The 72,089-nt window shown below is 50.3% G+C and overlaps 1 protein-coding gene across 1 annotated transcript; it reads right to left on the reverse strand.

Annotated features, from left to right (window-relative positions):
* Positions 1-2,874: 2,874 nt before the first annotated feature.
* LOC147119296 (NACHT, LRR and PYD domains-containing protein 3-like) lies at positions 2,875-22,012 on the reverse strand. The gene is made up of 5 exons (XM_085984067.1): positions 21,928-22,012; positions 19,625-21,401; positions 18,853-18,939; positions 7,286-7,453; positions 2,875-5,109 (listed from the first exon to the last, which is right to left on the reverse strand). Exons 1-5 carry the CDS (start codon positions 22,010-22,012, stop codon positions 5,007-5,009), a joined length of 2,220 nt encoding a protein of 739 aa, XP_085840193.1. The 3' UTR covers positions 2,875-5,006.
* Between the last annotated feature and the right edge of the window lie 50,077 nt (positions 22,013-72,089).

Consider the following 72,089-nt stretch of genomic DNA (forward strand, 5'->3'; position numbering starts at 1 on the left):
AGCAAACCACTGGCAAAAGATGTGCAGAGCTTAAAGAGAGGGGCTACACACCAAAAGCAGAGGTGGACAGCAGAACCAACAAAAGAAAAACAAAATCCATACCATGGGTGAGCAAGATGACGAAGACTGCGGGTACGACAAAGCTCTGAACATTGAAACCACCATAAAGGTTCTCTTACACGAAACATCCAGAGCGGAAAGCACCCCAAAGAAAGAATGGCACACTATCATCCAGATTAAAAAGAGGATCGAAGGACAGCCCACAACCGTCAATCTAAAAGTAAAGTTGGGCACAGGAGCTCAGAGCAACATCCTTCCACTGAGGCTATACCAGAGGATCTTCCCCGAAAACTTGGACGAAGATAGATACCCGAAAAGAGGATGTTTTAAAAGCAAACAACGTCACGCTGACAGCGTATGGGGGGAGCGAGATCAGACAACTCGGAACAACCATATAAAAGGAACACACAAAAGCAGAAACATCAACTGCATGTTCTATGTGACCGACTCCGAGGGACCGGCGATCCTGGGATTAAACAGCTGCGAGAAGCTGGGGTTAATCTCGGTAAACCACGAACTAACAAAAACATCACTGAAAGTCGACAGCAACACCTCACTGGAAAATCGTCCACAAATCATGGACACAAAACATTTGATGGACATGTATCCAGAGTGTTTTGATGACACTGTAGGATGCTTTGGGGAGTTCAAGTACCATATAACAATAGATCCAGAGGTAAAACCCGTCATCCACGCTTCAAGAAAAATACCCATCGAGCTAAAAGAAAAATTATACACCGAACTAAGAGAAATGGAAGAGAAAGAAATAATCGCAAAGGTCACTGAACCCACAGACTGGGTAAACTCGATTGTGGTACGGGAAAAGCCGAACGGGCGGCTCAGAATCTGTCTGGACCCCAAAGACTTAAACCAGGCAATAAAGCGGGACCACTACCCCACACCAACATTAGAAGAAATCACACCAGCACTGGTAGGAGCCAAAGTCTTCTCCAAACTGGATGCCAGAAACGGCTACTGGAACGTAAAACTGGACGAAGAATCAACTAACCTGACGACTTTTATAAATTCCTGCGGCTGCCATTCGGGTTGAAAGTCAGCCAAGACAAAAGATCGATGAAACATACAAAGGCTGTGAAGGAGCCATTGGAATCGCTGATGACATCCAAGTTTATGGAACAAATGAAAGAGACCACGACGTGCACTTGCACGAGGCCATGGAGCGCACCAGAACGGCTGGCATCAAGCTGAACGCCGAGAAATGCATCGTTAAAAGTACGAAATGCAAATTTTTTAGCATGATCTACACACCGGAGGGTGTCAAGCCTAATCCTGAAAAGGTCGAGGCGATAGCAGAGATGAAACCTCCAAACGACAAGAAGGAGCTGAGAAGCTACCTCGGCTTGGTCCAGTATATGAGCTCTTTCATCCCGAGCATGTCAGACTACACAGCGAACCTAAGAGAATTACTAAAAGAAGACACCGAATACCAATGGTCAGAATCCCATGAGAGGAACTTCAAACACCTAAAGGAATTATTATGTAAAGAAACCAGCCTGTCTTATTACGATAGAAAAAAACCTGTCACCCTACAGGTAGATGCCTCTACCAGGGGGCGAGGGGCAGCCCTCGTGCAGGAAGGAAAACCAATAGATTTCGCATCGAAGGCATTGACATCAGCAGAGACAAGATACGCAAACATCGAAAGAGAGCTATTGGCAGTAGTATACGGATGCGAAAAGTTCCACACCTACTTATACGGAAGAAAATTCGAGGTAGAGAGTGACCATCGTCCACTCGAACAAATTTACAAGAAAAACCTAAGCAAGGCCCCAGCAAGACTGCAAAGGTTACTGTTAAGACTCCAAAGTTACGACTTCGAATTAAAATACCGGCCAGGGAAAGAAATGGCACTGGCAGATGCATTGTCTCGATTGTCACCACACGAAAAACACGAGATGAAGGGCCTGACAGTAAAAATACACCACCTCGTAAATGTTACTCCCACAAAGCTTAGCCAAATTCAAGAGGAGACTGGTAAAGAAGAGGAGTTGCTACTACTCATGCAACAGGTAATACAGGGGTGGCCGGAGAAGATCCAGCAGGTCCAAAACCAAATCCGACAGTACTGGACAATCAGAGACGACATCTCGGTGGAGGACGGTGTTCTCCTTGCTGGCTCAAGAATCATCATACCAAAAACGATGCAACCGGAACTTCTCCGCTTAATACACCAAGGCCATATGGGGATGGAGAAAGGTAAACTAAGAGCCAGATCAGCTGTGTACTGGATAGGCATGTACAAAAGCATAGAACAAATGGTCTCCACATGCTGCATATGCCAGAAATACCGAAACACACAGCAGAAGGAGGAGATGATTCAAATGGAAGTACCCCCGAGACCATGGCACACGGTCGGAACAGATCTGTTCCTGTGCAACCAGGAGTGGTACATCATAGTAGCAGACTACTACTCAAAATTTCCTTTTGTCAGAAGGATAAACGACATTAGAGCCACAACAATCACAAAAATTGCGAAAAACTTATTCGCAGAACAGGGCATCCCAGAGAAGGTCATCTGCGACAATGGGACACAATTCACCTCCAGCGAATTCAGAGCACTGGCTGGAAAATACGGATTTAAAATAATTACCTCATCCCCACATTACCCAAGGGGACACGGATTTATCGAAAGACAGATCCAAACAGTCAAAAGAGCTCTCATTAAAAGCAAGGAGATGGGAGAAGACCAAGACCTCGCCCTGTTGGCAATCAGATCGACACCTTTGAGAGCAGACTCGAAATCACCAGCAGAACTACTAAACGGTAGAAAATACAAAACAAATCTACCAGCAAAGATATATCCTCCCCAGGACCAAGAGGACGTTCAGCAGAAGCTGATGGAAACACAAGCTACGGGGAGCACACACTATAACAAGCATGCAAAACCACTACCGGAGCTGCTAAATGAGAAATCAGTGCATATACAAGATCCGTTGTTGAGAACATGGAGTCCAGCCAAGGTTATTGGAAAAGCTGATACTCCAAGATCTTACTTGGTAGAGACAGAACCTGGAAACCAATACAGGCGAAACAGGATCCATATCAGACCCTCACCTGAAGCTGTCAAACAGCGGACAACATTAACAGCAGTTACGGTACCAGACACGGAAAACAATATAACGCCAGAAACAAACACCTCAAATACAACAACTGCAAACATGCACTCTCCAGAGCCAAACACGACAGCACCGGCAACAAGAAAAGAACACACCAAAACACCGCAGAAAGGAATAGTTACAGCCAAGTCCACAAGATGGAGGAGTAACATACAACCACCTGAGCGGTATCGCGAATAATTATAAAGACAATTATAATTCGCACAGAACAGTAAAACAACATGGACAAATATCTGTATATAAATTGAGCAAAGAAAGCTCACGTTCTGTATTTTGTTAACGTTATTCAAATGGAAACATTGTAAAATAGAAAACTGATGTAATTAGTTTTGTTGGGAAAGAGGGATGTTACATAGTTATGTTGGGACTACATTGTACAAGTGTACTAACACTCAAATCAAGTGTAGTAGCACTACGATGCTGGGAAAGTAGTGCACAGGCGCCGCACAGGGCACTGGAAAATATCACCTCGCACCATGAGGCAGGCAGCCATTACAACAAATAAAACAGTAGTTTCTAATTACAAACTACCGAGTCCAGAGTCGTCTTTACAAAGCGCTACGAGCGCTAGAAGACATAACAGGGAGAGATGACCAAATGGTCAAAGGAGGAAGTTTTAAGAAGCGTTTAAAAGGAGGAGGGGTGGAGAAGTTTAGGGAGGGAATTCCAGAGCTAAGAGCCCAGGCAGCTGCAGGCACGGCCACCAATGGTGCAGTGATAAAAATCAGGGATGCGCAAGAGGGCAGAATTGACGGAGTGCAGAGATCTAAGGGTTGTAGGGCCACTTGTTACAGAGTCCGACACCACACTGGGAGAGACACACTGTACACCAGGCCACTACTTCTTTCGTATGATAGTAGCAAAGAAAATCAAATGTCAATATCTAAGTCAGATATCCAGGCCAAAGCTTCCTGTGTAACAGTGTGGGTGTCTTGTCGGCTGCCTGTGAATTTCCTCTGAGGGCAGTGCTCAATGATGGGCTCCAGGGTCTGATCAGGAGCTCCACAGTCACATGATGGGGATGCTTTAATCTTCCATCTATGGAGAAGGTGGCAGCATCTACCATGACTGTTTCTGAGGCGGTTGATGGTTGTCCACTGTTTGCGAGGAAGGTTTGATCCTTCAGGTTGTACTGTGGGGTCCTCTATAAGGAATCCATTCCGTATGTCACAGTTCTTCCAAGCATTTCGCCATCGGTCATCAAGGCTGAGGGGAGATCGCTGAAGGGCTACAGCGATGGTCCAAATGGCCTTCTAGATTTGAGACGGGTTGATGGTAGGTTGTTCAAGTCAGCCTGGATCGGTATGTCTTTGCTGGTGTAGCGGTTGTATTCTCTGGAGACTGCATATTCACGCCGTAGGTGTGGTGGTGCGATGTTTGCAAGCACGGGCAGCCAAGGTGTTGGTGTCGCTAAAAGCGTACCAGTTATAATTCTCAGGGACACTTGTTACAGACTCTGCCTGCACAATGGGAGAGACACTCAGGAATATTGAGTGTATTGTCAGTGTCCCACTGCAGCCCAGACTGAGCCCCACGCTGGGCCCTTCCTGTCTGTGCATGTCCCCAGTGCCCATTGGGGAACATTCAGCTCCGGATATCCTGCAGAAGCAGGGCTGCTGAGTCACGTGACCCTGTGGCTGGGCCTCTGACATCACAATGGGAGATGACGCTCAATTGGCTGGAGCTGGAAACCCTTAAAGGGGCCGCTAGGATTTAAACCTGGAGCGTGGCCGCTTAAAGGGGAGGGGCAGAAAGATCGGCCACAAATGTCCATATAATGAGAGCAGTGATGTTTATCAACTGATAGGTTCACACTGTCACGCCGCACACTGTCACGCTCAGTTGGTGTCTGGATTCCTGCAGCGACCTCAGGTGTCTCTCTCCGTTTGAACTGAACTGATTCCCCCACAGCCTGAAACAGATTAAAAATTAAACAGGAAATAAACAGATTCAATAACAAGGAGACTGGGGTTAATATGTCAGTAATAATTACAGTGGAGCTACTCTACAGAACAAACGGGAAACAGTTCAACCTCCGTCGCCTCCAGTCCAGATCCAAGGTCGTCCCATCCTCTGTCGTCGAATTACAGTATGCAGACGATGCTTGCGCCTGCGCTCACTTGGAGGTCAAACTCTAAACCATCGTCAACACCTTCACCGAAGCGTACGAGAGCATGGACCTTACACTACATCCGTAAGACAAAGGTCCTCTACCAACCTGCCCCCGCCACACAGTACTGCCCCCCGATTATCAAAATCCACGACAAGGCTTTGGACAACGTGGACCACTTTCCATACCTCAGGAGCCTACTGTCAACAAGGGCAGACGTCGATGACGAAGTCCAACACCGCCTTCAGTGTGCCAGTGCAGCCTTCGGTCGCCTGAGGAAGAGAGTGTTTGAAGACCAGGACCTCAAACCCGGCACTAAGCTCATGGTCTACAGAGCAGCAGTGATACCCGCCCTGCTGTATGCTTCAGAGACATGGACTATGTACAGCAGGCACCTCAAAGCACTGGAGAGGTACCAGCAACACTGCCTCTGCAAGATCCTGCAAATCCATTGGCAGGATAGGCGCACCAACGTCAGTGTTCTTGCTCAGGCCAACATCCCCAGCATCGAAGCTTTGCCTACACTCGATCAGCTCCGATGGATGGGTCACATTGTCCGCATGCCCGATACGAGACTCCCAAAGCAAGCGCTCCACTCGGAGCTCCGGCACGGCAAGAGAGCCCCAGGTGGGCAGAGGAAACGCTTCAAGGACACCCTCAAAGCCTCCTTGAAAAAGTGCAACACCCCCACCGACACCTGGGAATCCCTGGCCCAAGACTGCACAAAGTGGAGGAGAAGCATCCGGGAAGGCGCCGAACACCTTGAGTCTCTTCGCCAGGAGCAAGCGGAAAAACATAGAAACATAGAGATAGGAACAGGAGTAGGCCATTCGGCCCTTCGAGCCTGCTCCGCCATTCAATGAGATCATGGCTGATCTTCGTCTGAGATCTTAGCTGATCTTACCAGTTCAGTACCCCGTCCCCGCCTTTTCTCCGTAACCCTTAATCCCCTTAGCCTTCAGAAATATATCCAATTCTCTCTTGAAAATATTTATTGAATTAGCCTTCACAGCCCTCTGTGGCAGGGAATTCCACAGGCTCACCACTCTTTGAGTGAAGAAATTCTTCCTCATCTCTGTTTTAAATGATTTGCCCGCTATTTTTAGACTGTGGCCCCTGGTTCTGTGCTCCCCTGCCATTGGAAACATTCTCTCTGAATTCAGCCTGTCCAGGCCTGCCATAATTTTATATGTTTCGATGAGATCCCCTCTCAATCTTCTAAACTCCAGTGAGTACAAGCCCAAACTATTCAATCTCTCCTCGTAGGTCATTCCCGCCATTCCAGGTATCAGCCTGGTGAATCGCCGCTGCACTCTTTCCATGGCAAGAACATCCTTCCGCAGATGGGGCGACCAAAACTGTACACAATACTCCAGATGCGGTCTCACCAGCACCTTGTACAGCTGTAGTAAGGTATCCCTATTCCTATACTCGAACCCCCTTGATATGAAGGCCAACATACCATTTGCCTTCTTAATCGCCTGTTGCACCTGCATGCTCTCCTTCAGTGACTGGTGCACAAGAACACCCAGGTCCCTCTGCACTTCCCCATCTCCCAATCTATTGCCATTTAGATAATAATCTACCCTCCTGTTTTTACCCCCAAAGTGGATAACCTCGCATTTATCCACATTATAGTGCATCTGCCACGTATCCGCCCATTCCCCCAACCTGTCCAAATCGCACTGTAGCCTCCTGACATCCTCATCAAGCGCAGGCAGCGCAAGGAGCGCACGTCAACCCAAGCACCGCACCCACCCGTCCCTTCAACCACCGTCTGCCCCACCTGTGACAGAGACTGTAGGTCCCGCACTGGACTCATCAGTCACCTGAGAACTCATTGTTAGTGGAAACGCCATCCTCGGTCCCTAGGGACTGCCTAAGAGGGAGAATAATTACAGACAAATATTCCCCATAATAGTGACTGGACCCCATTTATATTGTATTTATTACATTAAACATTAAGACAAACACTCACCAGATCCTCTCCAGACTCTTGCAGGTCAGTATGAGCTGGCTGAGAGCGGGGATAGATTGGTCTGTGAAGGAGTTTGACTCCAGGCTCAGACTCGTTAGTGTCGGGATTGTACCGAGAGCGGAGACGAGAACCTCGGTTTCAGAATCTGAGAGACCGACATCATCCAACCTGGGAATCAGAGAGAGAAATAACAGGAATCAGAGTAAACCCCCAGAATTTATTAATAACTATTACTGATACTAATAATGTTCAGTGTTTATTAATAACACTATTACTGATACTAATAAACACTGAACATTATTAGTATCAGTAATAGTGTTATTAATAAACACTCAACATTAGTAACACTATTACTGATACTAATGTTCAGTGTTTATTAATAAACACTATTACTGATACTAATAAATAAACACTGAACATTATTAGTATCAGTAATAGTTATTATGTTCAGTGTTTATTAATAACACTATTACTGATACTAATATTGTTCAGGGACTTCACTGTACAATGTGCAGTGGTCACTGCTACCAATACGGTCATGGACAGATGCATCTGCGACAGATAGATTGGTGAGAACGAGGTCAAGTAGATTTTTCCCTCGTTTTGGTTCTCTCACCACCTGTCGCAGGCCCAGACTGGCAGTTATGTCATTCAGTAATAACACTATTACTGATACTAATAATAATGTTCAGTGTTTATTCATAACACTATTACTGATACTAATAATTAGAACGTAAGAAATAGGAGCAGGAATAGGCCACTTGGCCCCTCCAGCCTGCTCCGCCATTCAATAAGATCATGGCTGATCTTGGACTCAAAGCCACTTCCTAGCCCGCTCCCCATAACCCTTCACTCCCTTATCTTAGAAAAATTCATCTATCTCCACCTTAAATGTATTTAATGACCCAGCCTCCACAGTTCTCTGCGGCAGAGAATTCCACAGAAGAAATTCCTCCCCATCTCAGTTCTAAATGGGCGACCCTTTATTCTAAAACTGCGCCCCCGAGTTCTAGATTTCCCCACGAGGGGAAACATCCTCTCTGCATCTACCTTGTCCAGCCCCTCAGTATCTTATATGTTTCAATAAGATCACCTCTCATTCTTCTAAATTCCAATGAGTATAGGCCCAACCTGCTCAACCTTTCTTCATAAGTCAACCCCCTCATCTCTAGAATTAACCTAGTGAATCGTCTCTGAACTGCCTCCAATGCAAGTATATCCTTCCTTAAATACGGAGACCAAAACTGTACGCAGTACTCCAGGTGTGGTCTCACCAATACCCTGTACAGTTGTAGCAGGATTTCCCTGCTTTTATACTCCAGCCCCCTTGAAATAAAGGCCAACATTCCATTTGCCTTTTGATTACTTGCTGTACCTGCATGCTAACTTTTTGTGTTTCATGCACAAGGACCCCCAGGTCCCTCTGAATTGTAGCATTTTGTAATCTCTCTACATTTAAATAATAATTTGCTTTTTTATTTTTCCTGCCAAAGTGGATAACCTCGCACTTTCCCACATTATACTCTATCTGTGAAATTTTTGCCCACTCACTTAGCCTGTCTATATTCCTTTGCAGATTCTATGAGTCCTCTGCACAACTTGCTTTCCTACCAATTTTTGTATTATCCGCAAACTTGGCTACATCCAAGTCATTAATGTAGATTGTAAATAGTTGAGGCCCGAGCACCGATCCCTGTGGCACGCCACTAGTTACCGTTTGCCAGCCGGAAAATTACCCATTTATCCCGACTCTCTGCTTTCTGTTAGTTAGCCAATTCTCTATCTGTGCTAATATATTACCCCCAACTCCGTGAGCTCTTATCTTATGCAGTAACCTTTTATGTGGCACCTTATCGAATGCCTTCTGGAAGTCCAAATACATCACATCCACTGGCTCACCCTTATCCACCCTGCTCGTTACATCCTCAAAGAACTCCAGCAAATTTGTTAAACATGGGCCCAGAAATTCGGGTCCCAACGTGTGATTCCGCACGGGGGACTCGCGTGGACCCGATGGAAGTGCCGGTTTCTTGCATACACTGCGCATGCGCGGGAAACCGGCACTTCCGTTCCTCTGAACGAAGGGGTTCAGAGGTCGAACGCGTGCGCGTGGGAGTCTGTGCGTGCGCTTTGAACTTACCCTCACAGAAAAACCTGTAAAAAAAACGTAAGTCTTTAGATTTTAGAAATGTAAAAACCAGGCGTAAGGCCTGCATTTTAAAAGCTAAGTGGTCAATTAATTAAAAATAAAACATTTTTTCCACAAGTTTATTATTTTTAAATACTTTAAAGCAAGGTAAGTTTATTTTTAGCCCCGTTTTTTTATAAAATTATTTTTTTTCAAAAATTTAAATTATTGTTTAAAATAGTTATTTAATGTAATTTATAGTTTATTTAAAAAGTGTGATGTTTTTTAAAAATTTATTTGAAGGTTTACTGTTCTTTTGGGGCCCGTATATTCATAAGTTTAGACAGGTCTTCCTGTCAATCTTATGAATGGGCTTTTCCCTCCTCCGATTGGCTGCCCATGGCTCACATGATCCCAGGGGACGCATCGCACTAACTATGCCCCTGGGACACGCAAGCACAGCGCACCGGCAGCTGGGATAGGCCCCGGAGCGGAATTCCACGGGGCCCTACAGCTCAACTGCCGGCGCGCAAGGTAAGTGCAGGTCGGGGGCTTGCACCCGCAGGAAGCCCCCGACCCGAATTTCTGGGCCATGATTTCCCTTTCATAAAACTATGCTGACTCTGCTTGACTGCATTATGATTTTCCAAATGCCCTGCTACTGCTTCCTTAATGAAGGACTCCAGCATTTTCCCAATGACCGATGTTAGGCTAATTGGTCTGTAGTTTCCTGCTTTCTATCTCCTCCTTTCTTAAATAGGGGTGTTACATTTGCGGTTTTCCAATCCGCTGGGACCTCCCCAGAGTCCAGTGAATTTTTGTATATTGCAGCCAATGCATCCACTATCTCTGCAGCCACTTCTTTTCAGACCCTGGGATGCAGGCCATCTGGTCCAGGGGACTTGTCGTCTTTTAGTCCCATTATTTTACCAAGTATTTTTTTCTTAGTGATAGTGATTGTATTTAGTTCCCCCCTCCCTGTGGCCCCTTGATTATCCATTATTGGGATGTTGTTAGTGTCTTCTACCATGAAGACAGATACAAAATATTTGTTCAGAGTCTCTGCCATTTCCCCATTATTAATTCCCCAGTCTCATCCTCTAAGGGACCAACGTTTACTTTAGCTACTCTCTTCCTTTTTATATACCTGTAGAAGCTTTGACTATCTGTTTTAATGTTTATTGCCAGTTTACTCTCATAATTCATCTTCTCTCTCTTTATTATTTTCTTAGTCATCCTTTGCTGATTTTAAAAAATTTCCCAATCCTCTGGTCTCCCACTAATCTTGGCAACATTGTATGCCTTCGTTTTCAATTTGATACCATCCTTTAGTTCCTTATTTAGCCACGGGTGGTGCTCCCTTCTCTGAAAACCTTTCTTTCTCAATAAAATATATTTTTGTTGAGTTATGAAATATTTCCTTAAATGTCTACCACTGCATTTCAACTGTCTTACCGTTTAATTTATTTTTCCAGTCCACTTTAGCCAGTTCTGCCCTCATGCCATTGTAATTGCCTTTGTTTAAGCTCAGGACACTGGTTTGAGATACAACTTTCTCACCCTCCAACTGAATTTGAAATTCAACCATGCTATGATCAGTGTACAGTGTTTATTAATAACACAATTAATGATACTAATAATGTTCAGTGTTTATAAATAACACTATTACTGATAGTAAGAGTGTTATTAATAAACACTGAACATTAGTATCAGTAATAGTGTTATTTATAATCACTGAACATTATTAGTATCAGTAATAGTGTTATTAATAAACACTGAACATTAGTATCAGTAATAGTGTTATTAATAAACACTGAACATTAGTCAGTGTTTATTAATAACACTATTACTGATACTAATGTTCAGTGTTTATTAATAACACTATTACCGATACTAATGTTCAGTGTTTATTAATAACACTATTACTGATACTAATGTTCAGTGTTTATTAATAACACTATTACCGATACTAATGTTCAGTGTTTATTAATAACACTATTACCGATACTAATGTTCAGTGTTTATTAATAACACTGATACTAATAATGTTCAGTGTTTATTAATAACACTTCCTGATACTAATAATAATATTCAGTGTTACACATTCAATTATTAACACAATCTCACAGTCTGGTACTTACCACAGTTCCTGTATTTTACATTCCGGGTTGATCAGAGCCATAGTCAGCTTTATCACTCCTGAATCTCCCAGTTTATTATTACTCAGGGCCAGAATCGTCAGTGACTGGATTGTACTGAGAGCGGAGCCGAGATCCTCAGCACAAGAATGTGTGAGACCGACATCATCCAACCTGGAGATCAGCGACAAAGGTGACAAGGGAGACAGAGAAAGAGAGGTGGAAAAGAATAACAGGATTCAGTGTTTATTAATAACACTATTACTGATACCAAGAAGTGTCAGTATTTATGAATTACATTTATTATTAGTATCAGTAATAGTGTTGAGTGTATTACTTACTAACACTGGTACTAATAATAAACACTGTACATTATAAATGTCAGTAATAGTTTTAAACACTATGGCCTAGAAATTCAGTAGGCTTTGCGCCCACTTTTCGCCCAAAGAGGGTTTCTGCGCCAGTGTAAGAGGGTGCGCTGATATTCAGCGCTGCGGTAATGGCAGCGGTAGCCGGTAGCGCTGCGCCGACACCGATGACGTCATCGGTGTGCGCAGTGCCCCGGTTCCACCCCAAACCCCATATTTAGTTGCGGCCGCCTCTTCTGCAGCGGCCGCAAACACCGATTGAAAAACGGGGCCGTGCTGCTGCGCTACTGGGGCGCTTTAAGGTGGAGGTGCGGCCGGCCGCTTTTTCGGCGGCTGCCTGCCCGCACCTCCCTCCCCGGCCTCCTACACCACCCCCCCCCGCGGCATTGCTGGCTGATTCCCGCGAGCCCGGCACTTCTCCGTGGTGCCGGCTCATTTGCCGGCAGAATCCAGCGGCGATCTCACGGCTGCAGGCAGCTCCTCCTTAAGAGAAGGAGGAGGCCTGCAGTACCCCAGCCTGCCGCACCGCATCGGGTGGCGCAGCGGCAGCTGGAGCGCTGAAATTCACTTTCAGCGCCCCAAGCGGAGGCGGGCACACCCTGGAACAGCGCCCGGTTCCGACTTGGGGCGCTAAAAGTGAATTTCTGGCGGGCGCAACTGGCTCCGCGCGCAGCGCTAACTTTTGGGCGTTAGCCTGCTGGCAGGCCTTAACTGAATTTCTAGGCCTGTACATTTAAAAAAAAAATTCGTTCATGTGATCTGGGCATCTCTGGCAAGCCCTGCATTTATTGCCCATCCCGAGTTGCCCTTGAGAAGGTGGTGGTGAGCCACCTTCTTGAACCGCTGCAGTCCGTGTGGTGAAGGTGCTCCCACAGTGCTGTTAGGTAGGGAGTTCCAGGATTTTGACCCAGCGACGATGAAGGAACAGCGATATATTTCCAAGTCAGGATGGTGTGTGACTTGGCGGGAAACTTGGAGGTGGTGGTGTTCCACCGAGAAGGACAAGGACAGCAGGTGCATGGGAAGAGGTCGTGGGTTTGGGAGGTGCTGCCGAAGAAGCCTTGGTGAGTTGCTGCAGTCCATCTTGTAGATGGTACACACTGCAGCCACGGTACGCCGGTGGTGGAGGGAGTGAATGTTTAAGGTGGTAGATGGGGTGCCAATCCAGCGGGCTGCTTTGTCTTGGATGGTGTCGAGCTTCTTGAGTGTTGTTGGAGCCGCACTCATCCAGGCAAGTGGAGAGTATTCTATCATATTCCTGACTTGTGCCTTGTAGATGGTGGAAAGGCTTTGGGGAGTCAGTAGGTGAGACACTCACTGCAGAATACCTAGTCTCTCACCTGCTCTTGTAGTCACAATATTTATGTGTCTGGTCCAGTTAAGTTTCTGGTCAATGGTGACCCCCCCAGGATGTTGATAGTGGGGGATTCGGCGATGGTAATGCCATTGAATGACAAGGGACGGTGGTTGGACTCTCGCTTGTTGGAGATGGTCATTGCCTGGCACTTGTTCGACGTGAATGTTACCTGCCACTTATCAGCCCAAGCATGAATGTCGTCCAGGTCTTGCTGCATGTGGGCATGGACTGTTTCATTATCTGAGGAGTTGCTAATGGCGCTGAACACTGTGCAGTCATCAGCGAACATCCTTATTTCTGACCTTATGATGGCGGGAAAGTAATTGATGAAGCAGCTGAAGATGGTTGGGCCTAGGACACTGCCCTGGGGAACTCCTGCAGCGATGTCCTGGGGCTGTGATGATTGACCTGCAACCACCACAACCATCTTCCTTTGTGTTAGGTATGACTCCAGCCAATGGAGAGATTCCCCCCCGATTCCCATTGACTTCAGTTTTAATATTTGCTGAATAATGTTCAGTTTTTATTAATAACACTATTACTGATTCTAATAATGTTCAGTGTTTATTAATAATACTATTACTGATATTAATAAACACTGATTATTATTAGTAACACTATTACTGATACTAATAATGTTCAGTGTTGATTAATAAAACTATTACTGATATTAATAAACACTGAACATTATTATTAGTAACACTATCACTGATGCTAATACTAATGTTCAGTGTTTATTAATAACACTATTACTGATACTAATAATGTTCAGTGTTTATTAATAACACTATTACTGATACTAATGTTCAGTGTTTATTAATAACACTATTACTGATTCTAATAATGTTCAGTGTTTATTAATAACACTATTACTGATTCTAATAATGTTCAGTGTTTATTAATAACACTATTACTGATTCTAATAATGTTCAGTGTTTATTAATAACACTATTACTGATTCTAATAATGTTCAGTGTTTATTAAGAACACTATTACTGATACTAATAATGTTCAGTGTTTATTAAGAACACTATTACTGATTCTAATAATGTTCAGTGCTTATTAATAACACTATTACTGATACTAATGTTCAGTGTTTATTAATAACACTATTACTGATACTAATGTTCAGTGTTTATTAATAACACTATTACTGATTCTAATAATGTTCAGTGTTTATTAATAACACTATTACTGATTCTAATAATGTTCAGTGTTTATTAAGAACACTATTACTGATACTAATAATGTTCAGTGTTTATTAATAACACTATTACTGATTCTAATAATGTTCAGTGTTTATTAAGAACACTATTACTGATTCTAATAATGTTCAGTGTTTATTAAGAACACTATTACTGATTCTAATAATGTTCAGTGTTTATTAATAACACTATTACTGATTCTAATAATGTTCAGTGTTTATTAATAACACTATTACTGATACTAATAATGTTCAGTGTTTATTAATAACACTATTACTGATTCTAATAATGTTCAGTGTTTATTAAGAACACTATTACTGATTCTAATAATGTTCAGTGTTTATTAAGAACACTATTACTGATTCTAATAATGTTCAGTGCTTATTAATAACACTATTACTGATAATGTTCAGTGTTTATTAAGAACACTATTACTGATACTAATAATGTTCAGTGTTTATTAATAACACTATTACTGATTCTAATAATGTTCAGTGTTTATTAAGAACACTATTACTGATTCTAATAATGTTCAGTGCTTATTAATAACACTATTACTGATACTAATGTTCAGTGTTTATTAACAACACTATTACTGATAATGTTCAGTGTTTATTAATAACACTATTACTGATACTAATGTTCAGTGTTTATTAAGAACACTATTACTGATTCTAATAATGTTCAATGTTTATTAATAACACTATTACTGATTCTAATAATGTTCAGTGTTTATTAATAACACTATTACTGATTCTAATAATGTTCAGTGTTTATTAAGAACACTATTACTGATACTAATAATGTTCAGTGTTTATTAATAACACTATTACTGATTCTAATAATGTTCAGTGTTTATTAAGAACACTATTACTGATTCTAATAATGTTCAGTGCTTATTAATAACACTATTACTGATATTAATAAACACTGAACATTATTATTAGTAACACTATTACTGATACTAATGTTCAGTGTTTATTAACAACACTATTACTGATACTAATGATAATGTTCAGTGTTTATTAATAACACTATTACTGATAATGTTCAGTGTTTATTAATAACACTATTACTGATACTAATAATAATGTTCAGTGTTTATTAATAACACTATTACTGATTCTAATAATGTTCAGTGCTTATTAATAACACTATTACTGATTCTAATAATGTTCAGTGTTTATTAATAACACTATTACTGATACTAATGTTCAGTGTTTATTAATAACACTATTACTGATACTAATGTTCAGTGTTTATTAACAACACTATTACTGTTACTAATGTTCAGTGTTTATTAAGAACACTATTACTGATTCTAATAATAACGTTCAGTGTTTATTAAGAACACTATTACTGATACTAATGTTCAGTGTTTATTAAGAACACTATTACTGATACTAATAATAATGTTCAGTGTTTATTAATAACACTATTACTGATACTAATGTTCAGTGTTTATTAAGAACACTATTACTGATACTAATGTTCAGTGTTTATTAAGAACACTATTACTGATACTAATGTTCACTGTTTATTAATAACACTTACTGATTCTAATAATGTTCAGTGTTTATTAATAACACTATTACTGATTCCAATAATGTTCAGTGTTTATTAAGAACACTATTACTGATACTGATGTTCACTGTTTATTAATAACACTATTACTGATTCTAATAATGTAGTGTTTATTAAGAACACTATTACTGATACTGATGTTCACTGTTTATTAATAACACTATTACTGATTCTAATAATGTTCAGTGTTTATTAATAACACTATTACTGATTCCAATAATAATGTTCAGTGCTTGTTAATAACACTATTACTGATTCCAATAATAATGTTCAGTGCTTATTAATAACACTATTACTGATTCCAATAATAATGTTCAGTGTTTATTAATAACACTATTACTGATTCCAATAATAATGTTCAGTGCTTATTAAGAACACTATTACTGATACTGATGTTCACTGTTTATTAATAACACTATTACTGATACTGATGTTCACTGTTTATTAATAACACTATTACTGATTCTAATAATGTTGTGTTTATTAATAACACTATTACTGATTCTAATAATGTTCAGTGCTTATTAATAACACTATTACTGATAATGTTCAGTGTTTATTAAGAACACTATTACTGATACTAATAATGTTCAGTGTTTATTAATAACACTATTACTGATTCTAATAATGTTCAGTGTTTATTAAGAACACTATTACTGATTCTAATAATGTTCAGTGCTTATTAATAACACTATTACTGATACTAATGTTCAGTGTTTATTAACAACACTATTACTGATAATGTTCAGTGTTTATTAATAACACTATTACTGATACTAATGTTCAGTGTTTATTAATAACACTATTACTGATACTAATGTTCAGTGCTTATTAATAACACTATTACTGATACTAATGTTCAGTGTTTATTAAGAACACTATTACTGATTCTAATAATGTTCAATGTTTATTAATAACACTATTACTGATTCTAATAATGTTCAGTGTTTATTAATAACACTATTACTGATTCTAATAATGTTCAGTGTTTATTAAGAACACTATTACTGATACTAATAATGTTCAGTGTTTATTAATAACACTATTACTGATTCTAATAATGTTCAGTGTTTATTAAGAACACTATTACTGATTCTAATAATGTTCAGTGCTTATTAATAACACTATTACTGATATTAATAAACACTGAACATTATTATTAGTAACACTATTACTGATACTAATGTTCAGTGTTTATTAACAACACTATTACTGATACTAATGATAATGTTCAGTGTTTATTAATAACACTATTACTGATAATGTTCAGTGTTTATTAATAACACTATTACTGATACTAATGTTCAGTGTTTATTAATAACACTATTACTGATTCTAATAATAATGTTCAGTGTTTATTAATAACACTATTACTGATTCTAATAATGTTCAGTGCTTATTAATAACACTATTACTGATTCTAATAATGTTCAGTGTTTATTAATAACACTATTACTGATACTAATGTTCAGTGTTTATTAATAACACTATTACTGATACTAATGTTCAGTGTTTATTAACAACACTATTACTGTTACTAATGTTCAGTGTTTATTAAGAACACTATTACTGATTCTAATAATAACGTTCAGTGTTTATTAAGAACACTATTACTGATACTAATGTTCAGTGTTTATTAAGAACACTATTACTGATACTAATAATAATGTTCAGTGTTTATTAATAACACTATTACTGATACTAATGTTCAGTGTTTATTAAGAACACTATTACTGATACTAATGTTCAGTGTTTATTAAGAACACTATTACTGATACTAATGTTCACTGTTTATTAATAACACTTACTGATTCTAATAATGTTCAGTGTTTATTAATAACACTATTACTGATTCCAATAATGTTCAGTGTTTATTAAGAACACTATTACTGATACTGATGTTCACTGTTTATTAATAACACTATTACTGATTCTAATAATGTAGTGTTTATTAAGAACACTATTACTGATACTGATGTTCACTGTTTATTAATAACACTATTACTGATTCCAATAATAATGTTCAGTGCTTATTAATAACACTATTACTGATTCCAATAATAATGTTCAGTGCTTATTAATAACACTATTACTGATTCCAATAATAATGTTCAGTGTTTATTAATAACACTATTACTGATTCCAATAATAATGTTCAGTGCTTATTAAGAACACTATTACTGATACTGATGTTCACTGTTTATTAATAACACTATTACTGATACTGATGTTCACTGTTTATTAATAACACTATTACTGATTCTAATAATGTTGTGTTTATTAATAACACTATTACTGATTCTAATAATGTTCAGTGTTTATTAATAACACTATTACTGATTCTAATAATAATGTTCAGTGTTTATTAATAACACTATTACTGATTCTAATAATGTTCAGTGTTTATTAATAACACTATTATTGATTCTAATAATAATGTTCAGTGTTTATTAAGAGCACTATTACTGATTCTAATACTAATGTTCAGTGTTTATTAATAACACTATTACTGATTCTAATAATGTTCAGTGTTTATTAATAACACTATTACTGATTCTAATACTAATGTTCAGTGTTTATTAATAACACTATTACTGATTCTAATAATGTTCAGTGTTTATTAATAACACTATTACTGATTCTAATAATGTTCAGTGTTTATTAAGAACACTATTACTGATTCTAATAATGTTCAGTGTTTATTAATAACACTATTACTGATTCTAATAATAATGTTCAGTGTTAGACACCCAGCTATTATAAACACAATCTCAGTCTGGTACTTACCGCAGTTCCTGTATTTTACAGTCCCCGTTCCTCAGAGCCGCAGACAATAGCATCACTCCTGAATCTCCCAGATTATTGTGACTCAGTCTAAACACAAATAGATAGAGTCTGAGAAACAAACTGAATCAAACCCTGGATCTGATACCATTTTCTCTCTCTCGGATATTACAGGAAGTATTGAAAAAGTCACGAAATTATTAACCAGATTTTCCAGTCACTGACAATGAATCTCACTCTGTCCAACTCCCTGTATATTTAGGGACTGTCAATAAGTGCATTTATTAAATCAAGTGCTGTCTGTGTGAAGCCTTTAAATGGCCCTCAGTCCGGTCTCATTCGCTGATGATCAGAATTACCCTCCTGGAGCTCAGTGACCGGCCCCGTCATGTTTGGGGAAATATGGCTCAACTCTGCTGCTCCTTAAATCCCAGATTTTATGGGAATGGGGCGATTTTCCCTGAATTAAATGATAAAGCGGTGAGTCCCTGTACTTTATACTCTGTGCATTATATTAATCTGTATAATATCTCGGGTGAGTTGTATTGTGAAATGGCACTGACTGCTCCTGTAAAATCCATTCCCACAGGATTTTATTTAACAAGGAGATTTCAATCTGTCTCGTTACAAGTTTGAAATGTCCCTGTACTCCTAGAGGAGGGGAGCCTCTCACTTTTGTTTTTATTCCTTCATGGGATCTGGGCGTCGCTGGATGGCCCAGCATTTATTGCCCATCCCTAATTCGCCCAACAGTTACAGACAAATAAACAGTTACCTCAACACCCGGCATTTGTGCAGTTGGGGTCCCAGCCGCTGGAGTCCTTCACACTGAATGTAGCAGGTCTCCAGATCGAGGTGATTTATTGTATCACAGAGTCCAATGACATGAGACAGCACCACACAGTCAATTGGGCTCAATACCAATCCACTAAAAGCAAGTGTTTCCACGCAGCCCACCGTGGCCCGAGCCAATACATTATTCTGAGATTCAAACAGGTAGTGCAATATGTTCAGGAGCTCCCTTTTACCAGTTTTAGTCCCTGCGTTTTTTATCTGTCCTTCAACCTCCTCCTTCAGCCAGTCAATCACTCGGCAGATTGTCTGATGAAGAAATTTACCCAGAAACTCCTCCAGGGGCCAAATGGCCCTTGGGGAGGAGAGACCAGCAACAAAACGGAGAAATATCTCAAATCGCCCATCATTCTTGCTGTGGGCTTCACGGAGGAGTTTCTGGATGTCCCCGGGATCTGGAGTCAGGAATTGTGCGAGTGCGGCTACAAACTCTTGGATGGTGAGGTGCGGGAATGTGTACACCATGCTCTGGGCAGAATCATCTCTCTCCAAAAGTTCCATCATGAACCCAGACAGGAATGGGGAAAGTTGCAGATTGTACTTGATCAAATCTCCATTTCTAAACACAATCTTCTTCTCGGAGACTCCTGTGAAGGCCATCTCACCAAGCTTCAGTAACACATCACGGGGGCTTTCAACATCTCGGCCATGGTTTTTCAGAATGTTGTAAATATAGTAGGAATATAGTTGGGTGATGATCTTGGGAACTCGCTGCTGGTTCCTGTCTCTTTGTGTAAAGAAGGGGCCCAGTGGCAGACCGAGGATCCAACAGTAGGAAGGGTTGTAGCTCATGGTGTACAGGATCTCGTTCTCCTCCACATGTTTGAAAACAGCCGCTGCCACCACCTGATCTTCAAAAAACCTGTTGAAATATTCCTTCCGTTCTTCACCAACAAATCCCAGGATTTCAGCCCAGACACAGATCTCAGCCTTTTCCAATAAATGTAATGCAGTGGGGCGGCTGGTCACGAGCACTGAACATCCTGGGAGCAGCTTGTGCTTTATTAAACTGTACACAATGTCAGACACTTCACACCAGTCTTCGGGGTCTGTGCACATGTGCTGAGGTTCTGTATTTCTCCGATTGTCAGCAAAATCAATACACTCCTTGAATTCATCCAAACCATCGAATATGAACAGCAATCCCTCTGGGTTCTTCCAGGCCTCTCCCAGAATATTCCCAAAGTAAGGATACTGATCCAGTATCAGATTCCTCAGGTTTATTCCACAGTTAATAGTGTTTAAATCCCGAAATTTAAAACTGAACACAAATTGAAAGTGTTGGTATATTTTCCCAGTGGCCCAGTCATAAACAATCTTTTGCACCATTGTTGTCTTTCCAATCCCCGGGACTCCGCTCACTGCTGCTGAACTCCCAGAATTGGAATTTCTCTGGGAACGACTGCTCTGGAACAATGGATCAGCTCGGATTTTCCCCAGTTCTCTCCGGAGATGTTTCTCTCTCCACTTTTCATGGTCTCGGCCTCTTGCCAGCAGCTCATGTTCTACAAGTTTCCGATCTCGAACAGTAGAAATGACCGTTAGCTCAGTATAGCGATCATCCAACTGGAAAATCTTAACCTTCTCCTTCAATAGGATTGTGTTCACTCTCAGTGTTTCAGTTTGTTCCCGCAGTTTTTCCTTGTGTTTCTGTTGAAGATCTTCAGTTAGAATAGACAGAAAGTGGTTCTCAGTGTTAGCTGTATATAGTCATAAAACAACTTCACAATACCATTTAACTATTCAGTAACATGTTGCAAGAATTAATTCACAGCTTCAGTAGAGGTGTGTGTAGAAATTAAAACTCAGTTAATGAAAATCATGCTTGACGGTGAACAATGGCCGAGAAAAGTTTCAAATCCTGACTTGCTTCTAATATTTACGCCACAAACTCCGTTCCCTTTCCACTGATTCAATCTCTCTCCCCGGCAACTGTCTAAGGCTGACCAAGTCTATTCACAACCTTGGTGTCATAACTGATCACGAATTGAGCTTTCGACCTCCTATCCTCTACATCATGAAGACTGCCTACTTCAACCTCCGTAATATCGACTGTCTCCGCTCCTGCCTCAGCTCAGTTGCTGCTGAAACAATCCATGCCCTTTGTTAGCTCCAGACTCGACTATTCCTGGCCGGTCTCCCACCTTGTACCTTTTGTAAACTTCAGCTCCTCTCAAACTCTGTTGCTCTGTATCCTGACTCGCACCAAGACCATTCACCCATCACCCCTGTGCTCGCTGACAAACACTGGCTCCTGCTCCAGCAACGTCTCGATTTCAAAATTCAAATTCTTGTTGATAAATCCCTCCATGGCCTCGCCCCTCCTTGTCCCTGCAGCCTCCTCCATCCCTACAACAGAGATCTCTGCACTCCTCCAACTCCGGCCTCTTGCTCAGCCCAGATCTCTGCACACCTCCAACTCCGGCCTCTTGCTCAGCCCAGATCTCTGCACACCTCCAACTCCGGCCCCTTGCTCAGCCTCGATCTCTGCACTCCTCCAACTCCGGCCTCTTGCTCAGCCCAGATCTCTGCACACCTCCAACTCCGGCCCCTTGCTCAGCCTCGATCTCTGCACTCCTCCAACTCCGGCCTCTTGCTCAGCCCAGATCTCTGCACGTCTCCAACTCCGGCCCCTTGCTCAGCCCAGATCTCTGCACACCTCCAACTCCGGCCCCTTGCTCAGCCCAGATCTCTGCACACCTCCAACTCCGGCCCCTTCCTCAGCCCAGGTCTCTGCACACCTCCAACTCCGGCCCCTTGCCCAGCCCAGATCTCTGCACACCTCCAACTCCGGCCCCTTGCTCAGCCCAGATCTCTGCGCTCCTCCAACTCCGGCCCCTTGCTCAGCCCCGATCTCTGCACACCTCCAACTCCGGCCCCTTGTCCAGCCCCGATCTATGCACACCTCCAACTCCGGCCCCTTCCTCAGCCCAGATCTCTGCACTCCTCCAACTCCGGCCTCTTGCTCAGCCCAGATCTCTGCACGTCTCCAACTCCGGCCTCTTGCTCAGCCCCGATCTCTGCACACCTCCAACTCCGGCCCCTTCCTCAGCCCAGATCTCTGCACTCCTCCAACTCCAGCCTCTTGCTCAGCCCAGATCTCTGCACGTCTCCAACTCCGGCCTCTTGCTCAGCCCCGATCTCTGCACTCCTCCAACTCCGGCCCCTTGCTCAGCCCAGATCTCTGCACTCCTCCAACTCCGGCCTCTTGCTCAGCCCAGATCTCTGCACGTCTCCAACTCCAGCCTCTTGCTCAGCCCCGATCTCTGCACGTCTCCAACTCCAGCCTCTTGCTCAGCCCCGATCTCTGCACGTCTCCAACTCCGGCCTCTTGCTCAGCCCAGATCTCTGCACTCCTCCAACTCCAGCCTCTTGCTCAGCCCAGATCTCTGCACACCTCCAACTCCGGCCCCTTGCTCAGCCCAGGTCTCCGCACACCTCCAACTCCGGCCCCTTGCTCAGCCCAGATCTCTGCACTCCTCCAACTCCGGCCTCTTGCTCAGCCCAGATCTCTGCACACCTCCAACTCCGGCCCCTTGCTCAGCCCAGATCTCTGCACGTCTCCAACTCCGGCCCCTTGCCCAGCCCAGATCTCTGCACACCTCCAACTCCGGCCTCTCGCTCAGCCCAGATCTCTGCACACCTCCAACTCCGGCCCCTTGCTCAGCCCAGATCTCTGCACACCTCCAACTCCGGTCTCTCGCTCAGCCCAGATCTCTGCACACCTCCAACTCCGGCCCCTTGCTCAGCCCAGATCTCTGCACACCTCCAACTCCGGCCCCTTGCTCAGCCCAGATCTCTGCACGTCTCCAACTCCGGCCCCTTGCTCAGCCCAGATCTCTGCACACCTCCAACTCCAGCCCCTTGCTCAGCCCAGATCTCTGCACACCTCCAACTCCGGCCTCTCGCTCAGCCCAGATCTCTGCACACCTCCAACTCCGGCTTCTCGCTCAGCCCAGATCTCTGCACACCTCCAACTCCGGCCTCTCGCTCAGCCCAGATCTCTGCACACCTCCAACTCCGGCCTCTCGCTCAGCCCAGATCTCTGCACACCTCCAACTCCGGCCCCTTGCTCAGCCCAGATCTCTGCACACCTCCAACTCCAGCCCCTTGCTCAGCCCAGATCTCTGCACGTCTCCAACTCCGGCCCCTTGCTCAGCCCAGATCTCTGCACACCTCCAACTCTGGCCCCTTGCTCAGCCCAGATCTCTGCACACCTCCAACTCCGGCCCCTTGCTCAGCCCAGATCACTGCACACCTCCAACTCCGGCCCCTTGCTCAGCCCAGATCTCTGCACACCTCCAACTCCAGCCCCTTGCCCAGCCCAGATCACTGCACACCTCCAACTCTGGCCCCTTGCTCAGCCCCGATCTCTGCACACCTCCAACTCCGGCCCCTTCCTCAGCCTCGATCTCTGCACTCCTCCAACTCCGGCCTCTTGCTCAGCCCAGATCTCTGCACGTCTCCAACTCCGGCCCCTTGCTCAGCCCAGATCTCTGCACACCTCCAACTCCGGCCCCTTGCTCAGCCCAGATCTCTGCACACCTCCAACTCCGGCCCCTTCCTCAGCCCAGGTCTCTGCACACCTCCAACTCCGGCCCCTTGCTCAGCCCAGATCTCTGCACTCCTCCAACTCCGGCCCCTTGCTCAGCCCCGATCTCTGCACACCTCCAACTGCGGCCCCTTGTCCAGCCCCGATCTATGCACACCTCCAACTCCGGCCCCTTCCTCAGCCCAGATCTCTGCACTCCTCCAGCTCCGGCCTCTTGCTCAGCCCAGATCTCTGCACGTCTCCAACTCCGGCCTCTTGCTCAGCCCCGATCTCTGCACACCTCCAACTCCGGCCCCTTCCTCAGCCCAGATCTCTGCACTCCTCCAACTCCGGCCTCTTGCTCAGCCCAGATCTCTGCACGTCTCCAACTCCGGCCTCTTGCTCAGCCCCGATCTCTGCACTCCTCCAACTCCGGCCCCTTGCTCAGCCCAGATCTCTGCACTCCTCCAACTCCGGCCTCTTGCTCAGCCCAGATCTCTGCACGTCTCCAACTCCAGCCTCTTGCTCAGCCCCGATCTCTGCACGTCTCCAACTCCAGCCTCTTGCTCAGCCCCGATCTCTGCACGTCTCCAACTCCGGCCTCTTGCTCAGCCCAGATCTCTGCACTCCTCCAACTCCAGCCTCTTGCTCAGCCCAGATCTCTGCACACCTCCAACTCCGGCCCCTTGCTCAGCCCAGGTCTCCGCACACCTCCAACTCCGGCCCCTTGCTCAGCCCAGATCTCTGCACTCCTCCAACTCCGGCCTCTTGCTCAGCCCAGATCTCTGCACACCTCCAACTCCGGCCCCTTGCTCAGCCCAGATCTCTGCACGTCTCCAACTCCGGCCCCTTGCCCAGCCCAGATCTCTGCACACCTCCAACTCCGGCCTCTCGCTCAGCCCAGATCTCTGCACACCTCCAACTCCGGCCCCTTGCTCAGCCCAGATCTCTGCACACCTCCAACTCCGGCCTCTCGCTCAGCCCAGATCTCTGCACACCTCCAACTCCGGCCCCTTGCTCAGCCCAGATCTCTGCACACCTCCAACTCCGGCCCCTTGCTCAGCCCAGATCTCTGCACGTCTCCAACTCCGGCCCCTTGCTCAGCCCAGATCTCTGCACACCTCCAACTCCAGCCCCTTGCTCAGCCCAGATCTCTGCACACCTCCAACTCCGGCCTCTCGCTCAGCCCAGATCTCTGCACACCTCCAACTCCGGCTTCTCGCTCAGCCCAGATCTCTGCACACCTCCAACTCCGGCCTCTCGCTCAGCCCAGATCTCTGCACACCTCCAACTCCGGCCTCTCGCTCAGCCCAGATCTCTGCACACCTCCAACTCCGGCCCCTTGCTCAGCCCAGATCTCTGCACACCTCCAACTCCAGCCCCTTGCTCAGCCCAGATCTCTGCACGTCTCCAACTCCGGCCCCTTGCTCAGCCCAGATCTCTGCACACCTCCAACTCTGGCCCCTTGCTCAGCCCAGATCACTGCACACCTCCAACTCCGGCCCCTTGCTCAGCCCAGATCTCTGCACACCTCCAACTCCAGCCCCTTGCCCAGCCCAGATCACTGCACACCTCCAACTCCGGCCTCTTGCTCAGCCCCGATCTCTGCACACCTCCAACTCCGGCCCCTTCCTCAGCCCAGATCTCTGCACTCCTCCAACTCCAGCCTCTTGCTCAGCCCAGATCTCTGCACGTCTCCAACTCCGGCCTCTTGCTCAGCCCCGATCTCTGCACTCCTCCAACTCCGGCCCCTTGCTCAGCCCAGATCTCTGCACTCCTCCAACTCCGGCCCCTTGCCCAGCCCAGATCTCTGCACACCTCCAACTCCGGCCTTTCGCTCAGCCCAGATCTCTGCACACCTCCAACTCCGGCCCCTTGCTCAGCCCAGATCTCTGCACACCTCCAACTCCGGTCTCTCGCTCAGCCCAGATCTCTGCACACCTCCAACTCCGGCCCCTTGCTCAGCCCAGATCTCTGCACACCTCCAACTCCGGCCCCTTGCTCAGCCCAGATCTCTGCACGTCTCCAACTCCGGCCCCTTGCTCAGCCCAGATCTCTGCACACCTCCAACTCCAGCCCCTTGCTCAGCCCAGATCTCTGCACACCTGCAACTCCGGCCTCTCGCTCAGCCCAGATCTCTGCACACCTCCAACTCCGGCTTCTCGCTCAGCCCAGATCTCTGCACACCTCCAACTCCGGCCTCTCGCTCAGCCCAGATCTCTGCACACCTCCAACTCCGGCCTCTCGCTCAGCCCAGATCTCTGCACACCTCCAACTCCGGCCCCTTGCTCAGCCCAGATCTCTGCACACCTCCAACTCCAGCCCCTTGCTCAGCCCAGATCTCTGCACGTCTCCAACTCCGGCCCCTTGCTCAGCCCAGATCTCTGCACACCTCCAACTCTGGCCCCTTGCTCAGCCCAGATCTCTGCACACCTCCAACTCCGGCCCCTTGCTCAGCCCAGATCACTGCACACCTCCAACTCCGGCCCCTTGCTCAGCCCAGATCTCTGCACACCTCCAACTCCAGCCCCTTGCCCAGCCCAGATCACTGCACACCTCCAACTCCGGCCCCTTGCTCAGCCCCGATCTCTGCACACCTCCAACTCCGGCCCCTTGCTCAGCCTCGATCTCTGCACTCCTCCAACTCCGGCCTCTTGCTCAGCCCAGATCTCTGCACGTCTCCAACTCCGGCCCCTTGCTCAGCCCAGATCTCTGCACACCTCCAACTCCGGCCCCTTGCACAGCCCAGATCTCTGCACACCTCCAACTCCGGCCCCTTCCTCAGCCCAGGTCTCTGCACACCTCCAACTCCGGCCCCTTGCTCAGCCCAGATCTCTGCACTCCTCCAACTCCGGCCCCTTGCTCAGCCCCGATCTCTGCACACCTCCAACTGCGGCCCCTTGTCCAGCCCCGATCTATGCACACCTCCAACTCCGGCCCCTTCCTCAGCCCAGATCTCTGCACTCCTCCAACTCCGGCCTCTTGCTCAGCCCAGATCTCTGCACGTCTCCAACTCCGGCCTCTTGCTCAGCCCCGATCTCTGCACACCTCCAACTCCGGCCCCTTCCTCAGCCCAGATCTCTGCACTCCTCCAACTCCGGCCTCTTGCTCAGCCCAGATCTCTGCACGTCTCCAACTCCGGCCTCTTGCTCAGCCCCGATCTCTGCACTCCTCCAACTCCGGCCCCTTGCTCAGCCCAGATCTCTGCACTCCTCCAACTCCGGCCTCTTGCTCACCCCGATCTCTGCACGTCTCCAACTCCAGCCTCTTGCTCAGCCCCGATCTCTGCACGTCTCCAACTCCAGCCTCTTGCTCAGCCCCGATCTCTGCACGTCTCCAACTCCGGCCTCTTGCTCAGCCCAGATCTCTGCACTCCTCCAACTCCAGCCTCTTGCTCAGCCCAGATCTCTACACACCTCCAACTCCGGCCCCTTGCTCAGCCCAGATCTCTGCACACCTCCAACTCCGGCCCCTTGCTCAGCCCAGATCTCTGCACGTCTCCAACTCCGGCCCCTTGCTCAGCCCAGATCTCTGCACACCTCCAACTCCAGCCCCTTGCTCAGCCCAGATCTCTGCACACCTCCAACTCCGGCCTCTCGCTCAGCCCAGATCTCTGCACACCTCCAACTCCGGCTTCTCGCTCAGCCCAGATCTCTGCACACCTCCAACTCCGGCCTCTCGCTCAGCCCAGATCTCTGCACACCTCCAACTCCGGCCTCTCGCTCAGCCCAGATCTCTGCACACCTCCAACTCCGGCCCCTTGCTCAGCCCAGATCTCTGCACACCTCCAACTCCAGCCCCTTGCTCAGCCCAGATCTCTGCACGTCTCCAACTCTGGCCCCTTGCTCAGCCCAGATCTCTGCACACCTCCAACTCTGGCCCCTTGCTCAGCCCAGATCTCTGCACACCTCCAACTCCGGCCCCTTGCTCAACCCAGATCACTGCACACCTCCAACTCCGGCCCCTTGCTCAGCCCAGATCTCTGCACACCTCCAACTCCAGCCCCTTGCCCAGCCCAGATCACTGCACACCTCCAACTCCGGCCCCTTGCTCAGCCCCGATCTCTGCACACCTCCAACTCCGGCCCCTTCCTCAGCCTCGATCTCTGCACTCCTCCAACTCCGGCCTCTTGCTCAGCCCAGATCTCTGCACGTCTCCAACTCCGGCCCCTTGCTCAGCCCAGATCTCTGCACACCTCCAACTCCGGCCCCTTGCTCAGCCCAGATCTCTGCACACCTCCAACTCCGGCCCCTTCCTCAGCCCAGGTCTCTGCACACCTCCAACTCCGGCCCCTTGCTCAGCCCAGATCTCTGCACTCCTCCAACTCCGGCCCCTTGCTCAGCCCCGATCTCTGCACACCTCCAACTGCGGCCCCTTGTCCAGCCCCGATCTATGCACACCTCCAACTCCGGCCCCTTCCTCAGCCCAGATCTCTGCACTCCTCCAACTCCGGCCTCTTGCTCAGCCCAGATCTCTGCACGTCTCCAACTCCGGCCTCTTGCTCAGCCCCGATCTCTGCACACCTCCAACTCCGGCCCCTTCCTCAGCCCAGATCTCTGCACTCCTCCAACTCCGGCCTCTTGCTCAGCCCAGATCTCTGCACGTCTCCAACTCCGGCCTCTTGCTCAGCCCCGATCTCTGCACTCCTCCAACTCCGGCCCCTTGCTCAGCCCAGATCTCTGCACTCCTCCAACTCCGGCCTCTTGCTCAGCCCAGATCTCTGCACGTCTCCAACTCCAGCCTCTTGCTCAGCCCCGATCTCTGCACGTCTCCAACTCCAGCCTCTTGCTCAGCCCCGATCTCTGCACGTCTCCAACTCCGGCCTCTTGCTCAGCCCAGATCTCTGCACTCCTCCAACTCCAGCCTCTTGCTCAGCCCAGATCTCTGCACACCTCCAACTCCGGCCCCTTGCTCAGCCCAGGTCTCCGCACACCTCCAACTCCGGCCCCTTGCTCAGCCCAGATCTCTGCACTCCTCCAACTCCGGCCTCTTGCTCAGCCCAGATCTCTGCACACCTCCAACTCCGGCCCCTTGCTCAGCCCAGATCTCTGCACGTCTCCAACTCCGGCCCCTTGCCCAGCCCAGATCTCTGCACACCTCCAACTCCGGCCTCTCGCTCAGCCCAGATCTCTGCACACCTCCAACTCCGGCCCCTTGCTCAGCCCAGATCTCTGCACACCTCCAACTCCGGCCTCTCGCTCAGCCCAGATCTCTGCACACCTCCAACTCCGGCCCCTTGCTCAGCCCAGATCTCTGCACACCTCCAACTCCGGCCCCTTGCTCAGCCCAGATCTCTGCACGTCTCCAACTCCGGCCCCTTGCTCAGCCCAGATCTCTGCACACCTCCAACTCCAGCCCCTTGCTCAGCCCAGATCTCTGCACACCTCCAACTCCGGCCTCTCGCTCAGCCCAGATCTCTGCACACCTCCAACTCCGGCTTCTCGCTCAGCCCAGATCTCTGCACACCTCCAACTCCGGCCTCTCGCTCAGCCCAGATCTCTGCACACCTCCAACTCCGGCCTCTCGCTCAGCCCAGATCTCTGCACACCTCCAACTCCGGCCCCTTGCTCAGCCCAGATCTCTGCACACCTCCAACTCCAGCCCCTTGCTCAGCCCAGATCTCTGCACGTCTCCAACTCCGGCCCCTTGCTCAGCCCAGATCTCTGCACACCTCCAACTCTGGCCCCTTGCTCAGCCCAGATCTCTGCACACCTCCAACTCCGGCCCCTTGCTCAGCCCAGATCACTGCACACCTCCAACTCCGGCCCCTTGCTCAGCCCAGATCTCTGCACACCTCCAACTCCAGCCCCTTGCCCAGCCCAGATCACTGCACACCTCCAACTCCGGCCTCTTGCTCAGCCCCGATCTCTGCACACCTCCAACTCCGGCCCCTTCCTCAGCCCAGATCTCTGCACTCCTCCAACTCCAGCCTCTTGCTCAGCCCAGATCTCTGCACGTCTCCAACTCCGGCCTCTTGCTCAGCCCCGATCTCTGCACTCCTCCAACTCCGGCCCCTTGCTCAGCCCAGATCTCTGCACTCCTCCAACTCCGGCCCCTTGCCCAGCCCAGATCTCTGCACACCTCCAACTCCGGCCTTTCGCTCAGCCCAGATCTCTGCACACCTCCAACTCCGGCCCCTTGCTCAGCCCAGATCTCTGCACACCTCCAACTCCGGTCTCTCGCTCAGCCCAGATCTCTGCACACCTCCAACTCCGGCCCCTTGCTCAGCCCAGATCTCTGCACACCTCCAACTCCGGCCCCTTGCTCAGCCCAGATCTCTGCACGTCTCCAACTCCGGCCCCTTGCTCAGCCCAGATCTCTGCACACCTCCAACTCCAGCCCCTTGCTCAGCCCAGATCTCTGCACACCTCCAACTCCGGCCTCTCGCTCAGCCCAGATCTCTGCACACCTCCAACTCCGGCTTCTCGCTCAGCCCAGATCTCTGCACACCTCCAACTCCGGCCTCTCGCTCAGCCCAGATCTCTGCACACCTCCAACTCCGGCCTCTCGCTCAGCCCAGATCTCTGCACACCTCCAACTCCGGCCCCTTGCTCAGCCCAGATCTCTGCACACCTCCAACTCCAGCCCCTTGCTCAGCCCAGATCTCTGCACATCTCCAACTCCGGCCCCTTGCTCAGCCCAGATCTCTGCACACCTCCAACTCTGGCCCCTTGCTCAGCCCAGATCTCTGCACACCTCCAACTCCGGCCCCTTGCTCAGCCCAGATCACTGCACACCTCCAACTCCGGCCCCTTGCTCAGCCCAGATCTCTGCACACCTCCAACTCCAGCCCCTTGCCCAGCCCAGATCACTGCACACCTCCAACTCCGGCCCCTTGCTCAGCCCCGATCTCTGCACACCTCCAACTCCGGCCCCTTGCTCAGCCTCGATCTCTGCACTCCTCCAACTCCGGCCTCTTGCTCAGCCCAGATCTCTGCACGTCTCCAACTCCGGCCCCTTGCTCAGCCCAGATCTCTGCACACCTCCAACTCCGACCCCTTGCTCAGCCCAGATCTCTGCACACCTCCAACTCCGGCCCCTTCCTCAGCCCAGGTCTCTGCACACCTCCAACTCCGGCCCCTTGCTCAGCCCAGATCTCTGCACTCCTCCAACTCCGGCCCCTTGCTCAGCCCCGATCTCTGCACACCTCCAACTGCGGCCCCTTGTCCAGCCCCGATCTATGCACACCTCCAACTCCGGCCCCTTCCTCAGCCCAGATCTCTGCACTCCTCCAACTCCGGCCTCTTGCTCAGCCCAGATCTCTGCACGTCTCCAACTCCGGCCTCTTGCTCAGCCCAGATCTCTGCACACCTCCAACTCCGGCCCCTTCCTCAGCCCAGATCTCTGCACTCCTCCAACTCCGGCCTCTTGCTCAGCCCAGATCTCTGCACGTCTCCAACTCCGGCCTCTTGCTCAGCCCCGATCTCTGCACTCCTCCAACTCCGGCCCCTTGCTCAGCCCAGATCTCTGCACTCCTCCAACTCCGGCCTCTTGCTCACCCCGATCTCTGCACGTCTCCAACTCCAGCCTCTTGCTCAGCCCCGATCTCTGCACGTCTCCAACTCCAGCCTCTTGCTCAGCCCCGATCTCTGCACGTCTCCAACTCCGGCCTCTTGCTCAGCCCAGATCTCTGCACTCCTCCAACTCCAGCCTCTTGCTCAGCCCAGATCTCTGCACACCTCCAACTCCGGCCCCTTGCTCAGCCCAGGTCTCCGCACACCTCCAACTCCGGCCCCTTGCTCAGCCCAGATCTCTGCACTCCTCCAACTCCGGCCTCTTGCTCAGCCCAGATCTCTGCACACCTCCAACTCCGGCCCCTTGCTCAGCCCAGATCTCTGCACGTCTCCAACTCCGGCCCCTTGCCCAGCCCAGATCTCTGCACACCTCCAACTCCGGCCTCTCGCTCAGCCCAGATCTCTGCACACCTCCAACTCCGGCCCCTTGCTCAGCCCAGATCTCTGCACACCTCCAACTCCGGCCTCTCGCTCAGCCCAGATCTCTGCACACCTCCAACTCCGGCCCCTTGCTCAGCCCAGATCTCTGCACACCTCCAACTCCGGCCCCTTGCTCAGCCCAGATCTCTGCACGTCTCCAACTCCGGCCCCTTGCTCAGCCCAGATCTCTGCACACCTCCAACTCCAGCCCCTCGCTCAGCCCAGATCTCTGCACACCTCCAACTCCGGCTTCTCGCTCAGCCCAGATCTCTGCACACCTCCAACTCCGGCCTCTCGCTCAGCCCAGATCTCTGCACACCTCCAACTCCGGCCTCTCGCTCAGCCCAGATCTCTGCACACCTCCAACTCCGGCCCCTTGCTCAGCCCAGATCTCTGCACACCTCCAACTCCAGCCCCTTGCTCAGCCCAGATCTCTGCACGTCTCCAACTCCGGCCCCTTGCTCAGCCCAGATCTCTGCACACCTCCAACTCTGGCCCCTTGCTCAGCCCAGATCTCTGCACACCTCCAACTCCGGCCCCTTGCTCAGCCCAGATCACTGCACACCTCCAACTCCGGCCCCTTGCTCAGCCCAGATCTCTGCACACCTCCAACTCCAGCCCCTTGCCCAGCCCAGATCACTGCACACCTCCAACTCCGGCCCCTTGCTCAGCCCCGATCTCTGCACACCTCCAACTCCGGCCCCTTGCCCAGCCCAGATCACTGCACACCTCCAACTCCGGCCCCTTGCTCAGCCCAGATCTCTGCACACCTCCAACTCCGGCCCCTTGCTCAGCCCAGATCTCTGCACACCTCCAACTCCGGCCCCTTGCTCAGCCCAGATCTCTGCACACCTCCAACTCCGGCCCCTTGCCCAGCCCAGATCTCTGCACACCTCCAACTCCGGCCTCTCGCTCAGCCCCGATCTCTGCACACCTCCAACTCCGGCCTCTCGCTCAGCCCAGATCTCTGCACACCTCCAACTCCAGCCCCTTGCCCAGCCCAGATCACTGCACACCTCCAACTCCGGCCCCTTGCTCAGCCCAGATCTCTGCACACCTCCAACTCCGGCCTCTCGCTCAGCCCCGATCTCTGCACACCTCCAACTCCGGCCCCTTGCTCAGCCCAGATCTCTGCACAGCTCCAACTCCGGCCCCTTCCTCAGCCCAGATCTCTGCACACCTCCAACTCCGGCCCCTTGCTCAGCCCAGATCTCTGCACACCTCCAACTCCGGCCCCTTGCTCAGCCCCGATCTCCGCACACCTCCAACTCCGGCCCCTTGCTCAGCCCAGATCTCCGCAAACCTCCAACTCCGGCCCCTTGCTCAGCCCAGATCTCTGCACACCTCCAACTCCGGCCCCTTGATCAGCCCAGATATCTGCACACCTCCAACTCCGGCCCCTTGCTCAGCCCAGATCTCTGCACACCTCCAACTCCGGCCCCTTGCTCAGCCCAGATCTCTGCACACCTCCAACTCCGGCCCCTTGCTCAGCCCAGATTTCTGCACACCTCCAACTCCGGCCCCTTGCCCAGCCCAGGTCTCTGCACACCTCCAACTCCGGCCCCTTGCTCAGCCCAGATCTCTGCACACCTCCAACTCCGGCCCCTTGCTCAGCCCAGATCTCTGCACACCTCCAACTCCGGCCCCTTGCCCAGCCCAGATCTCTGCACTCCTCCAACTCCGGCCTCTTGCTCAGCCCCGATCTCTGCACGTCTCCAACTCCGGCCTCTTGCTCAGCCCAGATCTCTGCACACCTCCAACTCCGGCCTCTTGCTCAGCCCAGATCTCTGCACACCTCCAACTCCGGCCTCTCGCTCAGCCCCGATCTCTGCACGTCTCCAACTCCGGCCCCTTGCCCAGCCCAGATCTCTGCACACCTCCAACTCTGGCCCCTTGCTCAGCCTCGATCTCTGCACGCCTCCAACTCCGGCCCCTTGCTCAGCCCAGATCTCTGCACGTCTCCAACTCCGGCCCCTTGCCCAGCCCAGATCTCTGCACGTCACCAACTCCGGCCTCTTGCTCAGCCCAGATCTCTGCACTCCTCCAACTCCGGCCTCTTGCTCAGCCCAGGTCTCTGCACACCTCCAACTCCGGCCCCTTGCTGAGCCCCGATCTCTGCACACCTCCAACTCTGGCCCCTTGCTCAGCCCAGATCTCTGCACACCTCCAACTCCGGCCCCTTGCTCAGCCCAGATCTCTGCACTCCTCCAACTCCGGCCTCTTGCTCAGCCCAGATCTCTGCACACCTCCAACTCCGGCCCCTTGCTCAGCCCAGATCTCTGCACACCTCCAACTCCGGCCTCTTGCTCAGCCCAGATCTCTGCACACCTCCAACTCCGGCCCCTTGCTCAGCCCAGATCTCTGCACACCTCCAACTCCGGCCTCTCGCTCAGCCCAGATCTCTGCATGTCTCCAACTCCGGCCCCTTGCTCAGCCCCGATCTCTGCACACCTCCAACTCTGGCCCCTTGCTCAGCCCAGATCTCAGCACACCTCCAACTCCGGCCCCTTGCCCAGCCCAGGTCTCTGCACGTCTCCAACTCCGGCCCCTTGCTCAGCCCAGGTCTCTGCACACCTCCAACTCCGGCCCCTTGCTCAGCCTAGATCTCTGCACACCTCCAACTCTGGCCCCTTGCTCAGCCCAGATCTCTGCACACCTCCAACTCCGGCCCCTTGCTCAGCCCAGATCTCTGCACACCTCCAACTCCAGCCCCTTGCTCAGCCCAGATCTCTGCACTCCTCCAACTCCGGCCTCTTGCTCAGCCCAGATCTCTGCACACCTCCAACTCTGGCCCCTTGCTCAGCCCAGATCTCTGCACACCTCCAACTCCGGCCCCTTCCTCAGCCCAGATCTCTGCACGTCTCCAACTCCGGCCTCTTGCTCAGCCCAGATCTCTGCACGTCTCCAACTCCGGCCCCTTGCCCAGCCCAGATCTCTGCACGTCTCCAACTCCGGCCCCTTGCCCAGCCCAGATCTCTGCACACCTCCAACTCCGGCCCCTTGCTCAGCCCCGATCTCTGCACACCTCCAACTCCGGCACCTTCCTCAGCCCAGATCTCTGCACACCTCCAACTCCGGCCCCTTCCTCAGCCCCGATCTCTGCACACCTCCAACTCCGGCCCCTTGCTCAGCCCCGATCTCTGCACACCTCCAACTCCGGCCCCTTGCTCAGCCCAGATCTCTGCACACCTCCAACTCCGGCCCCTTGCTCAGCCCAGATCTCTGCACACCTCCAACTCCGGCCTCTTGCTCAGCCCAGATCTCTGCACACCTCCAACTCCGGCCTCTTGCTCAGCCCAGATCTCTGCACGTCTCCAACTCCGGCCTCTTGCCCAGCCCAGATCTCTGCACACCTCCAACTCCGGCCTCTTGCTCAGCCCAGATCTCTGCACACCTCCAACTCCGGCCCCTTGCTCAGCCCAGATCTCTGCACACCTCCAACTCCGGCCTCTTGCCCAGCCCAGATCTCTGCACACCTCCAACTCCGGCCCCTTGCCCAGCCCAGATCTCTGCACACCTCCAACTCCAGCCCCTTCCTCAGCCCAGATCTCTGCACACCTCCAACTCCGGCCCCTTGCCCAGCCCAGATCTCTGCACGTCTCCAACTCCGGCCCCTTGCCCAGCCCCGATCTCTGCACACCTCCAACTCCGGCCCCTTGCTCAGCCCAGATCTCCGCACACCTCCAACTCTGGCCCCTTGCTCAGCCTCGATCTCTGCACACCTCCAACTCCGGCCCCTTGCTCAGCCCAGATCTCTGCACACCTCCAACTCCGGCCCCTTGCTCAGCCCAGATCTCTGCACACCTCCAACTCCGGCCCCTTGCTCAGCCCCGATCTCTGCACACCTCCAACTCCGGCCCCTTGCTCAGCCCAGATCTCTGCACACCTCCAACTCCGGCCTCTTGCCCAGCCCAGATCTCTGCACACCTCCAACTCCGGCCCCTTGCCCAGCCCAGATCTCTGCACACCTCCAACGCCAGCCCCTTCCTCAGCCCAGATCTCTGCACACCTCCAACTCTGGCCCCTTGCCCAGCCCAGATCTCTGCACATCTCCAACTCCGGCCTCTTGCCCAGCCCCGATCTCTGCACACCTCCAACTCCGGCCCCTTGCCCAGCCCCGATCTCTGCACACCTCCAACTCCGGCCCCTTGCCCAGCCCAGATCTCTGCACGTCTCCAACTCCGGCCCCTTGCCCAGCCCCGATCTCTGCACACCTCCAACTCCGGCCTCTTGCCCAGCCCAGATCTCTGCACACCTCCAACTCCGGCCCCTTGCTCAGCCCAGATCTCTGCACACCTCCAACTCCGGCCTCTTGCTCAGCCCAGATCACTGCACACCTCCAACTCCGGCCCCTTGCCCAGCCCAGATCTCTGCACACCTCCAACTCCAGCCCCTTCCTCAGCCCAGATCTCTGCACACCTCCAACTCCGGCCCCTTGCCCAGCCCAGATCTCTGCACGTCTCCAACTCCGGCCCCTTGCCCAGCCCCGATCTCTGCACACCTCCAACTCCGGCCCCTTGCTCAGCCCAGATCTCCGCACACCTCCAACTCTGGCCCCTTGCTCAGCCTCGATCTCTGCACACCTCCAACTCCGGCCCCTTGCTCAGCCCAGATCTCTGCACACCTCCAACTCCGGCCCCTTGCTCAGCCCAGATCTCTGCACACCTCCAACTCCGGCCCCTTGCTCAGCCCCGATCTCTGCACACCTCCAACTCCGGCCCCTTGCTCAGCCCAGATCTCTGCACACCTCCAACTCCGGCCTCTTGCTCAGCCCAGATCTCTGCACACCACCAACTCCGGCCCCTTGCCCAGCCCAGATCTCTGCACACCTCCAACTCCGGCCTCTTGCCCAGCCCAGATCTCTGCACACCTCCAACTCCGGCCCCTTGCCCAGCCCAGATCTCTGCACACCTCCAACTCCAGCCCCTTCCTCAGCCCAGATCTCTGCACACCTCCAACTCTGGCCCCTTGCCCAGCCCAGATCTCTGCACATCTCCAACTCCGGCCTCTTGCCCAGCCCCGATCTCTGCACACCTCCAACTCCGGCCCCTTGCCCAGCCCCGATCTCTGCACACCTCCAACTCCGGCCCCTTGCCCAGCCCAGATCTCTGCACGTCTCCAACTCCGGCCCCTTGCCCAGCCCCGATCTCTGCACACCTCCAACTCCGGCCTCTTGCCCAGCCCAGATCTCTGCACACCTCCAACTCCGGCCCCTTGCTCAGCCCAGATCTCTGCACACCTCCAACTCCGGCCTCTTGCTCAGCCCAGATCACTGCACACCTCCAACTCCGGCCCCTTGCTCAGCCCAGATCTCTGCACGTCTCCAACTCCGGCCTCTTGCTCAGCCCTGCTTTTCTTCACTCCACCATAGGCAGCCATGCCTGCAGCTTCCAAGGCCCTAAACTCTGGAATTCCCTCCGGAAACCTCTCCACCTCTTAACACATGTTCCACTGTTACTGAACTCGGGCAGGTTATCTGGGGTATAGTGTGCACTGAGAAAGGGACAGACTGTGAATGGTCAGGAGTTAAGTTGCTGTTGTTTCAGGACTCGGGCAAGTTATCTGGGGTATTACCTGCACTTCTATAGTCACCTGATCACAGGTAAGGCTACTGCCATTCTAAAGGTACAGAGGGGAATTAGAAAGATGACTTAAGGTATTAGAAGTTCAGGTTGAGAGAAGGCTGAGGGATTTGATGGATTTTATTTGGGCAAGAGACTTTGATATTGAAAAATTTTAATGGAAATCACATTAGTGCAGGAAACATGCTCACAAAAACCAAAATAATTAATAACATTGAAAATTGAAGTAAAAAGGGAAATAAGGGTATTTTGTTACCCAAATGGTAATAGAGTGGGGGAGCAGTTCCCGGGGAAGGACACTAAAGGGAGAGTGTTAATGGGGTCCAGAGACAATTGAAGGTGTTGTGTGGGTGTAGGTGGGTTGTTCCCTGTAACAGGGACAGGATTATTTGGGCCAAATGGCCGTTTCCTGTCCCTAATCATTCTCCTGATAGATTTTATTTCAGAAATCGCAAATTATTCTTCAGCGGTTTTACACGTACATTAATTGAATGTGTTTTTTTTTATAACAGTCCTGTCACCGATTAGAATTAGAAAGAGAACGGCTGCCTACCTCACTCAGTGTAATGTTAGAGCAGAAAACATTCAGAGGTCATTCCAGCTGTCTTAGTTTCCCATATTGCAGGTTTGGGAAATAACAAAGATGTTTCTGCTAGTCATTACATTGGTCTAAAAAGATTCCTAGATTAAAAATATATTCTTTGAGTGAAATAAGGTTCTCTCTTTCACTGCCGTTACGAAGCTAATCAATAACTTCTTGCCCCACTGAACAAAGTTTTTTCCTCACATTGCTACACGGAATAATACTCTATTGTGTGAACAACTGTACATCTTCTCAGAGCAGAGCGAACAGCTTCTGACATCCCGTTCTTTACTGGGAAATGATAACGTTTTAATGTTTTTCATTTCCCAATGGCTTTCCCCACAGTTTGTGGGGGGACAGATCTCTGGGGATGTGGGTAAACATTAACAAATGGCTCAAATCACGATTCTCTGCTGGTGAGCCCAAAGTGTCTGTGCAGCACAGAGAAGGTTTGCTTTAAGATTCACTGCCTATCAGGATCCTGCCAGGTGTGTGTGCGGATTCAGTGTATCAGGATCCTGCCAGGTGTGGAGGGGGTTTCAGTGTATCAGGATCCTGCCAGGTGTGGATGGGGATTCAGTGTATCAGGATCCTGCCAGGTGTGGATGGGGATTCAGCGTATCAGGATCCTGCCAGGTGTGGATGGGGATTCAGCGTATCAGGATCCTGCCAGGTGTGGATGGGGTTTCAGTGTATCAGGATCCTGCCAGGTGTGTGTGCGGATTCAGTGTATCAGGATCCTGCCAGGTGTGGATGGGGTTTCAGTGTATCAGGATCCTGCCAGGTGTGGATGGGGTTTCAGTGTATCAGGATCCTGCCAGGTGTGGATGGGGTTTCAGTGTATCAGGATCCTGCCAGGTGTGTATGGGGATTCAGTGTATCAGGATCCTGCCAGGTGTGGATGGGGTTTCAGTGTATCAGGATCCTGCCAGGTGTGGATGGGGATTCAGTGTATCAGGATCCTGCCAGGTGTGGATGGGGCTTCAGTGTATCTGGATCCTGCCAGGTGTAGATGGGGATTCAGTGTATCAGGATCCTGCCAGGTGTGGATGGGGTTTCAGTGTATCAGGATCCTGCCAGGTGTGGATGGGGTTTCAGTGTATCTGGATCCTGCCAGGTGTGTGTGCGGATTCAGTGTATCAGGATCCTGCCAGGTGTGGATGGGGTTTCAGTGTATCAGGATCCTGCCAGGTGTGGATGGGGTTTCAGTGTATCAGGATCCCGCCAGGTGTGGAGGGGGATTCAGTGTATCAGGATCCTGCCAAGTGTGGATGGGGATTCAGTGTATCAGGATCCTGCCAGGTGTGGATGGGGTTTCAGTGTATCAGGATCCTGCCAGGTGTGGATGGGGTTTCAGTGTATCAGGATCCTGCCAGGTGTGGATGGGGTTTCAGTGTATCAGGATCCTGCCAGGTGTGGAGGGGTTTCAGTGTATCAGGATCCTGCCAGGTGTGGATGGGGATTCAGTGTATCAGAATCCCGCCAGGTGTGGATGGGGATTCAGTGTATCAGGATCCTGCCAGGTGTAGATGGGGTTTCAGTGTATCAGGATCCTGCCAGGTGTGGATGGGGATTCAGTGTATCAGGATCCTGCCAGGTGTGGATGGGGTTTCAGTGTATCAGGATCCTGCCAGGTGTGTATGGGGTTTCAGTGTATCAGGATCCTGCCAGGTGTGGATGGGGATTCAGTGTATCAGGATCCTGCCAGGTGTGTATGGGGATTCAGTGTATCAGGATCCTGCCAGGTGTGGATGGGGTTTCAGTGTATCAGGATCCTGCCAGGTGTGGATGGGGCTTCAGTGTATCTGGATCCTGCCAGGTGTGTGTGCGGATTCAGTGTATCAGGATCGTGCCAGGTGTGGATGGGGTTTCAGTGTATCAGGATCCTGCCAGGTGTGGATGGGGTTTCAGTGTATCAGGATCCTGCCAGGTGTGGATGGGGTTTCAGTGTATCAGGATCCTGCCAGGTGTGGATGGGGTTTCAGTGTATCAGGATCCTGCCAGGTGTGGATGGGGTTTCAGTGTATCAGGATCCTGCCAGGTGTGGATGGGGTTTCAGTGTATCTGGATCCTGCCAGGTGTGGATGGGGATTCAGTGTACCAGGATCCTGCCAGGTGTGGATGGGGTTTCAGTGTATCAGGATCCTGCCAGGTGTGGATGGGGTTTCAGTGTATCAGGATCCTGCCAGGTGTGGATGGGGTTTCAGTGTATCTGGATCCTGCCAGGTGTGGGTGGGGATTTCAGTGTATCTGGATCCTGCCAGGTGTGGATGGGGTTTCAGTGTATCAGGATCCTGCCAGGTGTGTGTGCGGATTCAGGGTATCTGGATCCTGCCAGGTGTGGAGGGGGTTTCAGTGTATCAGGATCCTGCCAGGTGTGGATGGGGATTCAGTGTATCAGGATCCTGCCAGGTGTGGATGGGGTTTTACAGTATATCAGGATCCTGCCAGGTGTGGATTGGGATTCAGTGTATCAGGATCCTGCCAGGTGTGGATGGGGTTTCAGTGTATCAGGATCCTGCCAGGTGTGGATGGGGATTCAGTGTATCAGGATCCTGCCAGGTGTGGATGGGGTTTCAGTGTATCAGGATCCTGCCAGGTGTGGATGGGGATTTCAGTGTATCAGGATCCTGCCAGGTGTGGATGGGGATTCAGTGTATCAGGATCCTGCCAGGTGTGGATGGGGTTTCAGTGTATCAGGATCCTGCCAGGTGTGGATGGGGATTCAGTGTATCAGGATCCTGCCAGGTGTGGATGGGGTTTCAGTGTATCAGGATCCCGCCAGGTGTGGAGGGGGATTCAGTGTATCAGGATCCTGCCAAGTGTGGATGGGGATTCAGTGTATCAGGATCCTGCCAGGTGTGGATGGGGTTTCAGTGTATCAGGATCCTGCCAGGTGTGGATGGGGTTTCAGTGTATCAGGATCCTGCCAGGTGTGGATGGGGTTTCAGTGTATCAGGATCCTGCCAGGTGTGGAGGGGTTTCAGTGTATCAGGATCCTGCCAGGTGTGGATGGGGATTCAGTGTATCAGAATCCCGCCAGGTGTGGATGGGGATTCAGTGTATCAGGATCCTGCCAGGTGTAGATGGGGTTTCAGTGTATCAGGATCCTGCCAGGTGTGTATGGGGTTTCAGTGTATCAGGATCCTGCCAGGTGTGGATGGGGATTCAGTGTATCAGGATCCTGCCAGGTGTGTATGGGGATTCAGTGTATCAGGATCCTGCCAGGTGTGGATGGGGTTTCAGTGTATCAGGATCCTGCCAGGTGTGGATGGGGTTTCAGTGTATCTGGATCCTGCCAGGTGTGTGTGCGGATTCAGTGTATCAGGATCCTGCCAGGTGTGGATGGGGTTTCAGTGTATCAGGATCCTGCCAGGTGTGGATGGGGTTTCAGTGTATCAGGATCCCGCCAGGTGTGGAGGGGGATTCAGTGTATCAGGATCCTGCCAAGTGTGGATGGGGATTCAGTGTATCAGGATCCTGCCAGGTGTGGATGGGGTTTCAGTGTATCAGGATCCTGCCAGGTGTGGATGGGGTTTCAGTGTATCAGGATCCTGCCAGGTGTGGATGGGGTTTCAGTGTATCAGGATCCTGCCAGGTGTGGAGGGGTTTCAGTGTATCAGGATCCTGCCAGGTGTGGATGGGGATTCAGTGTATCAGAATCCCGCCAGGTGTGGATGGGGATTCAGTGTATCAGGATCCTGCCAGGTGTAGATGGGGTTTCAGTGTATCAGGATCCTGCCAGGTGTGGATGGGGATTCAGTGTATCAGGATCCTGCCAGGTGTGGATGGGGTTTCAGTGTATCAGGATCCTGCCAGGTGTGTATGGGGTTTCAGTGTATCAGGATCCTGCCAGGTGTGGATGGGGATTCAGTGTATCAGGATCCTGCCAGGTGTGTATGGGGATTCAGTGTATCAGGATCCTGCCAGGTGTGGATGGGGTTTCAGTGTATCAGGATCCTGCCAGGTGTGGATGGAGCTTCAGTGTATCTGGATCCTGCCAGATGTGTGTGCGGATTCAGTGTATCAGGATCGTGCCAGGTGTGGATGGGGTTTCAGTGTATCAGGATCCTGCCAGGTGTGGATGGGGTTTCAGTGTATCAGGATCCTGCCAGGTGTGGATGGGGTTTCAGTGTATCAGGATCCTGCCAGGTGTGGATGGGGTTTCAGTGTATCAGGATCCTGCCAGGTGTGGATGGGGTTTCAGTGTATCAGGATCCTGCCAGGTGTGGATGGGGTTTCAGTGTATCTGGATCCTGCCAGGTGTGGATGGGGATTCAGTGTACCAGGATCCTGCCAGGTGTGGATGGGGTTTCAGTGTATCAGGATCCTGCCAGGTGTGGATGGGGTTTCAGTGTATCAGGATCCTGCCAGGTGTGGATGGGGTTTCAGTGTATCTGGATCCTGCCAGGTGTGGGTGGGGATTTCAGTGTATCTGGATCCTGCCAGGTGTGGATGGGGTTTCAGTGTATCAGGATCCTGCCAGGTGTGGATGGGGTTTCAGTGTATCTGGATCCTGCCAGGTGTGGATGGGGATTCAGTGTATCAGGATCCTGCCAGGTGTGGATGGGGTTTCAGTGTATCAGGATCCTGCCAGGTGTGGATGGGGTTTCAGTGTATCAGGAACCTGCCAGGTGTGGATGGGGATTCAGTGTATCAGGATCCTGCCAGGCGTGGATGGGGATTCAATGTATCAGGATCCTGCCAGGTGTAGATGGGGATTCAGTGTATCAGGATCCCGCCAGGTGTGGATGGGGTTTCAGTGTATCAGGATCCTGCCAGGTGTGGATGGGGTTTCAGTGTATCAGGATCCTGCCAGGTGTGGATGGGGATTTCAGTGGATCAGGATCCTGCCAGGTGTGGATGGGGATTCAGTGTATCAGGATCCTGCCAGGTGTGGATGGGGATACAGTGTATCTGGATCCTGCCAGGTGTGGATGGGGTTTCAGTGTATCAGGATCCTGCCAGGTGTGGATGAGGTTTCAGTGTATCAGGATCCTGCCAGGTGTGGATGAGGTTTCAGTGTATCAGGATCCTGCCAGGTGTGGATGAGGTTTCAGTGTATCAGGATCCTGCCAGGTGTGGATGAGGTTTCAGTGTATCAGGATCCTGCCAGGTGTGGATGGGGTTTCAGTGTATCTGGATCCATCCAGGTGTGGATGGGGTTTCAGTGTATCAGGATCCTGCCAGGTGTGGATGGGGTTTCAGTGTATCTGGATCCTGCCAGGTGTGGATGGGGTTTCAGTGCATCAGGATCCTGCCAAGTGTGGATGGGGTTTCAGTGTATCAGGATCCTGCCAGGTGTGGATGGGGTTTCAGTGTATCAGGATCCTGCCAGGTGTGGATGGGGTTTCAGTGTATCTGGATCCATCCAGGTGTGGATGGGGTTTCAGTGTATCAGGATCCTGCCAGGTGTGGATGGGGTTTCAGTGTATCAGGATCCTGCCAGGTGTGGATGGGGTTTCAGTGTATCTGGATCCATCCAGGTGTGGATGGGGTTACAGTGTATCAGGATCCTGCCAGGTGTGGATGGGGTTTCAGTGTATCAGGATCCTGCCAGGTGTGGATGGGGTTTCAGTGTATCAGGATCCTGCCAGGTGTGGATGGGGTTTCAGTGTATCAGGATCCCGCCAGGTGTGGATGGGGATTCAGTGTATCAGGATCCTGCCAGGTGTGGATGGGGATTCAGTGTATCAGGATCCTGCCAGGTGTGGATGGGGATTCAGTGTATCAGGATCCTGCCAGGTGTGGATGGGGTTTCAGTGTATCAGGATCCCGCCAGGTGTGGATGGGGTTTCAGTGTATCAGGATCCCGCCAGGTGTGGATGGGGTTTCAGTGTATCAGGATCCTGCCAGGTGTGGATGGGGTTTCAGTGTATCAGGATCGTGCCAGGTGTGGATGGGGATTCAGTGTATCAGGATCCTGCCAGGTGTGGATGGGGATTCAGTGTATCAGGATCCTGCCAGGTGTGGATGGGGATTCAGTGTATCAGGATCCTGCCAGGTGTGGATGGGGATTCAGTGTATCAGGATCCTGCCAGGTGTGGATGGGGTTTCAGTGTATCAGGATCCTGCCAGGTGTGGATGGGGATACAGTGTATCTGGATCCTGCCAGGTGTGGATGGGGTTTCAGTGTATCAGGATCCTGCCAGGTGTGGATGAGGTTTGAGTGTATCAGGATCCTGCCAGGTGTGGATGAGGTTTCAGTGTATCAGGATCCTGCCAGGTGTGGATGAGGTTTCAGTGTATCAGGATCCTGCCAGGTGTGGATGGGGTTTCAGTGTATCTGGATCCATCCAGGTGTGGATGGGGTTTCAGTGTATCAGGATCCTGCCAGGTGTGGATGGGGTTTCAGTGTATCTGGATCCATCCAGGTGTGGATGGGGTTTCAGTGTATCAGGATCCTGCCAGGTGTGGATGGGGTTTCAGTGTATCAGGATCCTGCCAGGTGTGGATGAGGTTTCAGTGTATCAGGATCCTGCCAGGTGTGGATGAGGTTTCAGTGTATCAGGATCCTGCCAGGTGTGGATGAGGTTTCAGTGTATCAGGATCCTGCCAGGTGTGGATGAGGTTTCAGTGTATCAGCATCCTGCCAGGTGTGGATGGGGTTTCAGTGTATCTGGATCCATCCAGGTGTGGATGGGGTTTCAGTGTATCAGGATCCTGCCAGGTGTGGATGGGGTTTCAGTGTATCTGGATCCATCCAGGTGTGGATGGGGTTTCAGTGTATCAGGATCCTGCCAGGTGTGGATGGGGTTTCAGTGTATCAGGATCCTGCCCGGTGTGGATGGGGATTCAGTGTATCAGGATCCTGCCAGGTGTGGATGCGATTTCAGTGTATCAGGATCCCGCCAGGTGTGGATGGGGATTCAGTGTATCAGGATCCTGCCAGGTGTGGATGGGGATTCAGTGTATCAGGATCCTGCCAGGTGTGGATGGGGTTTCAGTGTATCAGGATCCTGCCAGGTGTGGATGGGGTTTCAGTGTATCAGGATCCTGCCAGGTGTGGATGGGGTTTCAGTGTATCAGGATCCTGCCAGGTGTGGATGGGGTTTCAGTGTATCAGGATCCTGCCAGGTGTGGATGGGGTTTCAGTGTATCAGGATCCTGCCAGGTGTGGATGGGGATTCAGTGTATCAGGATCCTGCCAGGTGTGGATGGGGTTTCAGTGTATCAGGATCCTGCCAGGTGTGGATGGGGATTCAGTGTATCAGGATCCTGCCAGGTGTGGATGGGGTTTCAGTGTATCAGGATCCTGCCAGGTGTGGATGGGGTTTCAGTGTATCAGGATGCTGCCAGGTGTGGATGGGGTTTCAGTGTATCAGGATCCTGCCAGGTGTGGATGGGGATTCAGTATATCAGGATCCTGCCAGGTGTGGATGGGGTTTCAGTGTATCAGGATCCTGCCAGGTGTGGATGGGGTTTCAGTGTATCAGGATCCTGCCAGGTGTGGATGGGGTTTCAGTGTATCTGGATCCTGCCAGGTGTGGATGGGGATTCAGTGTATCAGGATCCTGCCAGGTGTGGAGGGGTTTCAGTGTATCAGGATCCTGCCAGGTGTGGATGGGGATTCAGTGTATCAGGATCCTGCCAGGTGTGGATGGGGTTTCAGTGTATCAGGATCCTGCCAGGTGTGGATGGGGATTCAGCGTATCAGGATCCTGCCAGGTGTGGATGGGGTTTCAGTGTATCAGGATCCTGCCAGGTGTGGATGGGGTTTCAGTGTATCAGGATCCTGCCAGGTGTGTATGGGGATTCAGTGTATCAGGATCCTGCCAGGTGTGGATGGGGTTTCAGTGTATCAGGATCCTGCCAGGTGTGGATGGGGATTCAGTGTATCAGGATCCTGCCAGGTGTGGATGGGGTTTCAGTGTATCAGGATCCTGCCAGGTGTGGATGGGGATTCAGTGTATCAGGATCCTGCCAGGTGTGGATGGGGATTCAGTGTATCAGGATCCTGCCAGGTGTGGATGGGGTTTCAGTGTATCAGGATCCTGCCAGGTGTGGATGGGGATTCAGTGTATCAGGATCCTGCCAGGTGTGGATGGGGTTTCAGTGTATCAGGATCCTGCCAGGTGTGGATGGGGATTCAGTGTATCAGGATCCTGCCAGGTGTGGATGGGGATTCAGTGTATCAGGATCCTGCCAGGTGTGGATGGGGATTCAGTGTATCAGGATCCTGCCAGGTGTGGATGGGGTTTCAGTGTATCAGGATCCCGCCAGGTGTGGAGGGGGATTCAGTGTATCAGGATCCTGCCAAGTGTGGATGGGGATTCAGTGTATCAGGATCCTGCCAGGTGTGGATGGGGTTTCAGTGTATCAGGATCCTGCCAGGTGTGGATGGGGTTTCAGTGTATCAGGATCCTGCCAGGTGTGGATGGGGATTCAGTGTATCAGGATCCTGCCAGGTGTAGAGGGGTTTCAGTGTATCAGGATCCTGCCAGGTGTGGATGGGGATTCAGTGTATCAGAATCCCGCCAGGTGTGGATGGGGATTCAGTGTATCAGGATCCTGCCAGGTGTAGATGGGGTTTCAGTGTATCAGGATCCTGCCAGGTGTGGATGGGGATTCAGTGTATCAGGATCCTGCCAGGTGTAGATGGGGTTTCAGTGTATCAGGATCCTGCCAGGTGTGGATGGGGTTTCAGTGTATCAGGATCCTGCCAGGTGTGGATGGGGATTCAGTGTATCAGGATCCTGCCAGGTGTGGATGGGGATTCAGTGTATCAGAATCCCGCCAGGTGTAGATGGGGATTCAGTGTATCAGGATCCTGCCAGGTGTGGATGGGGATTCAGTGTATCAGAATCCCGCCAGGTGTAGATGGGGATTCAGTGTATCAGAATCCCGCCAGGTGTGGATGGGGATTCAGTGTATCAGAATCCCGCCAGGTGTGGATGGGGATTCAGTGTATCAGAATCCCGCCAGGTGTAGATGGGGATTCAGTGTATCAGGATCCTGCCAGGTGTGGATGGGGATTCAGTGTATCAGGATCCTGCCAGGTGTGGATGGGGTTTCAGTGTATCAGGATCCCGCCAGGTGTGGAGGGGGATTCAGTGTATCAGGATCCTGCCAAGTGTGGATGGGGATTCAGTGTATCAGGATCCTGCCAGGTGTGGATGGGGTTTCAGTGTATCAGGATCCTGCCAGGTGTGGATGGGGTTTCAGTGTATCAGGATCCTGCCAGGTGTGGATGGGGATTCAGTGTATCAGGATCCTGCCAGGTGTAGAGAGGTTTCAGTGTATCAGGATCCTGCCAGGTGTGGATGGGGATTCAGTGTATCAGAATCCCGCCAGGTGTGGATGGGGATTCAGTGTATCAGGATCCTGCCAGGTGTAGATGGGGTTTCAGTGTATCAGGATCCTGCCAGGTGTGGATGGGGATTCAGTTTATCAGGATCCTGCCAGGTGTAGATGGGGTTTCAGTGTATCAGGATCCTGCCAGGTGTGGATGGGGTTTCAGTGTATCAGGATCCTGCCAGGTGTGGATGGGGATTCAGTGTATCAGGATCCTGCCAGGTGTGGATGGGGATTCAGTGTATCAGAATCCCGCCAGGTGTAGATGGGGATTCAGTGTATCAGGATCCTGCCAGGTGTGGATGGGGATTCAGTGTATCAGAATCCCGCCAGGTGTAGATGGGGATTCAGTGTATCAGAATCCCGCCAGGTGTGGATGGGGATTCAGTGTATCAGAATCCCGCCAGGTGTGGATGGGGATTCAGTGTATCAGAATCCCGCCAGGTGTAGATGGGGATTCAGTGTATCAGGATCCTGCCAGGTGTGGATGGGGATTCAGTGTATCAGAATCCCGCCAGGTGTAGATGGGGATTCAGTGTATCAGGATCGTGCCAGGTGTGGATGGGGTTTCAGTGTATCAGGATCCTGCCAGGTGTGGATGGGGTTTCAGTGTATCAGGATCCATCCAGGTGTGGATGGGGATTCAGTGTATCAGGATCCTGCCAGGTGTGGATGGGGATTCAGTGTATCAGGATCCTGCCAGGTGTGGATGGGGTTTCAGTGCGTCAGGATCCTGCCAGGTGTGGATGGGGATTCAGTGTATCAGGATCCTGCCAGGTGTGGATGGGGTTTCAGTGTATCAGGATCCTGCCAGGTGTGGATGGGGATTCAGTGTATCAGGATCCTGCCAGGTGTGGATGGGGTTTCAGTGTATCAGGATCCTGCCAGGTGTGGATGGGGATTCAGTGTATCAGGATCCTGCCAGGTGTGGATGGGGATTCAGTGTATCAGGATCCTGCCAGGTGTGGATGGGGTTTCAGTGTATCAGGATCCTGCCAGGTGTGGATGGGGATTCAGTGTATCAGGATCCTGCAGGGTGTGGATGGGGTTTCAGTGTATCAGGATCTCGCCAGGTGTGGATGGGGATTTAGTGTATCAGGATCCTGCCAGGTGTGGATGGGGTTTCAGTGTATCAGGATCCCGCCAGGTGTGGATGGGGATTTAGTGTATCAGGATCCTGCCAGGTGTGGATGGGGTTTCAGTGTATCAGGATCTCGCCAGGTGTGGATGGGGATTTAGTGTATCAGGATCCTGCCAGGTGTGGATGGGGTTTCAGTGTATCAGGATCCCGCCAGGTGTGTATAAGATTCCACAGGTGATGGCGATCAGCAGCGGGATCTCTTGGCAGATGCAACTCCGCACATTTACCGAATGTCAGAAATCGTATGAATTTTATCTTGAATCTATACAGAATAGTTGAGGATTGATAATGCCACTGGCTTTCAGTCCCTTTTCCCCAGCTTTTGCACTTCCGATTCCCATATTTTGACAACTCCAAACAAACGGCTGCAGCCAAAAGTTCTGATTCTCAGAAGTGTTCTCAGAAACGGTTTGAAATCTGCATTTCATCACTTACCTTTCAGGCAACTGAGTACTTCGGATAAACCTTGTACCAAGGTCTTGGAATCAAATTGATCGGAACCTGTTTAAATCAATTAGCTTCCATGAAATCAGATCTGTGTAATATTATAGTAAAATCTGCAGAGTTTGAAACTGAAATTGAATTCAGTGTGATTTTACCGTACCACGATCCTGTATTTCTTTCAGTATTTTGTCCAACTTTGGTACCCCATGGCGCATTTTCACAAAGGGTTCCCACATCGTCCTTCGAGCCCGAGGACCTTTCTCCATCACCAGATTTAGGAGAAGTTTGGAACTGTCCGCCCGCTTTCCCTTCTCCACGAGATCAGTGACTTTCTGCAGAGAGTAATGAATATATTGAGGAGCGGATTGAACAATGAACACCGAGAATGAGAAGGAACGGATGTGCTCGGTGATGGGATCTCGGACTAATTGTGTGCACAGAAAGCAATCACTGGGCCGGGCACTGGTCCATTCTGAACATGGGCTGAATATTCTGTAAACATCTTGATTCGGGTCATTAACGCCAAAGAAATCAGGTGAAACTAAAATAGAAATCAGGAATCTAGCTCTGACCATCTGCGGTAGTTTTAATGTGATTAGTGTTCTCTGGCCTTCAGTGTCCAACACAAGATCAGATTCCTGATTGACAATATGATGCCTTTGTTTCTCACACTTACTTCCTGCTGCCACATGTTGTGATTGGCTGAGGAATGAAACAGCGGCGAATCAGAACTCCAGTGGCAGGGATGGGTGATTCTGAAGTGTGGGAAGCAGCAAGAAAACCGTCCGAGAAATTACACCAACTAATCGAAACACACACTGCTGATTTATCGGTCAGGGAGAATCGACCAATAATAATAATGATGAAAAAATCCAATCACTTTTCCCCATGGTAATTGAAACGTTTGACACCCATGATTTTGCACACTTGCTGATGGAGTGAAACAGTGGTCACTGGGAGCACATGTCCAGCAATGGGGATTGTGTGCTCAGCACTTTCATCATCAAAGCTACATTTATTGAGCAGCTTTAATGTAGAGGTGCCATCGGACAATGGATGTTGAGTACGATAATGTGCTGGTTATGTGACTGGACTTGGAATCCAGAGACCCGAGTTTGTCAATTTGAATTCAAATTTCAATTTGAAACAGTTAGAAATAAAAGGCTGGTATCAGTAAAGAAGATTTCCGTAACACCTAATGTCCTTTGGGTCTGGTCTATACGTGACTCCAGTCCCATACCAATGTGGTCGCCTCTGAAATGGCCAAGAAAGCCGCTACAAAGATGGATGAGAAGAATAAAAGCGGGCGGACCATTCGGCTTCGGCCTAGGCATTGGATTCCGACACGATGAAGGAACACCCAGCCCAGTCAACTCTGTAAAGTCCTCCTCACTAACATCTGGGGACGAGTGCCAAAGTGTGGAGACGTGTACCACATGTTAGTCAAGCAACAGGGTGACAGTCATACTTATAAAAAATTGAATTCAATGTGGACCAGGGGGAAACTATCCAGTGGCTTGAGTAATACAAAGGAAGATGGTTGTAGTTGTTGGAGGCCAATCATCTCAGCCCCAGAACATTGTTCCTCGGGGCAGCATCCTAGGCCCAACCATCTGCAACCACATACAGCAAGACCTGGACAACATCCAGGCTTGGGCTGACAAGCGGCAAGTAACATTCAAGCCATATAAGTGCCAGGCAATGAGCATCTCCAACAAGAGTGAGTCTAACCACATTTCTTTGTCAATCAATGGCATTACCATCTCCGATCTCCACCGTCACATCTAGTCTAACCCAACCTCAGCACCGCTAGCAGGTGAAGGGGTGCGAGTGCACAAGAGGCCAGAGTCAGAGGGAACAGAGATTTCCAGTGGCAGGGGAGGGTTGTATGGTTGGAAGAGGTTTCAGTGATAGGGAGGGTGGTGGGGCTGGGGGAGTTTACAGGGATAGGGAGGTTTGTGGGGCTGGAGGGGGTTACAGAGGTAGGGAGGGTTGTATGGCTGGAGGAGGTTACAGGGATAGGGAGGGTTGTAGGGCAGGAGGAGGTTACAGAGATAGGGAGGGTGGTGGGGTTGGAGGAGGTTACAGGGATAGGGAGAGTTGTGGAGCTGGAGGAGTTTACAGGGATAGGGAGGGTTGCAGGGCTAGAGGAGGTTACAGGGATAGGGAGGTTTGTAGGGCTGGAGGAGGTTACGTGAGTTGAGTAGGTTTGATTGGGGAATGTCACTCAAAGGGTTGATGGTGGATAGGCAATGGCAAACATTCAAAGGCCGCATGGATGAACTACAGAATTTGTTCATCCCAGTTTGGCATAAAAATAAAACAAAAAAGGTGACTCAACCATGGCTAACAAGGGAAATTAGAGATAGCATAAGATCCAAGGAGAGGACATATAAATTGGCCAGAAAAAGCAGTAAACCTGAGGATTGGGAGCAGTTTCGGATTCAACAAAGGGATTAATTAAGAGGGGGAAAATAGAATATGAGAGTAAGCTTGCACAGAACATAAAAACTGACTGTAAAAGCTCCTATAGATATGTGAAGAGAAAAAGATTGGTGAAGTCAAGCGTAGGTCCCTTGCAGTCAGAATCAGGGGAATTTATAATGGGGAACAAAGAAATGGCAGACCAATTAAATACATACTTTGGTTCTGTCTTCACAAAGGAGGACACAAATAACCTCCCAGAGATGTCAGGGAACATAGGGTCTAATGAGAGGAAGGAACTGATAGAAATCAGTATTTGTAGGGAAATGGTGCTAGAGAAATTGACGGGATTGAAAGCCGATAAATCCCCAGGGCCTGATAATCTACATCCTAGGGTACTTAAGGAAGTGGCCCTAGAAATAGTAGATGCATTGCTGGTCATCTTCCAAAATTCGATGGACTCTGGAATAGTTCCCATGGACTGGAGGGTAGCTAATGTTACCCCACTATTCAAAAAAGTGGTAGAGAGAAAACGGGGAATTATAGACCGGTAAGCCTGACATCGGTAGTGGGGAAAATGCTAGAGTCCATTATAAAAGATGTAATAGCAGAGCACTTGGAAAACAGTGACTGGATCGGACAAAGTCAACATGGATTTACAAAAGGTAAATCGTGCTTGACTAATTTACTGGAATTTTTTGAGGATGTAACTGGTAAAATAGATAAGGGAGAACCAGTGGATGTGGTGTATTTGGACTTTCAGAAGGCTTTCGATAAGGTCCCGCATAAGAGATTAGCGTGTAAAGTTAAGGCACATGGGATTGGGGGCAAGGTATTGACTTGGATAGAGAACTGGTTGGCAGACAGAAAGCAGAGTTGGAATAAACGGCTCTTTTTCCGAGTGGCAGGCAGTGACTAGTGGGGTACCGCAGGGATCGGTCCTTGGACCCCAGCTATTCACAATATATATTCATGATCTGGGCGATGGAACTAGATGTAATATCTCCAAGTTTGCAGAAGACACTAAGCTGGGTGGGCGTGTGTGCTGTGAGGAGGGTGCCGAGAAACTCCAGTATGATTTGGACAGGTTGGGTGATTGGGCAGAAGCATGGCAGATGCAATATAACGTGGATAAATGCGAGGTTATCCACTTTGATGTCAAAAACAAGAAGGCAGATTATTATCTGAATGGCAATAGATTGGGAGAAGGGGAAGTGCAACGAGACCTGGGCGTCCTTGTGCACCAGTCGCTGAAGGTAAGCATGCAGGTGCAGCAGGTGGTTAAGAAGGCAAATGGTATGTTGGCCTTCGTAGCGAGGGGGTTTGAGTACAGGAACAAGGATGTCTTGCTGCAGTTGTACAGGGCCTTGGTGAGACCACATCTTGAGTATTGGTCGCCTTATCTGAGGAAGGATGTTCTTGCCATGGAAGGAGTGCAGCGAAGATTCACCAGGCTGATACCTGGGATGGCAGGAATGACTTATGAGGAGAGATTGGGTCGATTGGGCTTGTAGTCGCTGGAGTTTAGAAGAATGAGAGGGGATCTCATAGAATTTTATAAGTTTCAAACAGGACTAGACAGACTAGATGCAGGAAGGATGTTCCCGATGGTCCGGGAGTCCAGAACTAGGGGTCACAGTCTAAGGATAAGGGGTAAGCCATTTAGGACAGAGATGAGGAGGAATTTCTTCACCCAGAGAGTGGTGATCCTGTGGAATTCTTTTCCACAGAAGGCAGTAGAGGCCAATTCATCAAATATATTCAAGAAGGAGTTGGATATATTTCTTAAGGCTAAAGGGATCAAGGGATATGGGGAGAAAGCAGAGAATTTGGATGATCAGCCATGATCGCATTGAATGGTGGAGCAGGCTCAAGGGGCCGAATAGGCCGAATGGCCTACTCCTGCTCCTATCTTCTATGTTTCTATGTTTCTATAGGGAGGGTGGTAGGGCAGGAGGAGGTTACAGGGATAGTGAGGGTTGTGGGGCAGGAGGAGGTTACAGGGATAGGGAGCGTTGTGGGGCAGGAGGAGGTTACAGGGATAGGGAGCGTTGTGGGGCTGGAGGAGGTTACAGGGATAGGGAGCGTTGTGGGGCAGGAGGAGGTTACAGGGATAGGGAGCGTTGTGGGGCTGGAGGAGGTTACAGGGATAGGGAGCGTTGTGGGGCTGGAGGAGGTTACAGGGATAGGGAGCGTTGTGGGGCTGGAGGAGGTTACAGGGATAGGGAGGGTTGTGGGGCTGGAGGAGGTTACAGGGATAGGGAGCGTTGTGGGGCTGGAGGAGGTTACAGGGATAGGGAGCGTTGTGGGGCAGGAGGAGGTTACAGGGATAGGGAGCGTTGTGGGGCAGGAGGAGGTTACAGGGATAGGGAGCGTTGTGGGGCAGGAGGAGGTTACAGGGATAGGGAGCGTTGTGGGGCTGGAGGAGGTTACAGGGATAGGGAGCGTTGTGGGGCAGGAGGAGGTTACAGGGATAGGGAGGGTTGTGGGGCTGGAGGAGGTTACAGAGATAGGGAGGGTTGTGGGGCAGGAGGAGGTTAGAGAGATAGGGAGCGTTGTGGGGCTGGAGGAGTTTACAGAGATAGCCAGGGTTGTGGGGCAAGAGGAGGTTAGAGAGATAGGGAGGGTTGTGGGGCAGTAGGAGGTTACAGGGATAGGGAGGGTTGTAGGGCAGGAGGAGTTTACAGGGATAGGGTGGGATGTGGCGCAGGAGGAGGTTGCAAGGATAGGGAGGGATGTGGGGCAGGAGTGTAGTGTATGTGCCTTTAAGTCAGAACTACTTTTTACAGCTCCTGTATACTGTAGTACCGGCAGTGACCACACCGGTATATAAGCTGTGCGCATGCCTCTGTACCCCAGTCTAGAGATTACCCTCCTCCAGTAAAGACCTGTTATTTGTTAATGTACAGCATCCGTGTGATTATTTATCCACTGAACCACGGATCTAACAGTGGCGACGAGTGTTGATTCGAATCTACCTGCAACATAAAAAAAATAGTCGAGTCCAGGAACATGGGCATCGACCTCAAGCAACCGCCCAGCAGTCAGGCAGAGATCCAACTTCACTGGGGAGGCTGTGGAGAGCCGGGCTTGGTTCCCCAGCCACAACGAGCAGTAAGAGACCGACGACAGGTCCAGAGCAGACCCTTCCCGAGCAGCGGCGGCTGGAGCTGACCGACGGCAGAGAGAGAGCCGAGCAGTGTCGACGGGGTAAGAAAGAGGGTGAAGAGAGCAGGGTGCAGCCGGGGGTTGATCACCGAGCGGCGTCGAGGAAAAATACTGCAAACCGGAGAGAGAGAGGGTAAGAAACAGCCGGGTTCTAGACTGAGCGGCGTTGACAAATATCAAGAGAAGAACGCGCAGAGCACAGCCAGGGATCACGGGCTGATCAGGGTCCGCGGGGCGAAGCAAGGGGAGACGCCATTGAGAAGCAGGGAGAGCGCGGGAGATGCCATTGAGCCGCGGAGAAGCAGGGAGAGCGCGGGAGGCGCCATTGAGCCGCGGAGAAGGAAGAGCGCGGGAGACGCCATTTTGCGAAGCCGCAGCGGAGAAGACGTGCGAGCGCGGGAAGGAAGGAAAGCACGGGAGACGCCATTTTGTGCCAGCGGAGAAGAAGGGGAAGCGCAGGTGGCGCCATTGGTGATAGTTAACGCACAACCAAGGATGCCGAAGAGTGGCAGTATCTCTACGTTCGACAATGAAGTCGAAGATTGGGCAACATGTGGAACGTATTGGAGGTGTACTGCAGGGCGAATGAAGTGCCAGATGCTAATAAAGCACTGGTTCTGTTAAATTCCATAGGTGCAAAAACTTATGGGTTACTGCGAAATCTAATAACCCCAGAGAAGCCGGTAAACAAGAATTTTGAAAGCATAGTAGAAATCCTACAGGACCACTTAAACCCCACACCGCTGCTGATAGCAGAACGATTTAAGTTCCATAAAAGGAACCAACACAAAGACGAAAGCAATGCTGAGTACCTAACAGAACTGCGCAAGCTATCGAAATACTGCCAGTTTGGAGCGGGACTAGCAGACACGTTAAGGGACAAGTTTGTGTGTGGGCTACAAAGTGAAGGAACCCAGAAACGGCTTCTATCAGAAAAGGACCTTACGCTGGACAAAGCTTTCAGTATGGCAGTATCACACGAAGCAGCCGCAAGGGGCGCTGCAGAGATACAACGGAGACCGCAAGAATATGGCACCAACGAAATGACCTATGGAACAGGGAAGTGCTATCGCTGCGGCAGAACAACACATGACCAGAAAGATTGTTGGTTCAAGGACCAAGTGTGCAGACAGTGTGGGAAAGCAGGACACATAGCAAGAGTCTGCAGGTCTGGGAAGAAAACCAACTAAGAAATCTCCGCAGGAGAAGTACAAAAAGGTACACCAGGTGATGGACAGTGGTTCAGACGAACAGAAAAGTGACACAGACTCCGGAAGCAAGGAGCTGGGTTGTCTGAAACTACATAATGTAACCGAAATGGAGAATCACCAGACTATCTGGGTTACACTCAAGATAGACGGAGTCCAAGTGGAAATGGAATTGGACACAGGGTCAGCTCTAACAGTCATAAATCAAAGAGACTACAAGTGGCTATTTTCACACATACCCTTGAAAGCTACAGAGATTGTCTTGAAGACGTATACGGGGCAAAAAGTCTACCCCAAAGGGAAAATAAGGGTGAAAGTGACATATAAAGGTCAGGAAATACCTAAAATGGATATATATGTATTGACAAATGGAGGACCACCACTGCTAGGACGTGAATGGATCCGAAAGATACAATTAGATTGGCATTCCATACAGGCACTGAAGGTTGAGGCCAAAAAGGATGACGACGTCACACCTGGACGACTGTCAAAAATGCTAACTGACACAAAAGAAGTGTTCCAGGAAGGACTAGGAACACTAAAAGGAATAACAGCAACAATTAAAATAGAGGAAAATGCAAGCCCAAAGTTTCTGAAGGCCAGACCAGTGCCTTATGCGATCAGACCAGCGGTTGAAGCAGAGCTGGAAGGGTTAGAACGTACAGGAGTAATGTCCAAAGTGGACTGGAGCGAGTGGGCTACACCCATCATTCCTGTAGAGTCATAGAGTTATACAGCACGGATAGAGGCCCTTCGGCCCATCGTGTCCGCGCCGGCCATCACGCCCTGTCTAATCTAATCCCATATTCCAGCATTTGGTCCGTAGCCTTGTATGCTATGGCATTTCAAGTGCTCATCCAAATGCTTCTTGAATGTTGTGAGGGTTCCAGCCTCCACAACCCTTTCAGGCAGTGAGTTCCAGACTCCAACCACCCTCTGGGTGAAAAAGTTCTTTCTCAAAGCCCCTCTAAACCTCCCGCCCTTTACCTTGAATCTATGCCCCCTAGTTATTGACCCTTCTACTAAGGGAAAAAGCTCCTTAGTATCCATCCTATCTATGCCCCTCATAATTTTGTACACCTCAATCATGTCCCCCCTCAGCCTCCTCTGCTCCAAGGAAAACAAACCCAATCTGCCCAGTCTCTCTTCATAGCTGAAGCGTTCCAGCCTTGGTAGCATCCTGGTGAATCTCCTCTGCACCCTTTCCAAAGCTATCACATCCTTCCTGTAGTGTGGCACCCAGAACTGCACACAGTATTCCAGCTGTGGCCTAACCAGTGTTTTATACAGCTCCATCATAACCTCCTTGCTCTTATATTCTATGCCTCGGCTAATGAAGGCAAGTATCCCATATGCCTTTTTTACCACCTTATCCACCTGTTCCGCCGCCTTCAGGGATCTGTGTACTTGCACACCCAGATCCCTCTGACCCTCCGTCTTGCCTAGGGTCTTACCATTCATTGTGTATTCCCTTGCCTTGTTAGTCCCCCCAAAGTGCATCACCTCGCACTTTTCCGGGTTAAATTCCATTTGCCACTGTTCCGCCCATCTGACCAACCCATCGATATCGTCCTGCAGACTGAGACTACCCTCCTCGCTATTTACCACCCTACCAATTTTTGTATCATCCGCGAACTTACTGATCATACCTTTTACATTCATATCCAAGTCATTAATATAGACCACAAACAGCAAGGGACCCAGCACCGATCCCTGTGGTACCCCACTGGCCACAGGCTTCCAGTCACAAAAACAACCTTCGACCATCACCCTCTGCCTTCTGCCACTAAGCCAGTTTTGTATCCAACGTGCCAAGGCACCCTGGATTCCATGGGCTCTTACCTTCTTGACCAGTCTCCTGTGCGGGACTTTATCGAAGGCCTTACTGAAATCCATGTATACCACATCCACTGCGTTACCCTCATCCACACACCTAGTCACCCCCACAAAAAATTCAATCAAATTAGTCAGACATGATCTTCCCTTGACAAAGCCATGTTGACTATCCCTGATTAATCCTTGCCTCTCCAAGTGGAGACTGATTTTGTCCCTCAGAATTTTTTCCAATAATTTTCCCACCACTGATGTTAGGCTCACTGGCCTGTAGTTCCCCGGTTTTTCCCTACTCCGCTTCTTGAATAATGGAACTACATTAGCGGTTCTCCAGTCCTCTGGCACATCCCCTGTGGCCAGAGAGGTTCTGAATATGTGTGTTAGAGCCCCCGCAATCTCTTCCTTTGCCTCACACAGCAGCCTGGGATACATTTCGTCCGGGCCTGGGGATTTATCCATTTTTAGGCCTGCTAAAACCGCCAATACCTCCTCCCTCTCGATGTTAATGTGTTCGAGCATATCACAGTCCCCCCGCCCTATTTCTATGTCTACATCGTCCCTCTCCATAGTGAAAACAGATGCAAAAAATTCATTGAGAACCCCTCCTACATCTTCCGGCTCCACACACAGATTGCCACTTTTGTCCCGAATGGGCCCTATTTTTTCCCTAGTTATCCTCTTACCCTTAATATACTTATAAAACATCTTAGGATTTTCCTTTATTTTGCTCACCAGTGTTATTTCATGGCCCCTCCTTGATCTCCTAATTTCTTTTTTAAGTATCCCCCTGCACTTTTTGTACTCCTCTAGGGCTTCCTCCGTCTTTAGCCTTTTGTATCTGCCAAAAGCCCTCCTTTTTTTTCTAATCCATTCTCGTACATCCCCTGACATCCAAGGTTCCCTGTGGTTTTTGGAACCACCCTTGACCTTTACGGGAACATGTTGCCATTGTATGATCTCAATCTCCCTTCTGAAAGCCTCCCATTGCTCCGATGTGGATTTTCCTACAAGTAGCTGATCCCAGTCCATTTTGGCCAGATCCTGCCTTATCCTATTAAAATCGGCCTTCCCCCAATTTAGAACCTTTATTTCCGGCCCATCCCTGTCCTTTTCCATGACCACCTTAAATCTCACCACATTATGGTCACTGTCACCAAAGTGCTCACCTACTAGCACTTCTTCCACTTGGCCGGCCACATTCCCTAGAATTAGGTCCAGTACCGCCCCCTCTCTTGTAGGACCTTCTACATGCTGGCTCAAAAAGCTCTCCTGGATGCACTTTAAGAATTCTACACCCTCTGTGCCTTTCACACTCTGACTATCCCAGTTAATATTGGGGAAGTTGAAATCCCCCATTATTATTACCCTATTATTTGCACATTTCTCTGAGATTTGCCTACATATCTGTTCCTCTATCTCCCCCTGACTGTTTGGAGGCCTATAGTACACTCCCAGCAAAGTGCTTGCCCCCTTCTTGTTTTTAAGCTCCACCCATATGGCCTCATTGGAGGAACCTGCTAATATGTCATCCCTCCTTACTGCAGTAATTGACTCCTTAATATTGCTACACCCCCTCCTCTTATACCCCCCCCTCTGTCTCGCCTGAAGATTCTGTACCCCGGAATATTGAGCTGCCAGTCTTGCCCCTCCCTCAACCATGTCTCCGTGATAGCAACAATATCATACTCCCATGTGTTTATCAACACCTTCAGTTCATCCACCTTATTTGCAAGACTCCTTGCATTAAAATAGATGCCATCCAGCCTTGCCCTTGTATATTTGCCCTGTCTACCAAGCTGACTTGTTTTTTTCTCTATAATTGGCAGCACATCACCCCCTATTTCAGCTCCCCTCTGTATCCCATCCCCCTGCCAAGTTAGTTTAAACCCCCCCCAACAGTGCTAGCAAACCTCCCCGCAAGGATATTTGTCCCGCTCTGGTTCAGGTGCAACCCGTCTGACTTGTACAAGTCCCACCTTCCCCAGAAGCAGGCCCAGTGATCCAGGAAAGTAAAACCCTCCCCCCTACACCAACTCTTTAGCCACGCATTCATCTGCTCTATCCTCCTATTCCTATACTCACTAGCACGTGGCACTGGGAGTAATCCAGAGATTACAACCTTTGAGGTCCTGCTCTTTAATCTGTTACCTAGCTCCCTAAATTCTTGATGCAGGACCTCATCCCCCTTCCTACCTATGTCGTTGGTCCCAATGTGGACCACGACCTCTGCCTGCTCACCCTCCCCCTTAAGAATGCCCTGTAATGAAGAGGTCGTTGAGTAATACGCCTGGGGAACCAAAGAAGGTCCGCATCTGTGGGGATTTTAAGGTGACAGTGAACCCAGTCCTTCACATGGTGCAATATCCGTTTCCACGAATTGAGGATATTTTCGCCTCGCTATCTGGTGGTAAACGCTTCACCAAAATTGATCTAGCCCAGGCGTACTTGCAAATGGAGGTAGAAGAAGCTTCGAAACATTACCTTACGATCAACACCCATAAAGGTCTCTATCAATACAACTGGCTGGTGTTTGGAGTAGCCTCGGCTCCGGCTATCTGGCAAAGGGCGATGGATCAGGTCCTGCAAGGGATTCCAGGGACCCAGTGTTATTTGGACGACATCTTGGTCACGGGCGAAAATGACGGTGATCACCTCGCTAACTTGGAGAAGGTGCTCGCCAGATTAAAGGAATATGGGCTACGAGCTAATCGCCACAAGTGCGAGTTTTTCCAGAAACAGATCTCGTATTGCGGCCACGTCATCGATGAAGAGGGGTTACATAAGTCCCCTGACAAGATTGAGGCAGTAGTCAAGGCTCCAGCACCGGAAAATGTGTCACAACTGAGGTCGTTCCTCGGGCTGGTAAACTATTACCACAAGTTCTTACCAAATTTGTCTACGGTATTACACCCGCTGAACACCCTACTGCAAACAGGGGTACCATGAAAGTGGGATGACGAACGTAGACGAGCTTTCCAGAAGTGTAAAGTATTGATCACATCAAAAGAGGTTTTGGCCCATTTCAACCCAGCACTACCAATTCGTTTGGCATGTGATGCATCACCCTACGGCATTGGAGCGGTGCTGTCGCACAAATTCCCAGACGGGTTGGAGAGGCCAGTAGCCTTTGCGTCTCGGTCACTAACCTCAGCCGAGCGCAGCTACGCCCAGATTGACAGGGAGGCCCTCAGCCTAGTATGGGGAGTAAAAAAATTCAACCACTATCTGCATGGGCAGAAGTTCACCTTGCTGACTGACCACCAACCACTTGTCTCCATCTTTAATCCTAAGAAGGGCGTTCCAGTAATGACTGCACAGCGGTTACAAAGATGGTCCCTGTTTCTAGGGGCGAATCAATATGAAATAGAATATAAAGGCACGAAACAGCATGGGAACGCTGATGGGCTATCGCGCCTGCCACTGCCTATGGTGGAGGAAGCACCAGCAGTGGACCCTATCGAGATATTTTATTCGTCGATAATTGAACGATTGCCAGTAACAAACACGGATATAGAGAAGGAGACCCGCAATGATCCGACGCTGTCACGGGTATATGAATTGACGGTGAGGGGATGGCCAACACATGGTGACTCACTGTTGCCAGTATTCTCATCCAGAAGAGAACAGCTGTCAGTATGCCAGGGGACAGTGATGTGTGGATCCAGAGTGGTGATTCCACCCAAGTTAAGGGAGAGAGTGCTAAATGAGCTACATGAAGGTCATCTGGGGGGAGTGAAAATGAAAAGCCTTGCTAGGGCTTGTGTGGTGGCCGGGAATCGATCAATAAATCGAAGACCTAACTAAGAGCTGCTTAGGATGCCAGAAGGTCCAAAATGCACCACCACATGCCCCTCTACACCCATGGGAGTGGCCCTCCTCTCCATGGCAACGGGTGCACATTGATTTCGCTGGTCCAGTCATGGACTCAATGTTCTTAATAGCAGTGGATGCTCATTCAAAGTGGCCTGAGGTGATAAAGATGTCTTCAACCACTACAGAGAAAACGATTGCAGTCCTACGGACCATATTTGCCAGAAACGGTTTGCCAGAGCAGACCTGCTCTGATAATGGACCACAGTTTGTGTCCGACGAGTTCCAAAAATTCATAAAAAGGAATGGGGTAAGGCATTACACATCCGCCCCGTATCATCCAGCCACCAATGGATTGGCTGAGAGGTTCGTACAAACCTTTAAGAAGGCGATAAAGGCCATGTGCGATGAGGAAATTCCACTACAGCATAAGCTGGACAATTTCTTATTAGCCTACCGAAACGCGACACATGCAGTTACCAACCAGACCCCGGCCATGATGTTTTTTAACCGAAGGTTGAGATCTCGTCTGGATTTGCTCAGACCAAATGTGCGAAGAAATGTTGAGGACAAACAATTCCAGCACATCAACGAGAAGCCGACAAGGAGCTTCAATGTAGGGCAACCAGTCTTGGCCCGGGACTATCGAACAGAGAAGTGGCAACCCGGAACGATATGTACAAGGCAGGGGCCATTAATGTACACAGTGGATGTCGGGGAGAACATTGTGAGACGCCACGTCGATCAGATCTTAGCATCACAGGAATGCGTCAACCCCATGTCTCGAGTACCTGGGGATGAATCCGACATACCGGTAGCATCTACTTCAGACCCAGTAGCAGTGGAACCCGATGAACTACCCGATGAAAAGGGGTCAGAATCGCCTCTGCACCAAGAACAAGAACCTCTGGAAAGGCGCTATCCCGAAAGGGTCCGGAAGCTGCCCCAAAGACCGAATCTATAAATGGACTTTTGTTATTGAATGTACATGTAAAAATGTAATTGTTATTTGAATATTAAGGGGGTGTTATTAATCTAAAAAGGGAGGAATTGTAGTGTATGTGCCTTTAAGTCAGAACTACTTTTTACAGCTCCTGTATACTGTAAGTACCGGCAGTGACCACACCGGTATATAAGCTGTGCACATGCCTCTGTACCCCAGTCTAGAGGTTACCCTCCTCCAGTAAAGACCTGTTATTTGTTAATGTACAGCATCCGTGTGATTATTTATCCACTGAACCACAGATCTAACAGGAGGAGGTTACAGGGATAGGGAGGGATGTGGGGCAGGAGGAGGTTACAGGGATAGGGAGGGTTGTGGGGCAGGAGGAGGTTAGAGAGAGGAGGTTACAGGGATAGGGAGGGTGGTGGGGCAGGAGGAGATTAGAGAGATAGGGAGGGTTGTGGGGCGGGAAGAGGTTACAGGGATAGGGAGGGTTGTAGGGCAGGAGGAGGTTACAGGGATATCGAGGGTTGTGGAGCTGGAGGAGGTTACAGGGATAGGGAGGGTGGTAGGGCAGGAGGAGTTTACAGGGATAGTGAGGGTTGTAGGGCAGGAGGAGGTTACAGGGATAGGGAGGGTTGTAGGGCAGGAGGAGGTTACAGGGGTAGGGAGGGTTGTTGGGCAGGAGGAGTTTACAGGGATAGTGAGGGTTGTAGGGCAGGAGGAGGTTACAGGGATAGTGAGGGTTGTAGGGCTGGAGGAGGTTACAGGGATAGTGAGGGTTGTAGGGCTGGAGGAGGTTACAGGGATAGGGAGGGTTGTAGGGCAGGAGGAGGTTACAGGGATAGTGAGGGTTGTAGGGCTGGAGGAGGTTACAGGGATAGTGAGGGTTGTACGGCTGGAGGAGGTTACAGGGATAGTGAGGGTTGCAGGGCAGGAGGAGTTTACAGGGATAGTGAGGGTTGTAGGGCAGGAGGAGTTTACAGGGATAGTGAGGGTTGTAGGGCAGGAGGCGGTTACAGGGATAGTGAGGCTGGAGGAGGTTACAGGGATAGGGAGGGTTGTGGGGCTGGAGGAGGTTACAGGGATAGGGAAGGTTGTAGGGCAGGAGGCGTTTACAGGGATAGGGAGGGTTGTGGGGCAGGAGGAGTTTACAGGGATAGTGATGGTTGTGGGGCAGGAGGAGGTTACAGGGATAGGGAGGTTTGTAGGGCAGGAGGAGGTTACAGGGATAGGGAGGGTTGTGGGGCAGGAGGAGTTTACAGGGATAGTGAGGGTTGTAGGGCAGGAGGAGGTTACAGGGATAGGGAGGGTTGTGGGGCAGGAGGAGGTTACAGGGATAGTGAGGGTTGTGGGGCAGGAGGAGGTTACAGGGATAGGGAAGGTCGAGGCCAGGAAGGGACTTAAACGGGAGGAAGTGAACTTTAAATTGGAGACATTTGAGGAGCAGGTACCACTGTAGGTGAGCAAGCACACGAGTGATATCTGAGCGGGCCCCGGGCGGGACAGGGTACAGGAGGCAGAGTTTTGGATGAGCTGAAGTTTGCAGAGGGAGGCCGGCCGGCCGGGGAATCATTGAAATAATTAAGTCTAAATGTGAGGAAAGCACGGCTGAGGGATTCAGCAGCAGTTGGTCTGAGACGGGAGTGGAGGTGGCAGTACGGTGTGGAGGTGGCAGTACGGAGTGGAGGTGGCAGTACGGAGTGGAGGTGGCAGTACGGAGTGGAGGTGGCAGTACGGTGTGGAGGTGGCAGTACGGAGTGGAGGTGGCAGTACGGTGTGGAGGTGGCAGTACGGAGTGGAGGTGGCAGTACGGTGTGGAGGTGGCAGTACGGAGTGGAGGTGGCAGTACGGTGTGGAGGTGGCAGTACGGAGTGGAGGTGGCAGTACGGTGTGGAGGTGGCAGTACGGAGTGGAGGTGGCAGTACGGTGTGGAGGTGGCAGTACGGAGTGGAGGTGGCAGTACGGAGTGGAGGTGGCAGTACGGTGTGGAGGTGGCAGTACGGAGTGGAGGTGGCAGTACGGTGTGGAGGTGGCAGTACGGAGTGGAGGTGGCAGTACGGTGTGGAGGTGGCAGTACGGAGTGGAGGTGGCAGTACGGTGTGGAGGTGGCAGTACGGTGTGGAGGTGGCAGTACGGAGTGGAGGTGGCAGTACGGTGTGGAGGTGGCAGTACGGAGTGGAGGTGGCAGTACGGTGTGGAGGTGGCAGTACGGAGTGGAGGTGGCAGTACGGAGTGGAGGTGGCAGTACGGAGTGGAGGCGGCAGTACGGAGTGGAGGTGGCAGTACGGAGTGGAGGTGGCAGTACGGTGTGGAGGTGGCAGTACGGAGTGGAGGTGGCAGTACGGTGTGGAGGTGGCAGTACGGAGTGGAGGTGGCAGTACGGTGTGGAGGTGGCAGTACGGAGTGGAGGTGGCAGTACGGTGTGGAGGTGGCAGTACGGTGTGGAGGTGGCAGTACGGAGTGGAGGTGGCAGTACGGTGTGGAGGTGGCAGTACGGAGTGGAAGTGGCAGTACGGAGTGGAGGTGGCAGTACGGAGTGGAGGTGGCAGTACGGAGTGGAGGTGGCAGTACGGTGTGGAGGTGGCAGTACGGAGTGGTGGTGGCAGTACGGTGTGGAGGTGGCAGTACGGAGTGGAGGTGGCAGTACGGTGTGGAGGTGGCAGTACGGTGTGGAGGTGGCAGTACGGAGTGGAGGTGGCAGTACGGTGTGGAGGTGGCAGTACGGAGTGGAGGTGGCAGTACGGTGTGGAGGTGGCAGTACGGAGTGGAGGTGGCAGTACGGTGTGGAGGTGGCAGTACGGTGTGGAGGTGGCAGTACGGTGTGGAGGTGGCAGTACGGTGTGGAGGTGGCAGTACGGGGTGGAGGTGGCAGTACGGGGTGGAGGTGGCAGTACGGTGTGGAGGTGGCAGTACGGAGTGGAGGTGGCAGTACGGTGTGGAGGTGGCAGTACGGTGTGGAGGTGGCAGTACGGTGTGGAGGTGGCAGTACGGTGTGGAGGTGGCAGTACGGAGTGGAGGTGGCAGTACGGTGTGGAGGTGGCAGTACGGTGTGGAGGTGGCAGTACGGTGTGGAGGTGGCAGTACGGTGTGGAGGTGGCAGTACGGAGTGGAGGTGGCAGTACGGAGTGGTGGTGGCAGTACGGAGTGGAGGTGGCAGTACGGAGTGGAGGTGGCAGTACGGAGTGGAGGTGGCAGTACGGAGTGGTGGTGGCAGTACGGAGTGGAGGTGGCAGTACGGTGTGGAGGTGGCAGTACGGAGTGGAGGTGGCAGTACGGAGTGGAGGTGGCAGTACGGTGTGGAGGTGGCAGTACGGAGTGGAGGTGGCAGTACGGAGTGGAGGTGGCAGTACGGTGTGGAGGTGGCAGTACGGTGTGGAGGCGGCAGTACGGTGTGGAGGCGGCAGTACGGAGTGGAGGCGGCAGTACGGTGTGGAGGCGGCAGTACGGTGTGGAGGCGGCAGTACGGTGTGGAGGCGGCAGTACGGAGTGGAGGCGGCAGTACGGAGTGGAGGCGGCAGTACGGAGTGGAGGTGGCAGTACGGTGTGGAGGTGGCAGTACGGTGTGGAGGTGGCAGTACGGAGTGGAGGTGGCAGTACGGTGTGGAGGTGGCAGTACGGTGTGGAGGTGGCAGTACGGAGTGGAGGTGGCAGTACGGAGTGGAGGTGGCAGTACGGAGTGGAGGTGGCAGTACGGAGTGGAGGTGGCAGTACGGTGTGGAGGTGGCAGTACGGTGTGGAGGTGGCAGTACGGAGTGGAGGTGGCAGTACGGTGTGGATGTGATGGCGAGGATGTGGGATCGCAAACTCAGTTCAACAGCAAATAGGGTGGCGAGGTTGTGAACAGTCAGGGTTCGCCTCAGAGAGTGGGCTGGAAGAGGATGATATGCAATGGCGAGGAGACGGAGCTTGTGGTGGGATAGAAGATGATGGCATCAGGCATCCCAATATTTAACTGGAGGAAAATTCAACTAAATAAATGGCAGGATCTAAAAACGACAGATTCTAAAAGGTGAAAGATCAATGGGCTGGATTTTGCGGTCAACAGCAAACGAACAGAGTGAATCAGTCATTACACTTGCACTTGCCCAGAGACTTTCTGTGGGCTTTTGTACTGGAAGTTCCGCTCAGTCAACGCTCCAAAAAGCAGAGCGCCCACAACAGAGCATCTGCAAGCAACTGTGTGTCTCCTTAACAGTAATGGGTGGTGAACAGGAGGTCGGGATTAGACTAGGTGGGATATTAACGGTAATGGGTAGTGAACAGGCGGTCGGAATTAGACTAGGTGGGATATTAATGGTAATGGGTAGCGAACAGGAGGGCGGGATTAGACTAGGTGGGATATGAACGGTAATGGGTAGTGAACAGGAGGGCGGAATTAGACTAGGTGGGATATGAATGGTAATGGGTAGTGAACAGGAGGGCAGGATTAGACTAGGTGGGATATTAACAGTAATGGGTAGTGAACAGGAGGTCGGGATTAGACTAGGTGGGATATTAACAGTAATGGGTAGTGAACAGGAGGTCGGGATTAGACTAGGTGGGATATTAACAGTAATGGGTAGTGAACAGGAGGGCGGGATTAGACTAGGTGGGATATGAATGGTAATGGGTAGTGAGCAGGAGGGCAGGATTAGACTAGGTGGGATATTAACAGTAATGGGTAGTGAACAGGAGGGCGGGATTAGACTAGGTGGGATATTAACGGTAATGGGTAGTGAACAGGAGGTCGGGATTAGACTAGGTGGGATATTAACAGTAATGGGTAGTGAACAGGAGGGCGGGATTAGACTAGGTGGGATATTAACGGTAATGGGTAGTGAACAGGAGGTCGGGATTAGACTAGGGGGGATATTAACGGTAATGGGTAGTGAACAGGAGGTCGGGATTAGACTAGGTGGGATATTAACGGTAATGGGTAGTGAGCAGGAGGGCAGGATTAGACTAGGTGGGATATTAACAGTAATGGGTAGTGAACAGGAGGGCGGGATTAGACTAGGTGGGATATTAACGGTAATGGGTAGTGAACAGGAGGTCGGGATTAGACTAGGGGGGATATTAACGGTAATGGGTAGTGAACAGGAGGGCAGGATTAGACTAGGGGGGATATTGACAGTAATGGGTAGTGAACAGGAGGTCGGGATTAGACTAGGTGGGATATTAACAGTAATGGGTAGTGAACAGGAGGTCGGGATTAGACTAGGGGGGATATTGACAGTAATGGGTAGTGAACAGGAGGTCGGGATTAGACTAGGTGGGATATTGACAGTAATGGGTAGTGAACAGGAGGGCAGGATTAGACTAGGTGGGATATTAACAGTAATGGGTAGTGAACAGGAGGGCAGGATTAGACTAGGTGGGATATTGACAGTAATGGGTAGTGAACAGGAGGGCGGGATTAGACTAGGGGGGATATTAACGGTAATGGGTAGTGAACAGGAGGGCAGGATTAGACTAGGTGGGATATTGACAGTAATGGGTAGTGAACAGGAGGTCAGGATTAGACTAGGGGGGATATTGACAGTAATGGGTAGTGAACAGGAGGGCGGGATTAGACTAGGGGGGATATTGACAGTAATGGGTAGTGAACAGGAGGGCGGGATTAGACTAGGGGGGATATTAACGGTAATGGGTAGTGAACAGGAGGTCAGGATTAGACTAGGTGGGATATTGACAGTAATGGGTAGTGAACAGGAGGTCGGGATTAGACTAGGTGGGATATTGACAGTAATGGGTAGTGAACAGGAGGGCAGGATTAGACTAGGTGGGATATTAACAGTAATGGGTAGTGAACAGGAGGGCAGGATTAGACTAGGTGGGATATTGACAGTAATGGGTAGTGAACAGGAGGTCAGGATTAGACTAGGGGGGATATTGACAGTAATGGGTAGTGAACAGGAGGTCAGGATTAGACTAGGGGGGATATTAACGGTAATGGGTAGTGAACAGGAGGTCGGGATTAGACTAGGGGGATATCAACGGTAATGGGTAGTGAACAGGAGGTCGGGATTAGACTAGGGGGATATCAACGGTAATGGGTAGTGAACAGGAGGTCGGGATTAGACTAGGCGGGATATGAACGGTAATGGGTCGTAAACAGGAGGTCGGGATTAGACTAGGGGGATATCAACGGTAATGGGTAGTGAACAGGAGGTCGGGATTAGACTAGGGGGGATATTAACGGTAATGGGTAGTGAACAGGAGGTCGGGATTAGACTAGGGGGATATCAACGGTAATGGGTAGTGAACAGGAGGTCGGGATTAGACTAGGTGGGATATTAACAGTAATGGGTAGTGAACAGGAGGGCGGGATTAGACTAGGGGGGATATTAACGGTAATGGGTAGTGAACAGGAGGTCAGGATTAGACTAGGTGGGATATTGACAGTAATGGGTAGTGAACAGGAGGTCGGGATTAGACTAGGTGGGATATTGACAGTAATGGGTAGTGAACAGGAGGGCAGGATTAGACTAGGTGGGATATTAACAGTAATGGGTAGTGAACAGGAGGGCAGGATTAGACTAGGTGGGATATTGACAGTAATGGGTAGTGAACAGGAGGTCAGGATTAGACTAGGGGGGATATTGACAGTAATGGGTAGTGAACAGGAGGTCAGGATTAGACTAGGGGGGATATTAACGGTAATGGGTAGTGAACAGGAGGTCGGGATTAGACTAGGGGGATATCAACGGTAATGGGTAGTGAACAGGAGGTCGGGATTAGACTAGGGGGATATCAACGGTAATGGGTAGTGAACAGGAGGTCGGGGTTAGACTAGGCGGGATATGAACGGTAATGGGTCGTAAACAGGAGGTCGGGATTAGACTAGGGGGATATCAACGGTAATGGGTAGTGAACAGGAGGTCGGGATTAGACTAGGGGGGATATTAACGGTAATGGGTAGTGAACAGGAGGTCGGGATTAGACTAGGGGGATATCAACGGTAATGGGTAGTGAACAGGAGGTCGGGATTAGACTAGGTGGGATATTAACAGTAATGGGTAGTGAACAGGAGGTCGGGATTAGACTAGGGGGATATCAACAGTAATGGGTAGTGAGCAGGAGGTCGGGATTAGACTAGGGGGGATATTAACAGTAATGGGTAGTGAACAGGAGGTCGGGATTAGACTAGGTGGGATATTAACAGTAATGGGTAGTGAACAGGAGGTCGGGATTAGACTAGGTGGGATATTAACAGTAATGGGTAGTGAACAGGAGGTCGGGATTAGACTAGGTGGGATATTAACGGTGATGGGTAGTGAACAGGAGGTCGGGATTAGACTAGGTGGGATATTAACAGTAATGGGTAGTGAACAGGATTAGACTAGGTGCGATATACGGTAATGGGTAGTGAACAGGAGGTCGGGATTAGACTGGGGGGGATATTAACGGTAATGGGTAGTGAACAGGAGGTCGGGATTAGACTAGGTGGGATATTAACGGTAATGGGTAGTGAACAGGATGTCAGGATTAGATTAGGGGGGATATTAACGGTAATGGGTAGTGAACAGGAGGTCGGGATTAGACTAGGTGGGATATTAACGGTAATGGGTAGTGAACAGAATGTCAGGATTAGATTAGGGGGGATATTAACGGTAATGGGTAGAGAACAGGATGTCGGGATTAGACTGCGGGGATATTAACGGTAATGGGTAGTGAACAGGAGGTCAGGATTAGACTAGGTGGGATATTAACGGTAATGGGTAGTGAACAGGAGGTCAGGATTAGACTAGGGGGGATATTGACAGTAATGTGTAGTGAACAGGATGTCGGGATTAGACTAGGGGATATTGACAGTAATGGGTAGTGAGCAGGATGTCGGGATTAGACTAGGGGATATTGACAGTAATGGGTAGTGAACAGGATGTCGGGATTAGACTAGGGGATATTGACAGTAATGGGTAGTGAACAGGATGTCGGGATTAGACTAGGGGATATTGACAGTAATGGGTAGTGAGCAGGATGTCGGGATTAGACTAGGGGATATTGACAGTAATGGGTAGTGAACAGGATGTCGGGATTAGACTAGGGGATATTGACAGTAATGTGTAGTGAACAGGATGTCGGGATTAGACTAGGGGTGATATTAACAGTAATGGATAGTGAACAGGAGGGCGGGATTAGACTAGGGGATATTGACAGTAATGGGTAGTGAGCAGGATGTCGGGATTAGACTAGGGGTGATATTAACAGTAATGGATAGTGAACAGGAGGGCGGGATTAGACTAGGTTGGATATTAACGGTAATGGATAGTGAAAAGGAGGTCGGGGTTAGACCAAGTGGGATATTAACTGTAATGGGTAGTGAACAGGAGGTCGGGATTAGACTAGGGGGGATATTAACGGTAATGGGTAGTGAACAGGAGGTCGGGATTAGACTAGGTGGGATATTAACGGTAATGGGTAGTGAGCAGGAGGGCAGGATTAGACTAGGTGGGATATTAACAGTAATGGGTAGTGAACAGGAGGGCGGGATTAGACTAGGTGGGATATTAACGGTAATGGGTAGTGAACAGGAGGTCGGGATTAGACTAGGGGGGATATTAACGGTAATGGGTAGTGAACAGGAGGGCAGGATTAGACTAGGGGGGATATTGACAGTAATGGGTAGTGAACAGGAGGTCGGGATTAGACTAGGTGGGATATTAACAGTAATGGGTAGTGAACAGGAGGTCGGGATTAGACTAGGGGGGATATTGACAGTAATGGGTAGTGAACAGGAGGTCGGGATTAGACTAGGTGGGATATTGACAGTAATGGGTAGTGAACAGGAGGGCAGGATTAGACTAGGTGGGATATTAACAGTAATGGGTAGTGAACAGGAGGGCAGGATTAGACTAGGTGGGATATTGACAGTAATGGGTAGTGAACAGGAGGGCGGGATTAGACTAGGGGGGATATTAACGGTAATGGGTAGTGAACAGGAGGGCAGGATTAGACTAGGTGGGATATTGACAGTAATGGGTAGTGAACAGGAGGTCAGGATTAGACTAGGGGGGATATTGACAGTAATGGGTAGTGAACAGGAGGGCGGGATTAGACTAGGGGGGATATTGACAGTAATGGGTAGTGAACAGGAGGGCGGGATTAGACTAGGGGGGATATTAACGGTAATGGGTAGTGAACAGGAGGTCAGGATTAGACTAGGTGGGATATTGACAGTAATGGGTAGTGAACAGGAGGTCGGGATTAGACTAGGTGGGATATTGACAGTAATGGGTAGTGAACAGGAGGGCAGGATTAGACTAGGTGGGATATTAACAGTAATGGGTAGTGAACAGGAGGGCAGGATTAGACTAGGTGGGATATTGACAGTAATGGGTAGTGAACAGGAGGTCAGGATTAGACTAGGGGGGATATTGACAGTAATGGGTAGTGAACAGGAGGTCAGGATTAGACTAGGGGGGATATTAACGGTAATGGGTAGTGAACAGGAGGTCGGGATTAGACTAGGGGGATATCAACGGTAATGGGTAGTGAACAGGAGGTCGGG

This window comes from Somniosus microcephalus, chromosome 4 (genome assembly GCF_052327205.1).
Source record: "Somniosus microcephalus isolate GS21.2 chromosome 4, FLI_Smic_1.0, whole genome shotgun sequence".
NCBI lineage: Eukaryota > Metazoa > Chordata > Chondrichthyes > Squaliformes > Somniosidae > Somniosus > Somniosus microcephalus.

Bases quoted from the DNA above. Each gene is read 5' to 3' on its own strand.
- LOC147119296 (XM_085984067.1), bottom strand. From the start codon at position 22,012: ATGGAGGGATTTATCAACAAGAATTTGAATTTTGAAATCGAGACGTTG. The intron at 21,402-21,927 runs GTGATGGGTGAA...GACTATATACAG, and splicing joins GTTTGTCAGCGAGCACAGGG to CTAACACTGAGAACCACTTT. The intron at 7,454-18,852 runs GTAAGTACCAGA...TCTGATTCCCAG, and splicing joins TGTAAAATACAGGAACTGCG to GTTGGATGATGTCGGTCTCT.